The sequence below is a fragment of the Miscanthus floridulus genome, chromosome 8 (genome assembly GCF_019320115.1).
Source record: "Miscanthus floridulus cultivar M001 chromosome 8, ASM1932011v1, whole genome shotgun sequence".
In the NCBI taxonomy this organism is placed as follows: Eukaryota; Viridiplantae; Streptophyta; class Magnoliopsida; order Poales; family Poaceae; genus Miscanthus; species Miscanthus floridulus.
Genome location: NC_089587.1, coordinates 80,116,283 through 80,186,799, shown reverse-complemented (window position 1 = coordinate 80,186,799; position 70,517 = coordinate 80,116,283). Strand labels below are relative to the sequence as shown.

The window sequence follows — 70,517 nt, the reverse complement described above, 5'->3', positions numbered from 1 at the left end:
AACGCAGAAGGCCGAGCGCCGCCCGCACCTCGCCGCGCCGGCTGCTCCTCACGGCGGCCGCTCCTCGCCGCGCTGGTGGCTCCCCGCCGCAGTCCCGCCTGGCCGCTCCCCGCCGCGGGCCCGCCTCGCCGTCGTCCGAGGAGGAGCTTGAGAGAGAAGGGAGTGGCGGCCGGCGTTGAGGAAGAAGAGGAGCGGGGTCCGGGGCGGCCGTTGCCGTGCGAGCTAGCTTCACAGCGCGAGCTCTGGATCCGGCACCACCGTGCGGGCGAGCTCCGGCCCCAGCCTCACCGCGTCCAAGCCGGCGGCGCTCTTCTCTGCGGGCGGCGAGCGGCCCTTGCCGGTGGCGCTGCTCCACCGCTGGTGGACCTCGCCGGCGGGATCCTCCCTCCCCTGCCCGACGCCGCTTGTCCCTGCTCCCACCGACCTCCATCGGCGACCACAGCCCCTGCTCCCTCTGGCGTCCACGACGGCAGCTGTGGCCCCTCCCCTACCCTGCCCGGCGCCGCCTGCCCCTTCACCCTCCGATGGCGACCGCAACCCCTCCCCTGCTCCCTCCGATGGCCGCCGCAGCCCCTCCCCTGCCCGATGCCGCCTACCCCTGCTCCCTCCGATGGTGGCCGAGCGGATCCGGATTCCATGACGGCAGCCACGCCTCCATCGACCTCCATCGGCCCCGCCCCTGTGCCGAGCCCCGGCGTCGGTCGCTCCTCCCTCTCTCTCTGCAGTGTTTTGCGTCGTCGAGAACGACGGCGCTTTTTTGCCTTCCGAGTCAGTTGTTACGCAAAATGGCTACCGTGTTTGCGTTCTTCGTTGGGCGTTCTCCGTTGGACCGTGATTTTGGGACCCAAAACACTGTGCATGAGACATTTTGCGTTTGGGTCGCCGTTTACCTACGCTGTTGAAGACAGTCTAAGTGATAGAGAGAAACTTTCGTCACTCATAGCATAACATGCATATAGGGCATCCAGACTGACTTGGTGTGTTCCTCACTTAGGTTAGAGTCTATTCGTCCTGTCTTCTAACCCATGCTACTCATATTGTTGAGACATTCTCAAAAATCAATTTCCAAGTTAGGTTAGTCCACTAGATTTTGCAAACATAGAGTGATGAGAAGAGAGGCAAGAAAACCCTAGGAAAAAGGGTTAGAATAACTTTAACTTGTTCCTAAAGCACTAGAGTACTTTTAAGTGTTGAAATATCACGTCCAAGTTACATAAGTTTTTTTTTTAACTCGGAGTGCTTTTCATTACTCATCATCTGATCCAGCTAAATCGCTGATCACCAAAACCTCAATCGCTTGAGGTACATCATCCCAAGTGTTCATCTGTCCATTGGGAAAAGTACAACCGAAAGCAGCTAAATTTTGAGCTACCTTATTACAATCACGTTTGCACACACTAATTTTACATGAGACGGACTCACTGTTCATCAGGTGCTTCATCTCCATGATGATTCCACCGACTGCAGAAAGTCGGTAGCAGTTCTCCATCAGTGCCACCTTGACTAGTGTTGCATCAGTCTCCACACATACCCGCGTTATCCCCAACCGGGCTGCTACCTGCATCCCTGCTTGAAATCCCAAGAGTTCAGCGTGGAAAGCATCGAACAGGAACTTCTCACAACTCGGCCCAGATCATCTCAGATTACAAAACCTCATCCCCCTTCTTTCGTGACACTGTCAAAATCCCCGTCTGAGTTGATTTTCAGTTCACACGTGTTCGGTCTCTGCCATTTGTTTCTTGAGAGCGTACTCTGTCTATATTGCAGCTAGGTACGCAATTTCTGCTCCTCCTCCTGTCGCCAGCACTGTTCCGGTAAGTACAGAGATTAGTCTCAATCATAGCTACTATTCCGGTTGATCTAGAAAATTTTGGGGGAGTTTTAGTTTCAATTGGAAGTAGATACTCACATTATGGATCCGGCTTACCAACTAACTCTTAGTATTTTTCTTCACTATATATTCATCCTTGCTGAAATTTCTCCTTTCTCCTTGAAAATTGATGAAATTTCTGATTTTTAAAGGAAGCTGCTATAGTTTTCATGTTTTGCCTTATAAGAAGGTGACATTAGATAGACCAATATGCATGGACTTGAGCTCATTTGCGAAATGAATGAGAAGATGGGTACCGTTTCATAATTTTCCTTTGAAATGGATGCATTTTACTGGTGACACTGTAATTCTTTTCTTGCAACTGTGAAAAGAAGTGCCACTTATATCCTTTTTATTCTAGCAACTTGGGAATATGCAAACGGGCTTTACAAAGTCGATTCACAGCCTGTTCGGTTAGCTGGTTCATATCGTTGCTGGTTCGTAAAGAAGTACTGCTGGCTGGTTTGTGTGAGAGAAAAATACTGTTCCGGCTGGAAATTTACGATCGTTTACGACGAGCCACAGCCAAACGAACAGGCTGTCAGTTCATCATCTATGTTTTCTGTTTTACAGGGAAATTGCTGATTTCAATAAATTTGTAATAAAGGTCACCGTGCTGTCTTGTTTTGCTGGCTCTTGTGTGTTTTGGGCCTTGCTTGAAGAGGAGAAGCGTAGACGTCTCTGCATGGGCCAGAGCGGTTCACTTGTTTGTCAAGGTTGACGGCCAACGTGGGATTTCAAAATAATATACGGAGTAAGCTCCAAGGAAACTAGGAGGTCCATGTGCTATGAGAGTCTAGACTCTGTTCATCAAATCTGTGGTCACTAGACAACTAGTTCGATCAAATTTGATATAGTGTGTTATGGAAGGCTTGACCGCAGTGACGGACCTAGGTTTTTACCTCTGGGTATGCGCAGCAAAAAAAATTCTTATGTAATTCGGTGAAAATTTCCTTTTTTTATTTTTTACATTGAAAATTTCTACCTATCTCTATGACTGGTGGACCCCAGGGTATGCGGTGGCCCACCTGCATGGGTCCGTCCGTGCTTGACCGCTTGAGCAACAAACTCATTTTAGAAAGAAAAAAAAAGTGATCTGAATAGAAAAGAAGGCAATCGCACATAGCACCATAAGACTGAACTACAGGCGCCGTAGGTTGTTTTTGAGCTAATGGCCTCTTGAATAAAGAACACTCTATTTATGTCTCTTGTTGCGAGTCATACAACCTGGGATCAGTAGAAATATAGTTCATGCTTTTCCAAGGAAAGAGCAATGAAACTAATTGAGTAATTGGAATACGCAGAAAAGCTAGTCCCAACAACACAAATGATGAGGCAGTGGCACTATCCATATCTGAGAAGAAACAACGATTTGAGATGTACATCTAGCTGGGTCCATAAACCACTAGCTCATGTTACGTTCTCTGACTTGCTGACTTTGAACTACCCGACCACCTTGTTCTTTGGTTTGGCACTTTTTCCATATATAAAATCCATTTTTTTTGGAGAAAAAAACATGGGCTGATTTCTTGATTGAATTAAAAATAAATAGATTAAGCCCAATTATCAGCAAGACTCTGGATAGCGGCGGCGGCGGCTCATAACCGAACGGCCCATGAGGATAGAGGCAGAGCCCGCTTTCTTCTCTGTTTTTTTGGAGAAAAAAAAAAGAAAATCTTTCCGCAACAGCCAGCCAGGGATATGTGAAGTACTGTACTACTACTAGCTATTGGAAGAAACGGTTGGGGTGTCTTTCATAAGATGACCTATCAATCTTTGCCGAGCTGGCCAATATCTTCCTGCACTGCACTGCATCTTCACTGGACTTTGTGACTTATGAGTTATGAGGCGAGGAGATGGGCTATGGCAACACCAGAGAGATGCATTTTTTGTTAGGTCACAAGGGTCCAAAGGCGGCTATGATACTAGAATGGCTTTGTGTGAAAGGTGAAGCCGATTTGATCATTCCGAGGGGCACATGGGAGGCTCTCTCTTTCTCTCTCCTCCCTTTTGTTTTCATTTTGTTTCCTTCCCTTCACAATTAACTTTTGATACTCGAGTAGATACCTATGACGGTTTGAATTACATGTCTTGCTCTTCGTTACTCCCTCCGTCGAATCGATTCCTAGAATCGTGCCAGTCAAATTCTTTTAAGTTTGACTAATTTTATTAAAAAAATAACAATATTTATGTCATAAAATGAGCAACTTATGAAAATATATTCTATGATAAATCCAATGATATTAAGGGCCTGTTTGGATCATTCCTTCTAAACTTTAGAGCTAAAGCACCAAACAGGTGATTTAAAATTAGCTCTAAACTTTAGCCCACCTCATATTAAAGCTTTAGGCATCAAAAGTGAGTTAAAGTGCTCTAAAGTTTAGAGGTAGGGATCCAAACAAGCCCTAATTTGATACCATAAGTCTTAACGTTTTTTTCAAGAAATTCGGTTAAAATTTAAAAAGTTTAACTTAAGACAAAACTCCAGAAATCTATTTATTCAGAAACAGAGTGAGTATTTTCTTTATCTATATAATTGCCTGCCAGATTGCAGCTGTTGTCTCCCTTTGAAAAAGGAGACGAGAGAGATATCCACACAGTCAACAATCTCACGCATCACTTGTAACCTTTTTGCACTAATTTTTCTCTGATCCCATCATTTGACTCGGTTGGAAAATTGGCGCGGCCTGTTTAACGTACACTCTGCCGATTTATTTATTTATATGCGTCTCCCATCTCGAGCAATCATTCGGCAAGGACGTGTTTTTCTCCCTGCCTAGTGCCTACCATGGGAAAACACGGCCCCACGCCGACTTTTGCATTCATCCCGTATATCTATCCTCCCAGGAATTTATGTCCTTCATTCACGTTCATGCGCTGATCTTCTTGAGTTGAGCCCATGGGATTCGAATTTATTACAAGTATTTATAAATACGCGCGCGTACATGTGATCGATCATGTCTGAGCTCGTGAAGAAAATGTACGAGTATGCTCTGTACCTTCCTCCACTAGCAGTGCAGCCCAATTCTCTGAAGATTGAAAGAAGCAGCGGTCCAGAGTTCTGACGCCGTGCGTCAATGAGATGAGCGAGAGCGGCTGCCCGGCAACAGCGAAAGATTCCAAAACAGAGAGCGATGTGGCGCGAAAGAAGTCGCTGGCCGCCGTATCTACCCGCCAACAACTCTCCAGTTTTTTTCTTTCTTTCTTTTCTCATCATTTCCTTTAAGCTTTTTTCTTTTCTTCTCTTCACCCCCCCCCCCCCCCCCCCCCCCCCCCCCCCCCCGGTTTCTGTCATTTAGGATAAGCTCGCTGGATGGGCAGGCAGGCTGTCTGGCACCACTTGGATTAATAGCATAGAATAGTGTCATGCTGAAAATGTCAGGGCGACAGGATATGCATATAGAATAAAAAATGGCATACGTACGTACGTGTGCCCATCTGCAAAATTTGGAGGCATGCAGTGCAAGGAATAACAAATTGTTTTTGTGATACGCCTGTTACGGCTGTTCGTCAGCTGCATGTTCTACGTTCGCGTCGTCGTGATGAGCTAGCAAAACAGGGCGCATGTTCCGGCCGGACCACGACGTGTCAAGTTCGTGTGCGGATTTTGCTCATGTCTTTTTGTGGATCATGGTGAATGGGTTCAGGCAGCATCGAGGAAGGAATATGCATGTATACAGTATACTAGTAAAAAAATCTTTTTTTATTTGGTATTCGAAGTTTCAATAATTGTTTAAAGTTAACTAACTCCACCTTTTTATTTATGTCGTTTGTGTTCGACCGGTACTACTCTCGAGATCACCGAACTAAAGTTTGACAATGTGATTTGGGAAAGAAAAATCAGTATACTAGGAGGACCTAATCGCCTTTAGGGTAATCTAACGAAAGGAAAGGGCCTTCAAATTGGCCCCTAGTTCATCTAGAGGCATAAGTGAAGAGCCATGGAGGAAGCCCTCCATCTCAGATGTAGCGTCTCTGGCGGAATAAGCCCCAGAAGACAAGGAGGGATCTAGACAAGACTCTTAGGAAATATTTTGGTCTTGGCGGTTTAAAGAATCGAGTTGGAGGAGGCCTTCGGGAAGCCTCTGCCCACTTGCTTTAGGAGAGAGGACACCAAGAGGAGCGTCCTAGACATGAAAGACGACCAGGAAACCATGATAGTGGAGGGAGAAATGAAGATTGCCGATGACTCCTCTTGTAAAGTCATGGACCTTAGTCCTGAATGATAGCACAAAGTCAACAAATAGTAAAGTCTAAAGACTTTCCCACAAAAAGATCAACCACAAAGCTTTGGACCATGAGGTGATAATATTGCCAAAATACTTATTATCTGTTTTCCATAGCTTCATCTTACTGTAGACCCTTAGTACGATGCTGGTTGAGGAGAGTTAGAGCCGGTGAAGCAACAAACAGTGATTTTATAGGCTTCAAATTTATTTTGAGAACAGTGATAAAAATAGCTCCTTGCTATAGTGTATCTACATTATAGAGAGGAGTCAAAGTCAATGGGGCTTCACCAAACGAGGTCTTACTTCCATTATAACCTATTTTTTGGTGTAATATCATAGCAATTTCTTAAGAAGCATCTTTTTAGTTTACAGTACTCAAATCTTAGCACGAAGCATATGCAAACTTACCGGCTTTCAAGAGGACTCAGGACGGTTCTCACGAGGTAACTTCTAAAACGTAAGTTTATTGGTTTGTAGGGATGCATCAAACCATCTTTTCCAAAAATCTATGGCAGATGGGATGCCTTATCAGGAGAAAAGGTATGAACTATGAACTCCTATTGCTGGTTTTTGGTACTCAAAACTTAACACAGTAAATGCAAAACTTAATATGCCAAATTTTATGGTAAAAGCTGTTGAAACATAAACCACCAAGTTCTACACATCATAATCAATATCTATAATGGTTCTTTCGGATGTAGATATTGGACGCCTGACAATGAATTGGGTACCAATGCCAAATCAGACTGGTATTGGAAATGGGTTATAATACCAAATCAGATTGTTGGATGTAGATGAAATTGCTATTTGGAATCTAGGGACATGGCAAATACCAAATGAATGTTTGGATGTACATCTCGTTGAATTGAATTGACTCGTCTTGTTCCCCACCCCATCCTTCCTGCACACAACTCCCATGGCTCTGGCTCTAGCTCGGACACGGCCTCGCCGTCCCGGTGGTGTGGAGGAGACCTGGCACCTAGGCTGGCGGCGGAAAGGAAGAAGGGGATCCCGGATCCCTAGCTGTAGGCCGACAATGGTGGCTGGACTCGACGAAGAAGTTGTACCTGCCGGAGCTAGGGAAGAAGGCGAGATACCACATCTATCGGACCTTGGGAAGAAGGAGAGGGAGGCATTGGGGCGGCGACCTTGACTGTCGGAGCTGGGGCAAAAGGTCTGGGGAGGAGAGGGAGGCGTCATGGCAGTGAGACGGTGGCGTGGGGGCAGCATCGGGGCGAGGGGGCGACGAACAGTGGGGGAGGCGTCCAGCGACGGCGACGGTGGTGCGTTGGGTCGGGGTGTAGGGTCGAGATAGCGGACTAGAGGGGGTGAATAGTCCTTTCTAAATTTAATCGCGCCGGCTAACCGAAACAAATGCGGAATTAAAATAATCGGTCTAGCCAAGACTACACCCCTCTATCGAAGTTCACAAGCACCTTATAAAGATCCTCATTAGGCAACAAAGGTGTCGGGCTAGCTAGAGCTCACCTAACCAATTCTAGAAGCAAGGTCACATAAACCTATGCCACTAGTACTTTAAGCAACGAGGGGGCTCCTACATATGCTAGTAAGCAAAAGCACAAAACCACCTAAACTCACTAGCAATGCTCAATAACAAGGCTACACAAGCCAAATTATAGAGCGTAAATTTCTTAGCTACACAAACTAAGCAATGTGATTAACAAGGTTACTTAAACCGAATTAGTCACGCAAGGGAGCTACTTCTATGCTACACAAGCAAGAAGGTAACTAGCAAGCTACACAAGCTAACTAATTACAAGAGCAACTACACAAGCACAATGTAAATGAAGTAAATACAAGCTTGTGTAACAAGGATGCAAACCAACGGAAATACAAGGATGACACGATGATTTTTATCCTGATGTTCACGTGCTTGCCAACATGCTAGTCCCCGTTGAGAAAAGCTCCAAGGTTGCCGTCGGTCCTCTTGCTAGTGGTGACCCACAAATCACACTCTCCCACATGGAGTGCTGACCACAAGCTCTAGCACTTGACTCGGCTGGACCACTTGTCGCCCTTCGCGTCTCGCTCTACTAGAGTTGCTCTTCACGGCTCCCGCAGGATGAGCATAACCCCCCTCACAATCACTTCTCCAGAGCACCGTATAATCTTCTTTGCGTGCTTCAATGGAGACCACCACCAAGCCGTCTAGGAGGTAGCAACCTCTAAGAGTAACAAGCACCACCGGCTTGCAACTCGATTACCTAGTGCCACTCGATGTAACCTCACGATGCAATCGCACTAGAATCGCTCACTCACTCGATCGGATGAACACTATCAAGCTCAAGTGAGTTAGAGGGCTCCCAAGCACACCTACACAAGCCACGAAGGCTCAAGGGTGCTTAGCTCTCGGCCAAAAGCCGACCAATACTTCTATTTATAGCCCCATGGGCTAAAATAGCCGTTACCCCTTCACTAGGTAGATTTCGGGACGGCCGGACGTGTAGGTCATGTGCACTGGACGCGTTCGGTGTGGCGACCAGACACGTCTGGTCACTGCTTGACCGCCATGTGTCCTATTCAAATGAAGTAGCTGTTGCTGCCCAACAGCCCTCTCTGACACGCTCTAATGCGACGCATCGGATGCACTGCAGTGAAGTGATCAGACGCAGGAGGGACAACATCCGGTTGAGTCTAGAGAGCTCCTAGAGCCGCTCAGCTATGACCAGAAGCGTCCAGTGTGGCCGACCGGACGAGCCCCTATGTTCGGTCCTCTCTGGACCAACACCTGTGCCCGACATCACCACGACCTAACGCTAAACAGTTTTTGCTCAGCGTCCGGTCACTGCTACGAGCCAGAGTTCGATCACCTCAGCAACTCTGCCCACACCTGGCTAGAATACCGAATGCGTCCGGTATCGAAAGCGGACGTGTCTGGTCATGTTGGGAATACTACCGCCTAGGTCAGATACCGGACACGTCCGATCCTCATGTTGGACGCGTCCGGTCACCCCGTGACCAGCGCATTCAACTCCTTTTCTTCACCAACTTCTTCTCCTTTGCAAATGTGCCAACACCACCAAGTGTACAACACCTTGTGCACATGTGTTAGCTTTTCACAAACATTTTTCAAGGAGTTAACCACTCAGCTTGCCGCGCCACTCGATCCTAGCAACGATGCAAAGTTAGATCACTCGAGTAGCACTAGATAACTGATATGCAAACAAGTTTGTCCCTCTTGATAGTACGGCCATCTATCCTAAACCCGATCAAGCACTTCTATACACAACCTATGACCAGTGAAATGAAATGCCCTAGGTTATACCTTTGCCTTGCGCATTCCATTCCAACTCCTCCATTGTTGATGAAACACATGCACCAACCAATCACCAAATGATATGATCCACTTCATATCATCACATGACCATATTGGTTCATCGATCTTGGCCTCACTTGCTTTTCACCGTTGTCTTCGTCCATCGGCGCCAAGTCTTGCTCAAGCTTCATCACCAAACGGTCCATCGCTCCAAAGCCTCCAACTTGCCCTTCACGCTTGCAACTGGTCCATCAAGCCAAGTCTTGTGTTGATCTTCTCCACCTTAGTCACATGACTCAATGTCATGTCTCATATGCAATGATCTCCTTCATCACATGTGTGAGCCTTGCAACATATCCAAGCCATCTTCACTGTCATGGCATATGTTGCTCACACACATGTACTTATAGACTAATCACCTGTGTATCTCACATAAACACATATTAGTCCACCTAGGTTGTCACTCAATAAAAGGTCCTAATGGCTAGAGGGGGGGGTGAATAGCCTATAAAAATTTCTACAACAAAGCAAACCGGTTAGATAAATATGAGGCAAAGCGAGTGTTGTGCTAGCCTACTAAAAATGCAAGCCACCTACCACAATTCTAGTTTAGATAGTCTGTATCCACATAATGGCTATGTCACTACACTAAGTTAGTGTGCTCTCAAAGGCTAACTAAAGAGCCACACTAACCAAATTAACAAGCTCTCACGACTAGCTACACTAAAGAGCTTGACGACTAGTTTGCGGTAATGTAAAGGGAGAGAGCAAGATGGTTATACCGCCGAGTCAAGAAATGAACCAATCAATCATAAGAATGAATACCAATAAAGACCAATCACCTCGGAATCAAATGATGACATAATGATTTTTTTACCGAGGTTCACTTGCTTGCCGACAAATAGTCCTCGTTGTGGCGATACACTCACTTGGAGGTTCACGCGCTAATTGGCATCACACACCAAACCCTCAATAGGGTGTTGCACAACCAACACAAGATGAGGATCACACAAGCCATGAGTAATTTACTAGAGTACCTTTTGGCTCTCCACCAGAGAAATGTCTAGAACCCCTCACAATCACCACGATTGGAGCTAGAGATAATCACCAACCTCCGCTCGACGATCCTCGCTGCTCCAAGCCATCAAGGTGGCGGCAACACTCCACCAGTGAAGTTTTGAATCCTTTCTCTCAAATGCTAAACACAATGTGTATCACCTTTGTGCATGTGTGTTAGCATATTTTCACAAACATTTTCAAGGGTGTTAGCACTCCACTAGATCCTAAATGCATATGCAATGAGCTAGAGCATCTAGTGGCACTTTGATAACTGTATTTCGATACGAGTTTCACCCCACTTAATAGTATGACTATCGAACCTAAATGAGATCACACTCGTTAAGTGTCTTGATCATCGAAATGAAATGGCTCCTACCACTTATACCTTTGCCTTGAGACTTTTGTTTTTCTCTTTCTTCTTTTCAAGTCCAAGCACTTGATCATCACCATGGCATCACCATCATCATGTCATGATCTTTATTTGCTCCACCACTTGGAATGTGCCACCTATCTCATAATCACTTTGATAAACTAGGTTAGCACTTAGGGTTTCATCAATTCACCAAAACCAAACTAGAGCTTTCACTCAATTACCAAAACCAAACAAGGACCTTTCAATCTCCCCTTTTTTGGTAATTGATGACAACTCTATAAAGATATGGAAATTAAGCTCTTTTGGATTCATGTTGCTTGCCCAAGCAATTTTACCATATGTAAATGATTTTGGACAAGTACCACAAATCCGAATTGGTAGTATTAACTCCCCCTACATATGTGCTAGAGTATTTAGTTTGAAGCTCGCACATATGCATAGATTGAAATTATGGGAGAGTAATTATTACCAAATGATGCTAAGGTGTATACAATAAACCTTTGAAGCGTGATACCAATCGAAGTTGCACCTTTAAGTTCATCCTTAGCACCATGGTTAGCTCGATATCACTTAGAAATAAAAGCACTAGATACCTCATAAGATCAACATTAAAAGCAAGGTACTAGCATTACTTGAAAAGCATACCAAGTGTCTAGCTATCATCCTATGCATGCTAGTTTTCATTTCATCAATCAAATTCTACAACTAGCATACACCACACAAGCATGCATATTGAATTTAAAAGCTTATGCAATACAAGCAAGCACATGAATATGCACATATCAAATGCAATCAATCAAAGTTCATGAGCTTGCTCCCCCTACTTGTGTGCTTCTATTGTTCAAGAATTTTGATCCTTTCACATCCTTAAATGTTGCTCCCCTTGTTTGTTTATGTTCATGTCCAACCTCTACTTCTTTGTCTCAATCTTTCCCAAAACTTTCATATATTTGTACAATCTCTCCTCCTTTGACATCAATTTCCATAAAAGGTGTGCTTCTCATTGATGTAAAGGCTTTCTTTTGGATAGATGGTTGCGCTTGTATCTTGCATTTTTTTATGGACATCACTTGATTATTGGAATGACACCACTTGTATAGCTTCTTGAGATACCACGGATAGAATCTTTGACCTTGATACCAATGGGTGGGACACCTCCCCCTAAGTCATTTCATGGGTCATCCATTTGATAAACTTGAGCTCTTTGTAGTGAGGGATGCATTCTTCATTTGATGATCTCTTAAAGTTGAGGATCACTTGTGGAACCACCTTCTTGTATGGTTGATATCATGTGTAGAGATGATACCACTTGAAAGAATTTTCTAGTATGGAACCACTTGTTGGATTTATCAATAAAAAACATTTCTTGAACCTTTGTTATCTTCATGAGTACTACTTATAGGATATCGTTTGTGAGTTGATCTAGACATCACTTGTGAATTCTTGATGAAATACTTGAGTCTAGATACCACTTGAAACAAACAAATCAGATATCCATTTGTATTGTTGTCTTGTGTTTGTACTCTTATCACTATCGTGAGCTTCTATGGTTGACTTGAACTAAATTGATTTGCCTAAGCTTCTAAGTCTGGTTTGAACCCTCTTAAAGCTTCTTCACACTCATTTGGAGGTTACCTTATTGAGGTTACACTTGTCACTTGTTGGCAATCTAAATTAAATCAAGTACTTGAGTTCACTAGCTCATGAACAAATTCATATACTAACCACTAGATCAACTAATCATTCAAGCAATAGTGGTAGGCTATGAATTTAAACATTTCATTTGTTATGTATGATCCTTTGAACCATGTACTATATGCACTAATCGCATACTAGTAAGGGATGAAATGATGATGCACATTACAATGATACCTTTGGTATGTTGGAGTAGAGGATAGTCACATAGATTCTAATCTATTACTCTAATAGCAATGTGAAGTCTAATTATAAGCTTGGTGAAGACTAATCATCATAGATAGAGTCCATTCTTCACCCATATGATTTGAGAACCACTAATATGATCAAGTGCACTTTCTTATTATGGTTGGCTTGCTTCATCTTTTGATCAATGCCTGCATGAGAGAATTATTTGGAATACCACTTGAATTGCCATGACTAGTTCTCTTTTAGGTGTTGCTTGCTTTTATTGATCAACTCTTTTGATTGCTTCAACTAAGCATCTCAAATGTCCATCGGATCAACACTTTCATGTTAGCCTTCCAAGTACCACACTTGATTTACCTACACATAAGCGGCAAGCCCCTACACTAGGGAGAAGTGACCTCTCTCCAAAGAACCATTCTTGATACTTGTAACACCCTCGGTGTTATATTGTATAGTTTTGCTAAAACACTGTATGAGCATCATAATGGTGTGTGAATGTGTGTAATATAGGGTGTAACGTAATGTACATAACTTGAAATGTTCGTCGGCAACACGAAACAAATGCTACATTTCATGTTGCTTTATATCATTAGGGTTCTAAGTGAATTTTTATCAAACAAAAATGATATAGAACGCTTATGCGAAACTTTGATAAAGTTCATAGTACGAACTTCATAGGCGACGATAAGATATGTGTGGTCGAGGATGGGGTTCGCTAGCTAGTGTATCAAGTAGCTTGAAAAAGGAATGCGACACGAAACTGTTTGAAGTTTAGTTATTTCGCGTAAGTCTGAAAATGGGCCGACGAAGCCATGCTCAACAATTTTTGTAGGGTGATTGGGTTAAACAGTGGTGAGATGTTTTGGCTTAGTTTGATAGCCCTACATACCCTCTTGGGGATATAATGACTGGTTTGGCTTTTGGATCATCGAATTGATTGTTGTAGTAGCTTTAAAAAGCGTGCACGACACGTTTTCCACCTTTGGGCGCGGTCACCGCCTTTGTTTGGCCTAGCACTGCTGCGCTGGCCTACCTAGCATGCTGCCATGCTGGCTGTGTCGCCACTGCTGCGCTTGTGCAAGCACGCCCACGTGTGTGGCCCCTACACTGCTGGCCATGGCTTCCTGCCACCACGTTCTGGCGCAGCTTGCGCATGCCGCACGCGCCTAGTCGCACTGCCCGCCAGTCGTTGCTGCGCGCTGGCTGTTCGGCCATCATTGCTGCCCGGTCCACACCACTGTTGCGCACCTGGCTCGCGACTCATGTACACACGCGCGCGCTGGGGTCCAGCGGGCCTAGATGCTCTACCTCCTCCATCATGTCCGCCTACGTCACTACCCACCGTCGTGTCTGCCTGTGTGTTCGGCTCGTTCAAACTAGTGTCGCCGCTCACCCAAGAGCATTCAAGTGCACCGCCTGCACAACTACTGCTCCTGTTGACGTTGTGGCTGCACGCGCATGGGTTGGCCCTGCCAACCCTCGTCTTCACGGTTGTGCGCGTGCACATGCCATGTTTTCCCGTCGCATCATCTGGAGGGTCACCGGCTAGCCGCGCCATGCCAATGCCTAACTCACTGAGCCGGTTCCCTCTTGCATTTGCCCACGTTTGGAGGACGAGTGGGGGTACAGCGTCGTACCTAACTTGCCCTAGGTGATAGTATGATGTCGGGTGCCAATTTAAGCTTTTGTCATCGCTGTCGACACCATTAAGCCTAACACCATCGCCCCTCAAATTGGTCATGTGTAGTCCATCCCTTTCCAATTCACTGTGTGCCCAAATAGCTAGAGTAGTTAGCTTCTGATTGGAGTCATCTTGATAGGCTTCTTTCCTACGGCGAGGTAATGGGGAGAATTTTTCCCCTCGACGGTCTACCATGCCCAGCGAGGCGAGCACTTGGCCAGGGCAATGCTCCTTGCTCTTGTGTCTCATTCAAGTAGGGTTGTTGCCTCTCCTTGACCCGTTTGCCTAGCCCATGCAGTGGCTCCACCGATGGAGCAGCATGGCACTGGGAACACCTTCACCATGGTCGGCGTGAACCGGAGCAACCTCATGCACGTGGCTAGCCCGTTGCTATTCCTCATGACTTCATCTGGCCCATCTGTCATATCTCTGGTGAGGCCCCTTTGCTCCTAGGACAGGCGGTTGAGCCAATTAGTGGCTAGGTCACCTAGAGCGCATTAGCGGACGCCGGCAAGCTGGCTTAGATATCGTTCCTGTGGCTAGCTCGGTTGGGCGCGGTAGTGATTCAATTAGGGCTTCAAGGCGGTTACTCTTAGCCTATACATGGTTACTAGGTAGCAGTAGAGGCGTGGTGTTAGGTGAGTTCACCGGTGTCAGGTTGCCGCGGCCAGACCCTGCGACGGCGCATGGCCACGCCTATGTGATGTGCCATTCTTGGCGTTTGTTACCTCAATCTATTGCGCATGGCACGTAGAGGCTCATGGGGGTGTTGGTGGGTGCCGGAGAGGTCTGTGCTCGCCAGCATTTGGCCGACGAGGCCATGACACCTGTTCGTCTGGCCAAGGATTTTGTAAAGTGTGAATTCAAATAGAAGTAGGGTCCTAGATGCGAAGCTAGTGACTCATTCAAATGGTGCTTTGGTTAACTTGGCGAATAGGAGAAAGAACGGGGACTTGTTTGCATAAACGCCAGCCGTGCGTGGGTCTTCCCACGCTGGGCCGTTGTTGCGGGCATGGGCCACCGTGTGGGCCTCACTGGGCGCGCGCACGAGTCGCTGTGGTAGGCCAAGCCACGTCGCGAGCTGGGCCACGCGGTAGAATTCATTTTTCAATTCTCTAGTGAATTACAAACGTTTATTCAATATAGTTTCTAGCTGAACTTTGATAAATTGTGTAGTTGTTTAAAAATAGTGAAACCAATTTTATTAGGTTCACAAAAATACCATGCACCTGTTAGTGTAGTTAGATTATAGTTAGCTATGACAATGGTAGGTTCATAAATTCAAACTAGAGAGCTTAGTATTATGTAGATTAATAATTGTAGGAATTTTTGTGGTAAATTGGTGATAGCTATAGCTATGAAAATTTTATAGTAGGCTCATTAAATTATTATGTACTTGCTGTAAATTTTGTAACCCTAGAATAGGTTGATAAATAGAGTAGCTATTATCATTGCTTTATCATATATAGCGTAAATCAGCATTAGTAGTAAGAATACATGTAGTTGCTATAATAATGTATGTCATACTTCATGATTGATATTGGTAACAATAGATAACTTAGTACCTTAGTCGGTAGCACTAGCTTAGTAGTTGACAGATGTACTTTTATTTTAGGAGTTGCTGTTGCTATATTACTAAGTATTGCATCATCATTTTATGCATGTAGATCATGAGTTGGTAGAGTTCGTGCCCATCGACAAACAGGAGTACAAGGAAGTCATTGAGGAGTACGAGGAGGAGATCCTCGTGTAGGAGGGAGCCCCAGAGCCTTTTGGTGCTGACCTTACTGACCCATCGCCTACCCAAGGCAAGCTCCTATACATAACCCCTATTTTATGATTACTAAATATATATATATATATACATACATAATTGCATTTAAGTTACAGGCATTTTATGAAAACTACATGCATAAATATATCTACCCATGAGTCCTACTAGTATAGGTCGAGTAGTTGCTATGCTCAGGATATCGGTAGCGTGAGTAACTTGCCGTTACTCGCAAATAGGTGATAAATATGATCACTCATGATAAAATGGTGGGAAAAGGTGACCAGGCAGGGATATGGTTTGGGTACTGGTGGGTATAAAGGGTTGTGTCCTGTGGCCAACAGGGCATAGCTCGGTTATACTTTTTTCCTGTCTGTGTCTATTAAGGACCGGTCGTTGCAACAGACGCTAGGCAAGTCACAGATCTATTGTCCCGAGCACATACTTGGGTATGGGTGTAAGGAAGACTTGTTGCTCTCTTATCATGGATCCGGCTCTTTCCAGACCAACTGATTAGAGGCAAGGATGGTGGAGGTCCTTGCACTGCACTGAGTCCGAGACTCAGGAGTGGGGGCTTGGAGTCTAAGTTTGGACGGGGACCTGGACACCCAGGATAGGAGGGTGATGGGTTAGTCCTACTTGTGCCTAGGGTACAAGTGGGGTGTATGTTTTTGGGGCACCTAGCTGGGGACATTCATTCACGAATCGCCGCCGAGTCGGTATGGCTTGTCTTAACTCTAGCATCGTAGTAAGAACTAAAGATGGAAGGTGATGAAATGGAACTGATTGCTCAACTCTTGCTTGAAAGTAGAACATATGCTTATATAGACTGGATAGATAATAACTTAATACACTTGATAATAATAACATAAATAACGACTCACTATTAGTATTGCTTTCTGCCAAAATAAACCAGCAAACCATAAAGCTTATCATATTCCTTAGAGTCGGGAAATTATTCCCACTAGTCGGATAAGTCTTGCGAGTACATTGTGTACTCAGGGTTTATTTACCCCTGTTGCAGGTAATGCATGAGAAGTACCATTGTGTGGAGGATTCTTCTGGTGGGCACAGACGGATCCTTGTTCTTATCGCTAGATGTTTATTTTAAATTCTGCTGTTTATTATTCCGCACTCTGACATTGGTAATGTAATAATGTATTTTTTTAAGAAACTCTAATGTATGAAATGGACCAATATTGTAACTCGTTCTCATTATTGGATCCTTAGGAAAAATATGGGTCTTTCGGGTTCTCCCCTTGGGTGTGCCCGACAGATACCGTCCGCTGTAGCTTGCTTCCGAGGTGCTTAGTGTCTGGTGGAAGACGAGCACCTCCGTAAGCGTGTTATTTCGGGTGGTTCTGCCATAGTTGGTACCAGAGCCAATAATGGTTACGAGTCTCATCACTCTTTTTCAAACTTAAAAATTTGACCAACAAAGTTTTTTTGTGAAAAGTAGGATGCGATTAAATTACGTAAATAAGTATTGGCCCTAGCGATATGGTCTATCTAGGATAGCGCACTGGTTTTATCTAATCGATTTTCTACAGGTACACTGACTTACGTTGCATAAGAAATTGTCTAGCATATGAAAAGTGAGTGTGCAGTGTGCTGAAATTTTTTGTGAATGCCGCTATATTTTGGCTTGAGTGAACGTATAGGACAATACATGCATCATGATAATAGCATTTTGCTTAAACTAAACTCCCCCCTACATGTATAATTGTATTAGTAAAGTGATATGATTAATTAAAAGAATGCTTTAATTAAATGTGTTGTCATTTCTCTAATCCCTTGCTTTTGATCGGTTAGGTTGTTCTAAATGGATGGTTTCTATCTCTTATAGATGAATCTAAGGTTCGGGCGTGGGAGCACTAGTGCTGGGGTGGCACACGGTCTTGGCGAGGGCCAAGGCGAGAGTGGCCAGGCCAATGAGCACAATGGGGAGAGCCATGGGGCTCCACTTCTGGATCCTCCTCCTCTGCCACCGCCACCTCCGATGACTCATGTAGAGATGATGGTGGAATTGATGGCTGCTCATCGAGAGTCAACCCGTGCCATGGAGCTAATGGCACAAGCTGTCGCTGGCTTCGCTCGTGGAGGCCACAGGGGCAATGGTGGGAATGGAGGTGGTGCCCGCAGTCCTGAGGGACCCTCCTCTTACTAGGATTTCCTCAAGACCCACCTGTCCACTTTCACACCGGTAGATGAGCCCCTAGATGCGTAGCATTGGCTTCGCATTCTAGAGTAGAAGTTTATGTTGCTCAATGTGGCCGACGAGCAGAAAGTGTGCTTTGCAGCGCATTAGCTATTGGGGTCTATGAGTGCATGGTGGGATACCTTCTATGCCATGTAGCAGCCAGATCATTCGGCAACCTAGTAGGAGTTCACCATAGCATTTAGAGAGTTTTATATTCCTGTTGGTGTCATTAACCGAAAGCTAACTGAGTTCCTAGAGCTACGATAGGGGAGTAGGACAGTGATGGACTACGTTAATAAGTTCAATCACTTGTCCCAGTATGCTGGCATTCATGTGGACACTAACAAGAAGAAGAAGGATCGCTTCTTTCATGGCCTCTCTTATATCCTTTAGGAGAAGCTGTACACTGCGAGCTATTAGACTTTTAGGGAAATGATGAACGCTGCCATCACCATGGAGGGCTTGCAGTGGGATTCCTAGGAAGAGTGGAAGAGGAAGCAGGTGGCTGCGGGGTCTTCCAGCCACCCTCATACTCAGAAGGTATAAGTTGTCCAGCGGGGGCCCTATCAATCATCAGGCAGGCCTTTGTTTTGGCAGCCCCAGCAGACTTCTCAGACTTTTTCCACATAGTACCATGCACCCACTCAGTAGGTGCAGCCCTAGTAGCCTTAGGGACAGTAGGTCCCACCAGGGATTTGGAAACAAGCCTGGTGCTTGCTTCAAGTGTGGCAAAGATGGCCACTATGCCTGAGCGTGTCCCCAGAACCAGCCAGCTCAGTCTGCTCAACCATCGACGAACTCTAGGTTAGCCAAGTGGACCGTGATCAAGAGGATGGTGCCAGCCAGCCAATCTAGACAGGTGAATTTCACAGATGCTGAGTAGATATTGCAGTAGGAACGGGTTATGGCTGGTATGTTTACCATCGATTCCCATCTAGCTTATGTGTTGTTCGATTCTGGTGCATCACATTCCTTTATAGGCATGGGATTTGTAGACTGGCACAACTTACCACTTATGGCTATACCGTATGCCTATAAAATCCGTACCGCGGGTTCGCAAATGTTGATCAATACCCGAACAGACACAGTAAGCTTAGTATTAGCCACCCACACTTACCGCCTATAGTTCATGGTAATGCCTGGGCAAGGCATTGATCCTTTCTTAGAATGAACTGGTTGCGGGTGTATGGGGTAGTCTTAGATTTGAAGCGAAGAAGTGTCGAGTTATGGCTTCCTTCTTTTGAGGATAGGATGTCTCTGCTTGTACCCTCAGATCCAGTCTTACCTATTGCTACCCATGCTAAAGCCTCTCCTGATCTTACCCCTATCCCTGTGGTATATGAGTTCTTGGATGTTTTTCCTGAAGATCTTCCTGGGTTGCCACCGGATCGAGAGGTAGAATTCTCCATTGATCTAGAGTTTGGTACTGCTCCTATCTCCTGATACCCGTACTGCATGGCTCCAAGGGAATTGGCTAAAATGAAGAAGCAGCTAGAAGAGTTGATGGAAAAGGGTTTCATCCATCCTAGTTCTTCACCATGGGGTTGCCCAGCCATTTTTGTGAAAAAGAAGAATGGTACTCTGCGGATGTGTGTGGATTACCACCCCCTTAATGCGGTAACCATTAAGAACAAGGATCCTTTGCCCCGTATAGATACTTTGTTCGACCAATTAGCTGGTGCCAAGGTGTTCTTAAAGGTTGACCTTCGATCAGGCTATCATCAGATCAAGATCAGACCACATGATATACCAAAGACAACTTTTTCTACTAGGTATAGGTTGTATGAGTACCTAGTGATGTCTTTTGGTCTCACCAATGCTCCTACATTCTTCATGTACTTGATGAATTCCATCTTTATGCCGAAGCTGAATAAGTTTGTGGTAGTGTTCATTGATGATATCCTGATATATTCTAAGAATAATGAAGAGCATGCCCAACACCTTCGGATAGTACTGGCTCGACTGAGGGAGCATAAGTTGTATGCTAAATTCAGCAAGTGCGAATTTTGGTTAGATCGAGTGCAGTTTTTAGGGCATGTGTTGACACCTGATGGCATTTTAGTAGATCCCAGCAAGGTGCAAGATGTGTTGGATTGGAAGTCTCCCAAGTCTATGCATCAAATTCGTTAGTTTCTTGGTCTCGCTGGGTACTATCGGTGTTTTATCCTAGATTTTTCCAAGATAGCTCAGCCAATGACCAAGCTGCTCCAAAAAGAAGTTAAGTTTGACTGGAGTCTAGCTTGTGAAGAAGCCTTCTAAGCTCTGAAGATATTTCTGACCACTGCTCCTATGTTGGCCCAACCAGATATTGACTGACCCTTTGATGTACATTGTGATGCCTCGAAGATGGGGCTAGGGTGTGTGCTTATGCAAGATGGGCGTGTGATAGCTTATGCTTCGCGCCAACTAAAAAAGCACAAGGTGAATTACCCCACTTATGACTTAGAGCTAGCTGTTGTGGTCCATGCTCTGAAGATTTGGAGGCACTATCTGTTGGGCAACAAAGTGCATATTTTTATAGATCACAAGAGCCTCAAGTATATTTTCACTTAGTCTGAACTAAATATGAGGCAACGGAGATGGTTAGAATTGATAAATGATTATAAATTGGAAGTTCATTATCACCCAAGAAAGGCCAATGTAGTGGCTGATGCTGTGAGCCAAAAGTCACACCAGGTTGAGGAAACATCTTTGTCTCTCAACCACATAGAGGTGTTGGCTCACATTGCATTGACCTCAGAATTGCTGGAGCTGATTATTCAAGAGCAAAGGGAAGACACCGAAGAAATTCCCCACATCAGAAAATTGATTGCTGAAGGGTGTGGCCCTCACTTTAGTGTTGATGAGCATAGTGTAGTAAGATATAAGGATAGGCTGGTGGTTCCATTCAGTGAGGAGCTGAGAAGGAAGATTTTGAGCGAAGCCCATCATTCAAAGTTGTCTATTCATCCTGGCAGCAACAAGATGTATCATGATCTGCGCCACTTGTACTGGTGGTCCAACATGAAGCAGGACATCACCCAACACATCGTGGAGTGCAACACTTGTGGTAGGGTTAAAGCAGATCATATGCGCACCCTGGGATATTTGTAGCCCTTGCCCATTCCTGTTTGGAAGTGGTAAGATGTCTCCATGGACTTTGTGGTGGGTTTGCCCTGCACAACCAAGGGCTATAACTCTTTCTGGGTCATTGTGGATCGCCTCACCAAGTCAGCTCATTTCCTCCTAGTGAATTCTAAATATTCTGCTAGACAGTATACCGAGTTGTACTTGGATTGGATTGTGACTCTACACGGAGTTCCCCTCACTATCATCTCTGATAGGGGATCTATTTTTGTCTCTCGCTTCTAGGAGCAACTCTAGGAGTGTCTTGAAACTAGTCTCCTCTGTAGTTCAGCCTATCACCCCTAAACTGATGGCCAACCTAAAAGGGTGAACCAAGTGCTCGAAGACATGTTGAGAGCTTGTGCCATTTCTTTTCCTGAGAAGTGGGAAGGATGCCTGAAGTTAGCTGAATTTTCTTACAATAATAGCTACCAAGAGAGCATTCACATGGCACCATTTGAAGCTCTGTATGGAAAGAAATGCCGGACGCCACTTAATTGGGTTGAAGTGGGAGACCATGGATACTTTGGGCTAGAATTCATCAAGGAGGCTCATGAGCAAGTCGTTCTTATTCAGAGTCATTTGAAGGCAGCTCAGAGCCGATAGGAAGCCTATGTAGACAAGCAAAGAAGGCCTTTAGAGTTTGAAGTTAGGGATTATGTGTACCTCAAGGTGTCTCCCATGAGAGGTGTGCATCGGTTTGGTATCCATGGTAAGCTAGCTCCCCGATACATGGGTCCTTACAAAGTTTTGAAGTAGTGTAGCCTAGTTGCTTACCGTCTATAGCTTCCTGATATTTTATCTGCGGAACACAATGTATTCCATGTATCACAATTAAAGAAATGTTTATGGGTTCTAGATGAAGCTATGGAGATTGAAGGGCTTACCCTGTAGCTAGATTTGACTTACGTTGAGCACCCTATCAAAATCCTAGATGAAAAAGAAAGAGTGACCAGGAACAGTGTGGTAAAGTTCTACAAAGTACAATGACAAAACCATTCAGAGGATGAGGCCATGTGGGAACAAGAGAGTTGCCTATTGAAGCATTACCCCTACCTCCTCTCTGGCTTTGATAGTTAGTTGCTGCGTCAAAATGCATTTCATATCTCCTTTTCACACTAGGCACATGAAATCTCAGGTTGAGATTTTGTTTTAGGGGGGTAGATTTGTAACACCCTCGGTGTTACATTGTATAGTTTTGCTAAAACACTGCATGAGCATCATAATGGTGTGTGAATGTGTGTAATATAGGGTGTAACATAATGTACATAACTTGAAACGTTCGTCGGCAACATGAAACAAATGCTACATTTCATGTCGCTTTATAACATTAGGGTTCTAAGCGAATTTTAATCGAATAAAAATGCTATAGAACACTTATGCAAAACTTTGATAAAGTTCATAGTATGAACTTCATAGGTGACGATAAAATATGTGCGGTCGGGGATGGGGTTCGCTAGCTAGTGTATCAAGTAGCTTGGAAAAGGAATGCGACGCGAAACCATTTGAAGTTTAGTTATTTCACGTAAGTCTGAAAATGGGCTGACGAAGCCATGTTCGACAATTTTTGTAGGGTGATTGGGTTAAGCAGTGGCAAGATGTTTTGGCTTAGTTTGATAGCCCTATGTATCCTCTTGGGGATAGAATGACTGGTTTGGCTTTCGGATCATCGAATTGGTTGTTGTAGCAACTTTAAAAAGCGTGCATGGCATGTTTTCCACCTCTGGGTGCGGTCATCGCCTCTGTTCAGCCTAGCACTACCGTGCTTGTGCAAGCACACCCGCGTGCATGGCCCCTGCTCTACTGGCCTTGGCTTCCTGCCGCCATGCTCTGGCGCAGCTCGCGCACGCCGCACGCGCCCAGTCGCGCTGCCCGCCCGTCGTCACCGCGCGCTGGCTGCTCGGCCATCACTGTCGCTCGGTCCACACTGTTGTTGCACGCCTGGCTCATGACTTGCATACACATGCACGCACTAGGGTCTAGCGGGCCTGGATGCTCTGCCTCCTCCATCACGTTCGCCTGTGTCACTGCCCGTCGTCGCGTCTGCCTACGTGTTCTGCTCGTCCGAACCGATGTCGCCGCCTGCCCAAGTGCGTTCATGCACACCGCCTGCATAGCTACTGCTCCTATTGGCGTTGTGGCTGCACGCGCAAGGGTTTTCCCTACCGGCCCTTGTCTTCATGGTTGTGCATGTGGACATGCCATGTTTTCCCATCGCACCGTCTGGAGGGTCACCGGCCAGCCGCGCCACGCCAAGGCCTAACTCATTGAGCCAGTTCCCTCTTGCATTTGCCCACGTTTGGAGGACGAGTGGGGGTACAGTGTCGTGCCTAACTTGCCCTGGGTGGTAGTATGATGTTGGGCGCTAATTTAAGCTTTCGCCGTCGCCGTCGACACCGTTAAGCCGAACGTCGTCGCCCCCCAAATTGGCCGTGTGTAGTCCATCCCTTTCCAATTCACCGTGCTCCCAAATAGCTAGAGTAGTTAGCTTCCGATTGGAGTCATCTCGATGGGCTTCTTTCCTATGGTGAGGTAATGGGGAGAATTTTTTCCCTCGGCGGTCCGCCATGCCCCATGAGGTGAGCACTCGGCCAGGGCGATGCTCCTTGCTCTTGTGTCTCATTCGAGTAGGGTTGTTGCCTCTCCTTGACCCATTTGCCTCGCCTATGCAGTGGCTCCGCCAATGGAGCAGTAGGGTGTCGGGAATGCCTTCACCATGGCTGGTATGAACCGGAGCAACCTCGCGCACATGGCCAGCCCGTTGCCGTTCCTCACGACTTCGCTCAGCCCATCCGTCACATCTCTGGTGAGGCCCTCTTGCTCCTAGGATATGTGGTTGAGCCAATTAGTGGCTAGGTCACCCAGAGTGCGTTGGTGGATGCCGGTTAGCTGGCTTAGATGTCATTCCTATGGCCAGCTCGGTTGGGCGCGGAAGTGATTCAATTAGGGCTTCAAGGTGGTTACTCTTAGCCTATAGATGGTTACCGGGTAGCAGTAGAGGCATGTTGTTAGGTGAGTTCGTCGGCATCAGGTTGCCACGGCCAGACCCTGCTACGGCGCGTGGCCACACCTGTGTGATGCGCCATTCTTGGCGTTTGTTACCTCAATCTGTTGCGCATGGCATGTAGAGGCTCATGGGGGTGCTGGTGGGTGCCAGAGAGGTCTATGCTCGCCAGCATTTGGCCGGTGAGGCCGCGGCCCCTGTTCGTCTAGCCAGGGACTTTGTAAAGGATGAATTTGAATAGAAGTAGGGTCCTAGATGCAAAGCCAGTGACTCATTCAAATAGTGCTCGGGTTAACTTAGCGAATAGGAGAAAGAACGGGGACTTGTTTGCATAAACGGCAGCCACGCGTGGGTCTTCCCGCGCTGGGCCACTGTCGCGGGCACTAGCCGCCGTGTGGGCCGCACCATGCATGCTCGTGAGTCGCTATGGTGGGTCGAGCCGTGTCGCGAGCTGAGCCACGCGGTAGAATTCATTTTCAATTCTCCAGTGAATTACAAACGTTTATTCAATATAATTTCTAGCTAAACTTTGATAAATTATAGTAAATTGTATAGTTGTCCAAAAATAGTGAAACCAATTTTGTTAGGTTCATAAAAATACCATCCACATGTTAGTGTAGTTAGATTATAGTTACCTATGACAATGGTGGGTTCATAAATTCAAACTAGAGAGCTTAGTATTATGTAGATTAATAATTGTAGAAATTTTTGTGGTAAATTGGTGATAGCTATAGCTATGAAAATTTTATAGTAGGCTCACTAGATTATTATATACTTGCTGTAAATTTTGTAACCCTAGAGTAGGTTGATAAATAGAGTAGCTATTATCCTTGCTTTATCATATATAGCGTAAATCAGCATTAGGAGTAAGAATACATGTAGTTGCTATAATAATGTATGCCATACTTCATAATTGTTATTGGTAACAATAGATAACTTAGTACCTTAGTCGATAGCACTAGCTTAGTAGTTAGACAGATGTACTTTTATTTTAGGAGTTGCTGTTGCTATATTACTAAGTATTGCATCATCATTTCATGCATGTAGATCACGAGTTGGTAGAGTTTATGCTCATCGATGAACAGGAGTATGAGGAAGTCATTGAGGAGTATGAGGAGGAGATCCTCGTGTAGGGGGGAGCCCCAGAGCCTTTTGGTGCTGACCTTACTGACCTATCGCCTGCCCAAGGCAAGCCCCGGTGCATAACCCCTATTTTATAATCACTGAATATATATATAGATATAGATATATATTCCCACTAGTCAAAATATATATTCCCACTAGTCGGATATTCCCACTAGTCAGAATATATTCCCACTAGTCAATATATATATATGATTTCCATTTATGTTATAGGCATTTTATGGAAACTACATGTATAAATATATCTACCCATGAGTCCTACTAGTATAGGTCGAGTAGTTGCTATGCTCAGGATATCGGTAGCGTGAGTAACCTACCGTTAATCACAAATAGGTGATAAATATGATCACTCATGATAAATTGGTGGAAAGAAAAATGGTGACCGGGCAGGGATATGGTTTGGGTACTCGTGGGTGTAAAGGGTTGTGTCCTGCGGCCAACAGGTCATAGCTCGATTACACTTTTTCCCTGTCTATGTCGATTAAGGACCGGTCGTTGCAACGGATGCTAGGCAAGTCATAGATCTATTGTCCCGAGCACATACTTGGATATGGGTATAGGGAAGACTTGTTGCTCTCTTGTCGTGGATCTAGCTCTTTCCGGACCGACTGATTGTAGGTGGGGATGGTGAAGGTCCTTGCACCGCACTGAGTCTAGGACTCAGGAGTGGGGGCTTGGAGTCTAAGTTTGGACGGGGACCTAGACACCCCGGATAGGAGGGTGATGGGTTAGTTCTACTTCTGCCTAGGGTACAAGTGGGGCATGTGTTTTTAGGGCACCTAGCTGGGGACATTGATTCATGAATCGCCGCCGAGTTAGTATGGCTTGTCTTAACTCTAGCATCGTAGTAAGAACTAAAGATGGAAGGTGATGAAATGGAACTGATTACTCAACTCTTGCTTGAAAGTAGAACATGTGCTTATATAGACTGGATAGATAATAACTTAATATGCCTGATAATAATAACATAAATAAGGACTCACTATTAGTATTGCTTTCTGCCAAAAGAAACCAGTAAACCATAAAGCTTATCATATTCCTTGGAGTCGGGAAATTATTCCCACTAGTCGGATAAGTCTTACGAGTACACTGTGTACTTAGGGTTCATTTACCCCTGTTGTAGGTAATGCATGAGAAGTACCATTGTGTAGAGGATTCTTCTGGTAGGCACAGACGGATCCTTGTTCTTATCGCTAGATGTTTATTTTAAATTCCGTTGTTTATTATTCTGCACTCTGACATTTGGTAATGTAATAATGTAATTTTTATGAAACTCTAATGTATGAAATAGACCAGTATTGTAACTCGTTCTCATTTTTGGATCCTTGGGAAAAATGTGGATCTTTCGGGTTCTCCCTGGGGTGTGCCTGATGGATACCCTCCGTTGTAGCTTGCTTTCAGGGTGCTTAGTGTCTGGTGGAAGATGAGCACCTCCGTAAACGTGTTATTTCGGGCAGTTCTGCCACAATACTCACTTGAAATAACTTGATTGATTGATCCAAGTGATGGAATTAACTTGATGAGTAACATTGACTCCTTCTTTAAGTCCTTTTCTTTCTACTTGTTTAAGTTATTTTTTTTCTACCAAATGATTTCCAATAGTCACTATAACTTAAACTTCATCTTCATCTTCATCTTAAGTTTTGATCTTGATCTTCCAATTTGAGTACCGAATGTGTGCAAAATACACTTCACAATCAAATATCCTTGTACTCTTTGCTTGTCATGCTTCTAGATCATCTCAAAACCAAACTTAGGTGCATCAATTACTTATAAACATGTTTCAACTTGAGGATCTTTCAATCAAAGTGACTCCAAATAAATCCAATAATTGTCATTTTTCTGGAAGATTCTGTACTCTTCAAAGAAAAATGCATATCTCCCAAAGTACAAATCTAAATATCATGAAATTTGGAGATGTGCTTCGCTAAGTTATCTAGCAGCTGTACAAATTTAAGCTTCATTTGACTTCTATATTGCTACCAGATTTCAATTCTTTTATCACTATTATATGCTGAAAACTGCTGCACTATAGCTGACAAGATCCACTCTAAAATCAAAGCATCTCTTATCCAATTCTCATAAAATTTGTACAAAATCTTATACTATAAGTCTAGAGAATGTACACCAAGTTTTATGTCAATCAAATAAGTTTTGATCACTCAAAAATGGCTAAGATCATAGCTAACTCAGATTTTGCAACATAGGACAGATTTCAACTATTGAGCTATACTTCATCAAATATGAATCAAACTTGAAACTAACTTGTTTGAATACTTCCACAAGACATATATCCATTCAATCCACACTAAGTGTCATCTCATGAATTTATCAAACATAAATCAATCCAAACTTGATTACTAAGCTATTTATCTATTCAAACATCTCATCGCAAGCAACATTGCATATTTATCCAATTCAATCAACTCATATGCACCCAAATGAAATGATCAACAAGAAATATACCTTGGTTAGATCATGATCATCCACTAGCAAGCTTCAACTCAAATATTTTTTGCAAGCCATCAAATAATCCAATTAATCACCACAACTTGAATATGACACTTGTATGTTAATAGCACTTAGACTTCACTCAATTTTCACTTGGCATTGAGTTTGGATGTGCACTAAGCTTCATAACTTGACTCAATATGTGATGAACAATGTGAGATCAATTGAATCAAGCCTCCAATGCCATGGTACATACAATCATTTATCCACTTTTTGATGGTACCCAAACTAGTTTGGGTTCTCTCAAGTTAGGTGCAACATACTTAGGCATAGCCTTAGTATGAATAGTAGGATATTTTGCAATTGCAACCAATGAGGTACCATTTCCATCCTTTCTAAGTGCATCATGATCATCAATTGAAATAGGCTTAGAATTTTTACCTAGGGGACATGAATGAGCCATGTGTCCCCTTTCCCGGCATGAGTAGCACTTTTTTTTTATTGAGCCTTCTCTTCCTTGCTCATGTGTTGCTTCTCATTGCCTTGCCTCTTCAATTTTGCTTGAATCTTCTTCTCAAGCTTGGTCGGACACCTCGAGGCAAAGTGTCCCATATCTTCACATGTATAGCACTTGATGTGAGCCAAATCTCTCTTCTCTTGATCTTTGCTCATCATCTTGGCATCTTGAATAAGCATTGGATGCCTTGCTTTTCCTCCTCTTCTTATCTTCTTCATCTTCTTCCCTATGTCACCACCATTTTCATGATTGACTTGAATTTGAACTTGGGGCTTGATTTCTTGCTTAACTTGTGGCTTTGGTTGAGGCTCTTCTTATTGCTTCACCAATTGCTTGGTTGGACATATTGAGGTGAAATGACCCCAAGTGCGGCACTTGAAGCACTTAACATGCTTGAGCCTCTCTTCCTCTTTCTTCAATTTGAGCTTTTCTATGTTGGGGCAAGCATTTGTAAGATGTCCCACTTCATGGCACCGGTAGCACATGAAATGAGATAGCTTCTCTTTTTCTTGCTTCTTCATCTCTCTTTCGTATCTTTTCTTTCCCCATCTCTTTCCTTCGATGTTGCTCTTGTTGAAACCAATGCCACTCTTATCACCATAGCTTCTTTGATTCTTCATCATATGCTCAAAGGTGACTTTGATGTTGTAGCACCTCTCTAACTTGTTGCTCAAATTCTTTACTTTATTTTTGAGCTCATTGTTCTCCTTCAAAAGGTTAGTCTCATAAGACATAGAAGTAGAACAAGCATCTATATGTGAAGAGCATGGCATATCTAATAAATCGTCACAAGAGGTGGATACATGCTTCTTGCCTACATCACAAGGGTTAGCAACATTTTGCAATTTATCATTTGATCCATGTGATAAGCTCTCATTATTTTTAAGTTTCTTTGTAAACACTTTAATGAGAGAAGCATGTTGTTCTAATAATTCTTCATGAGATGCAAGTAGTGTCTCATGATTCAATTTTAGCTTACAATGTGAAGATTTAAGAATACCAAGTAATTTCTTATGTTCTTCACAAGAGTTCTTTAGAAATGAGTTTTCATTTTCCAATTTCATTGTTTTAGCTTTCTCATTTTCTAAAGACATGGTTATGCTAGCAAATCTACTCACAAGCTCATCTTATGAATCAACAAGATCAACCACATTATCATTTGATACCTTGGTGTCACCTTGTGACATGATTACATGAAGCAATGTGATGTAGTTGAAAAGCTTGTAGTAGCATCACAATCATGGCTTGAGCATGAACCAACATCATCAAGATCACTACCAAGTGTGCTTAAGGTAGAATCTTCATGTGCAACACTTGTGGCATCATCATTAACCTTGTCAAGTGATCTTGTGGTAGTATGATCATCATCATCACTTGACCATGAGGTGGAGCAATCTTCCACAATCACCAAGTTGTGGTAATGCTCAACATCCTCATGTGCCTCCTTCTTGGGCTCATCATCATCATTGGAGACCATTCCATATTTCTCATTGAGATAACTCTAAATCTCATGGGCGGTCTTCATGTCAATGATCTCTCCAAATATGCTATCATCTAAAGATCTATACATGATGTCAATAGCTTGGGTGTTGAGATCTAGGCATTTCTCTTGTGTTTAAGTTAGATTATTTTCATCCAACACATGAGAAAAGCCTACATCTACCATCCATCACATTTGAGGGCAAATAAACTTAAAATTGTATATCATCCCATTTTTCCACCGTGCAAAGTGTGTGCCATAAAAAATGTGTGGACAGTCAACATCTAGCCCATAAGTCGTCATCCTCTCAGGTCGATGAAGACCATAAATGAAAGACCTATCTTTGATACCACGTGTAGGCTCGAGATGGCAGACTAGAGGGGGTGAATAGTCCTTTCTAAATTTAATCACGCTGGCTAACCAAAACAAATATGGAATTAAAACAATCAGTCTGGCCAAGACTACACCCCTCTATCAAAGTTCACAAGCACCTTATAAAGATCTTAATTAGGCAACAAAGGTGCCAGGCTAGCTAGAGCTCACCTAACCAATTCTAGAAGCAAGGTCACACAAACCTATGCCACTAGTACTTCAAGCAACGAGGGAGCTCCTATACATGCTAGTAAGCAAAAGCACAAAGCCACCTAAGCTCACTAGCAATGCTCAATAACAAGGCTACATAAGCCAAATTATAGAGCGCAAATTTCTTAGCTACACAAACTAAGCAATGTGACTAATAAGGTTACTATCGGTGCAGAAAGTGACCAATAAGTAAATATTTATAGTTTTGCCGTACGTTGTGATCGGAGGTGGCCTAGCACTCAATGACACATGGTTTATACTAGTTCAGACAACGTGCCCTCCGTCCAATTTGAGTTGGTCGGTGACTTTATTCCTGAGCCTAGGTGCTCAAAGTTTGCAGTGGGGTTACAAACGAGAAGGAGAAAGATGGGGTGTAGAGAGGTTCGATCGGCTCCGGTCAAAAGGGCCGAGAGCAACAGGAGCTCCTCTATGAGCTAAGTGTTCAAGCGTGTGCTTGAGGTCCAAACCTAGCGGTTCTGTGGTTGTGAGCTAGTGAACTTGATCGATCTGGATTAACCTGTATGAATTTGAATCCACTGAGTGTTGGAAGAGAGCACATCCCCTTTTATAGATGAAGGGGATGGCCTTACAAGTGAGAGGGAGAGAGTTCCTATGCTTCTAAGTCTTGTTGCCCACGTCGGCGGGTACAGGAGGATGGTAGGCGGCTACAACACTATTGGATGTCGGTTGTAAGTGGGAGGTTACAGCGTCTTGTTTTGGGTATGGCAGATGTCGACACCTGCATATACTATTGATGCCAAGAGGCATGCGGGAGTTTCACCATGTTCACTCGATACAGTAAATCCTGGCGCCCACAACACTGTCGATGCCCAGAGGCATGTGGGAGGCCTTACCATATGGGAGTTAACGACGCCCACAATACTATAGAGGAAAATGTTGACGCTTATAATACTGTTTGTGTTAGGGCGGTTGCAGAGTACTATTCCTATATGTGACAAGATATGATTCTTGGTATCATGGTTTGACTTGAGCGCCTTGCCTTGCTTTCTCCATTCGTTCCCTGGTCCTTTTTGGGCGGGCGTCCTCGGTCGGTTGGTCCCAGTCGGCTCTAGTTGCGCCAGTTGGAGAAGAGCAGTGAGTAGGGTCTTTGAATACCCCGGTCAGAGACGTGGGGTCAGAGTTGAAGGTAGTGCTTTGCCAGGCCTTCTGGTCAGAGAGACCGTCCGAAAGCGGCTGGAGACCGAAGTGAGCGCTCCGGTCGGAGAGGTGGGCTGGAGTCAACAAGTGGGTGCTGTTCTTCCCTAGCCAGACCTTCTGGTAGGTGACTAGACCACCCTTCTAGCCTATTGTTTTAGACTCTTGGGCCGGCCCATGAGTTGCGTGCTGTCTGCTTGGGCCGAGCCTTTGCGAGAAAGCCGGTCTACGAGGGACCCCCGTTTTATAAACCCAATAGGAGCCCCTGAGCCACAGGGCGATTTGGGCAGAATCATCTGGGGGATTTTTTTCTCGACGATGGGTACGCACGAGAGCTCCTGCGGGTGTAGCCCCTGAGCCACCGAGCGGTTCAGGTAGAACTGTCTAGGGGATTTTCCGTGTTGTCAGCGGGGGAGGTTTTTGTTTTCGTCGGTGGATGCGCGCGAGCGCACCCGTGGGTGTAGCCCTCGAGCCCACGGGCGGTTTGGGCAGAACCATCTGGGGGTGTTTGTTAGCAGGCGTGTGCGCATGTTTTTCAGTCGAGATGGAGTTGTTTAACCAAGACATCGTTGTGTAGCCGAGGTGGTTAGTTGTTTTTTAGGGATAGGATGAGATGGAGCTCACGAATCCTGGCATCTATGCGCACCATGGGATTGGATGAGGCAGTTAGTTTTTTATGGATCAGATGAGATAGAGCTTGTGGATCCTGGCGTTGGTGAGCGCCATGGGATCGGGTGAGTCAGAGTCATGGATCCTGGCCTCGGTGCGGCCCGCGCAACTAAGGTAGTTAGTTTAGTTAGTTTGGGATCGGGCGAGCCGGAGCTCATAGATCCTGATGGGGTGAGTTTAGGGTCGTAGACCTAGGTGTTTTAGAGCATAGTCGGAGCGTAGCTAGATGGGTGAGTTTGGGGTCGTAGACCTAGGTGTGTGGAGTGTAGTCGGAGCGTAGCCAGATGGGGTGAGTTTGGGGTCGCAAACCCGGGTATTTTGGAGCACAATCGAAGCGTAGTCAGTGTGGGTGAGTTTGGGTCATAGACCTAGGTGTGTGGAGCATAGTCAGAGCATAGCCGGATGGGGCAAGTTTGGGGTCATAGACCCGGGCATTTTGGAGCATAGTTAGAGCATAGCCGGATGGGGCGAGTTCAGGGTCACAGACCTAGGCATTTTGTGTCTTGGGCCCCCGAGCCCTGTTAGGCCTTAGTAGGGGTCAGTGTGAGTTGTGTGTGTTACCCTGTCCTTGGTTCTCACAACCAGAGGGGTTGAGTTTTATCGCTTGTCCCGATCGCTCGGGCTCGGGCTCGAGTTCACTAACGAGTATGATCGAGTGGAATCCGGGTCTATCGTTCATGATGGGTTTGGCATAGCCCTCTTGTGACATTCCACTGCTCCTTTACCTACAACCCAGCAGATGCCTGGGTCATTTTGGAGACCGACCCGGGTGGCCTAACGGCCTCCCCTTGATGGAGATTCTGTGGGCTTGGCAAGAGGTTCAGGATTGAACGAGAAGGTTGAGATAACTCTGTCTACCAGATTAGGCGAGGGCCGCACGGGGATCATCTACGTTTTTCTCCCCTAGCTCTATTGTTGCTCATGTCGAATGAGGCAACTACCGCTTCGTGATGCAACATGGAGTGTTATGATGAATTTCGCTACACGTGTGATGCTTAGTTCTCAAGCCCCGGGTGGTTCAGGGCCCAAATCATCCAAGAGGTACGAGCGTATGGAATGAATGCGCATATGGATGTATGAAATGATTATAAAGAAATGGAGGTGGTTGGTAGTGTTTACCTTGATGACTTGAGTGATGGGGTTTGGAGAGCTTTAGTCAGAAACATCCGATCAGGACCCATGCTCGTCGTTTATGATGGAGTTGGCATGGCCTACATGGGGCATCCCTTCGCTTCCTACCTGTCTCTTGATGTATTTTTCTGAGTTGTTCAATCGACTTAGGAAGCCCGATGGTCTCTCCCGGCGGAGATCCTATTTTTAGTTTTTCCAAGTCCCGCCTAGGGATGCAGAGAGCTGCCTACGTGTGGTGACGTTTTGGTTTTCATGCCCGGTCGTGCAATAGTGGTGAGCCATACCCAGGCCACGTTTCATCTCACCAGGCGACGTTCCATCTGACCCGACGTCGTTCCGTCGACCAGCGTGTGTCCTATCAGTTAGGATGTGTCCCATTGTTTCCCATCCGCATTGAATGGGGGAAAGGGGAGAGTTTTTTGCTCTGTTCTTTTGCCCCTCTTCAGCTGCCACATTTCTTCCTTAAATAGGGGGAGGGAGAGGGCTCTCCATCATAGTCCTTTGCCTGTTCTCCAACTATTGTCTCTCCTCCTTCTTCTTTCTCACCAAGAGTCCCTATATGCTATGGTAGTTCCTAAGTGAGAGAGGGGGTGAGCGAGGGGGAGGACTTACAGATCCTTTCGTGAACCTAGAGCACGATGTCGAGCTAGAGGCTACTCGGGGTGGTGCTAGATTCATCCATGAGGCCTTCTTCGGGATGGAGCCGTGTGTGGACTTTCTCCGGTGGATCCTCACTGGGCAAGCCTTGTCAGAGGGGAAGTTGCTTAGGATCGTGCCGGTGGAGGGTTCTGTGCCTACAGCTACTCGGGTTGGCTAGTTCATAAAGTTTGATGAGATCTCTTCTAGCCATGGTGGCCATACCTCGGTAGCAGTGCCCCTAACTAGGAGCTACCTCGACTGCATGAGAAGGTCAGGAGCTCCATGCTCTTCTGCTGAGCATCTATGGGTGCGATGCCCTTAAGGTACCCGTTGTGCTCGCCAGAGTCGAGGGAGCGGAACTAATTGGGTCCCTTGAGGTACCCGTTGCACTCGCCGAAGTCAAGGGAGCAGAACCGGGCGGGTCCCTTGAGGTAGCCATTGCGCTCGCCAAAGTCAAGGGAGTGAAATCGAGCGGGGCCCCAGCGGAGGTGGTTATGTCTGGCGGCGTGTGCCGTATTTTCTCCTTTGGTGTTTAGGCGATGTCGTTGAGCTGCCGTAGTAGTATTTGGAGTAGCAATAGAAAATGTAATAGTTGAATTCATGGGTGAGTCTCGGTGTGAATAGTTTTTTGTATCAATGAATACATCAGTACTATTTTTTGATAGAATCACTATCCGTTCCTTGTTTTTATCCTAGCATTTCTTTTGTTTTTTCCTTTCTTTTTCGTACCTGCCCATTAGTTCTGTAGGCTATAGCTTTTTAAGAGCCTAGGCATGGCTCGTGGGGCTCAGCTGCTCATAACCGTAGGTCATGGCGGGGTGCGTTCAGTTAGGAGTAAGAACAAAAGTTACATAGGGCAATCAAAGGAAAAGGAATGCGCTTCCATTCGAGGATGAAGTTGTTTACCATGTGACAGTAAAAAAGAGAGTAAAAATGAGAAGTAGTATTCAGTATTGTACCCTTATAGAGCCCCCGAGCGACCTAGGCTAAAAGTGTTCGGGCTAGGGTGCTTTTATAGGGGCAAGTGTTCACTAAAAAGCGGTTAGACCAAATTTAGGGGAAAACGACGTAGCTGTTCAATGCTCCAAGTATTGGTGAGAACGTTGCCATTATTGTCCTCCAGTCGGTAGGTGCCTAGTCGGATTACTTTGATCACTGTATAGGGCATTTCCCATGGTGGAGAGAGCTTGTGTTTTTCCTTCATTGATTGGGTCCTCCGGAGTACGAGATCGCCGTATTCAAGTATCCTCCCTCTGATCTTACTTTCATGATACCTATGGAGGGTTTATTGGTAGCGAGTGGGGCGGATGACGGTCGTCTCGTGGGCCTCTTCGAGCAGGTTAACTGCGTCTTGTTAAGCCTCCGTAGCTTGGTCATGGTCGAAAGCCTTCACTCTTGGGGCGCCGTGGTCGAGGTCGGAGGGCAGCACTGCCTCAACTCCGTAGGCTAGGAAGAAAGGTGTGAACCCTGTCGATTAGTTTGGCGTCGTTCTTAGGCTCTAGAGGATTGCTGGGACCTCTACAACCCATCGCTCGGCGTACTTGTTGAGTCAGTCGAAGATGCGTGACTTAAGTCCTTGGAGGACCATGCCATTGGCACATTTGACCTGACCATTAGTTCGTGGATGTCTGATTGAGGCCTAGTCAATCCTGATGTCGTATCCATCACTGAAGTCTAGGAACTTCTTTCTGGTAAAGTTAGTCCCATGGTCAATGATGATATAGTTAGGAATGCCAAACCGGTAGATGATGTCGAGGAAGAATTTGACTGCCTCTTCTGAGCGGATGTTGGTAATGGGCTTGGCCTCTATCCACTTGGTGAACTTGTCAACTACTACGAGTAGGTAAGTGAAGCAGCCTAGGCACTTTTTGAGGGGCCCCACCATGTCAAGGCCCTAGACTACGAATGACCAGGTGATGGGGATGGTTTGGAGCTCTTGTGCTGGCAAATGGGTTTGTCGAACATAGAACTGGCATCCTTCACACCTGCGGACGTCCTTTTCTACATCTTGTAGCGTGGTGGGCTAGTAAAAACCTTGGCGAAAGGCTTTTCTGACCAGCGACCTTGGGGCCATGTGATGTCCACAAATCTCGACATGGACCTCAAGGAGGAGCTACTTCCCCTGGTTGGTGGGGACACACTTCATGAGCACTCCTAATGGACTCTGTTTGTAGAGCTCGTCATCGAGCGCGATGAAGGTCTTGGCGCGTCGAGTGATCCATCGGGCTTCAGTCCTTTTGGACAAGAGAACCTCCTCGAGGAGGTAGGTGAGTAACGGCGCTCGCCAGTCGATTTGATCGAGTGCCAATACGGCGACATTTGCGGGTGATGTCTTCATGGAGGTACTAGGATCAGAGCCCCTGAGTGCCGGCTTGGCATTGGGATCGAAGGCCCCGGGTGCTAGCTTGGCATCGGGGTCGGAGCCCCCGAGCGTCGGCTGGGCATCGGGGTGTGTCTGGATTGGACCTTCCAGGATACGGGTGGATGGCTTGTGGACATCATTGATGAAGACCCCGCTTGGGGATGGATCCCTCCTAGCAGTCAATTTCACAAGAAAATCGACGGCATCATTGTCCCTTCGAGGGATGTGATGTAGCTTGATCACCTGGAATTTGTCCTTGAGCTTACGCACCTCTTGGCAGTATGCTACCATAGGGGGCTTTTGTAGGAGGACTCCTTCATGACCTGATCAATGACTAGCTCTGAGTCGCTGCGAACATAGAGTCGCGTAGCACCGAGCTCAATGGTGATGCATAGTCCATTGATGAGGGCCTCATACTCTGCGGTGTTGTTTGAGGCTGAAAAGTGGAGGCAGATGGCGTAGCAGAGCCTACTCCCATCCAGGGAGATCAAAACCACTCCAGCCCCTGAGCCAGGCGCCATTACAGACCCGTTAAAGTACATTGTCCAGTACTCGTAGGTGACATCCAGGATCGGTAGTTGTACCTCTGTCCATTCGGCGACAAAATCCATGAGAACCTGAGATTTAATGGTGGTACGGGGGATGTACCCCATGTCATGGCCCATGAGTTCGAGTGCCCACTTAGAGATCTGTCACATGGCATCGTGGTTGCGGATGATGTCCTCAAGTGGGTATGAAGTGACAACCGTGACTTCGTGGTCGGTGAAGTAGTGCAGGAGCTTTTGGGTCACCATCAGCATGGTGTATATGAGTTTCTACACCAAGGGGTACCGGACCTTGGGGTCAGCGAGTACTTCACCGATGAAGTATACAGGCCGCTGGACCTTAAGTTGGTGTCTCGGCTCCTACCTTTCGACGACCAACGTGGCGCTTACCACATGGTTGTTGGCCGTGATGTAGAGGAAAAGGGGTTCTCCTTGTTTAGGAGCAATGAGGATCAGGGCTGACGTCAGGGATGCTCTGAGGCTCTCCAGGGCCTGCTGGGCTTCCTTAGTCTAGATGAAAGTGTTTATCTTTTTTAGGAGCTTGTAGAGTGGCATCCCCCGTTCGCCGAGCCGGGAGATGAATCGACTTAGGGTAGCCAGACAACCAGTGAGCCTTTACACGCCCTTGATGTTGCGTATGGGACCCATGTTGGAGATAGCCATGATTTTTTCGGGGTTAGCCTCGATGCCGTGCTCGGACACAACGTATCCTAGCAGCTTCTCCTTTGGAACCCCAAAAACACATTTTTTGGGATTCAGCCTGATGTTAAACCTTCGGAGGTTCGTGAACGTTGCAACAAAGTTTGCGATTAGGTCATATGCTTGAACTGTTTTGACCACTATGTCATCAACATAGACGGTGATTGTTGGTCTTGGCCGCTCGGTTTGGTCGGGCTGATCGAGCGGGTCGATTTGGTCGGCGATGCATTGCTACATGCACCTTTGGTAGGTGGCGCCAGCGTTCTTCAAGCTGAATGGCATGGTTATGTAGCAGTACGAACCATATGGGGTGATGAACGAGGTTGCGAGCTGATCAGACTCTTTCATCGCGATCTGGTGATAGCCTAAGTAGGCATCAAGAAAGGAGAGCATCTCGCAACCTAAGGTGGAGTCGACTATCTGGTCTATGCATGGGAAAGGAAAGTGATCCTTTGGACATGCTTTATTGAGGCTAGTATAGTTAATGCACATTCTCCACTTCTCGGTCTTCTTTTTAACAAGAACGGGATTGGCAAGGCAGTCGAAGTGGAATACCTCTCAGATTGGCAAGCCTATGGCCCTGCGCCTCTCGTCATCGAAGCGATGTAGGCGCTGCTTGGCGGGCTTCGAGCTCGGGATGAGGCGCAGTGCGTGCTCGGTGACCTCCCGTGGTATGCCCGGCATGTTAGAAGGCTGCCATGCGAAGATGTCATGGTTGTCGCGTAGGAAGTCAATGAGCTCATGTTCCTATTTGGCCGGGAGCTGGGTCTCGATTCGAACCGTCTTGGTTGGGTCGGTGGGGTCGATTCCCACCGCCTTGGTTTCCTTGAGCGGTCGGAAGGCCATCGAGAAGATTGGTTTGTTGTAGTCTAGGACTGCCGAGATCGATGATTCCTCAAGACGCGGGAGCTAAGACGAGTTGACGACCGTAGTGGCGAGCTCGTAGTGCTCGCGGTCGCATGTGAAGGCATGTGAGAAGGCGCTGCTCATGGTGATGGCACCGTTCGGTCCCGGCATCTTCAGCTTGAGGTAGGTGTATTTAGGGATTGCCATGAATTTGGTGCAGCATGGCCACCCCAAGACGCCATGGTAGGATCCTAGAAAGTCCACCACTTCAAAGGTGAGAACCTTCGAGCGGAAGTTGGCTCGGCTGCCGAACATGATGGGTAGGTTGATTTGCTCGAGCGAGTATGCCTGCGCTCCCAGGATCACTCTATGGAAAGGAGAGCCCACTAGGTGGAGCTCCGATCAGGGGATGCACATAGCGTTGAGGGTGTCGACATAGAGGATGTTGAGGTTGCTGCCTCCGTCCATCAGCTCCTTAGTGAGGCGCTTCTTGCGGATGATGGGATCGATGACAAGCGGGTAGCGTCCCGGTCTCACGATGTGGGAGGGATGGTCCCTCTAATCAAAGGTGGTTGGAGATTCTGGCCAGTTAAGGAAGGAGGGGATGGCTGTCTCGACAGCGCACGCCTCCCTATAGCATACCTTGTGCTGGCGCTTGGACCAGATGATGTCAGATCCACCGAAGATCATGATGCATTCATCGGCATCGAGGAAACCATCTCCGTCCTTTCTTAGCTGTCGCCTCTTTGCCATCCCCTTCTTTCAGCCCGCTGGCCTGTCGTAGGAAATGTTTGAGGAGCTCGTAGTCCTTGTAGAGGTGTTTGATGGGGTAAGCATGGTTGGTGCATGGGCTATCCATGAGTTTGTTTAAGTGGTCAGGCAGGCCCTGTTGGGGCTGCTTGCCCGTGCGGTTAGTTGTGGCAACCAATGCGGTGTTGTCCAGTCAGCGCCGGTCCTTTTTGTTCTTCTTGCCCCTCTATGTGGAGGGGCCCTCATCTTGGTCCATGCGCTTGGCCTTGCCTTTGTCTCAGCCTCCGTTGAAGACCGCTCCGATAGCTTCCTCGCTGGAGGCATGGTTAGTGGCGACGTCGAGTAGGTCGCGGGTGGTATGGGGCTTTAGGCATCCAAGCTTGTAGATTAGGGACTCATAGGTCATCCTAGAGAGGAATGCGTTGATGACGTCCATGTCGATGACATCAGGGAGGGAGTTGCATTATGAGGAGAACCTGCAGATGTAGTCCCACAGGGATTCGCTGGGCTCCTGCTGGCAACTCTTGAGGTCCCAGGAGTTCCTAGGGAAGACATACGTCCCCTAGAAATTCCTAACGAAGACCCTCTTGAGGTCCGCCCAGTCATGGATGCTATCGTGTGGGAGGAATTAAAGCTATGCCCGAACATGTTCCCCCACACAGATGGGGAGATATTGAATGATGAAATAGGCATCATCCACCCCTCTGGCTCGGCAGGTGAGCCAGAAATCTTCGAGCCAAATACCGGGGTTTGTCTCTCCGGTGTACTTGGTGATGTTGGTGGGTGGTCGAAAGCGTTGTGGGAACAGCGCTCTCTGGATACACTAGTCAATGGCCTGTGGCCCTGGACCCTCAGGGCTGGGACTCTGGACGTCTAGTCAGTGACTATGCCTGGGGCGCATTTCACTGCTCCCCTTGATGGTTCGGCTGGGATCCGTGTCGCCTGCTCTTGCTACTGCCCGGTGGACATCATCATCATGCTGGGCCCAATCCTGGTTGCTGACGATGCTACGAGCATCCTGGTGTGGACCGGGCCACTCGTGTACCAGCGGTCGATGTGGGTAGGGGCCAGGTCAGACCATGGCGTGGCTATCGCCCCCGAGCCGCACCTGGCGGCTATAGCGGCAAGCGGATGGAGCAATCCGTCTGGCGCATCCCCGTTCCCCCAGTGGGGAGAGAGGGCATGTGTCAGAGTCGTGATGCAGAGCTTTCCGCCTGTTGAACAGCGGCGGCTTCTACTAGAACCCAAAGGTTCCTATAGACTACCTGCTCCTAGGGGTCGATGGCCTCGGGAATGCCGCGTAGAAGTATTGCCGTAGCAGCGATGTTCTAGCCAGCCCAAGTGAACTATGGGAGATCATTCCCCTCGTTCATGATGTCGTGTTGGACCTGACGGGCGTGACCCTAGGCGCCACCCACCGGGCCATGCGCATGGGGCGCAACGTGCTGTACCGAATGCGCCGGCACAGGCGGTGGCTGGTTCTGCCTCCGTTGTTGTAATTCCTTGGTGTGCGCTTACACAGACACGAGGGCCCCCACACGCGGGTCTGGAGGGGTGTTAGTCTACGTAGATTCCACAACCACCGATGGTTGTCCTAGAGCATCTACCATAGCGCACTCCTGGGACGGACGGTGGTGAGGTTCCACGTCGCAGATGCTAGAGCCATCGCTCTCACCCTCATCATCTAGGAGTTCGTGGAGAGTGGCAGGAGCGTAGCTCGCCATTCCCACAAATTTGGATATGAGGGGGGATGGCGCTAGCATCCTTCGGAGCCCTCAAGCATATGCATCCGCGTGGGACACGAGGCTATAGGGGAACCGAACGTATGGTGTTCATGGCACGGGTAGTTTGGTCCCTCCGGATGATCGGTGGGAGATAGTAGATAAAGAGTAAATAACAGTACGCATATTACTTACAGCGAGGTTTATGCAGAGAGTTTGCTCAGAATAAAGCGTAGATGCCGCGTCGTTAAAGTCATGCGTCCCGGAGTCGATGGAGGGCGCCCCTCCGATGGGTGCCGGAATGAGTGCCTCCTCGCGGAGGTGTAGTACGCCGAGCCGATCGGCAATGAAGTCTAGGCTTTCTAAGAGGAAGGCCTAGGATGGCTCGAAGATGGGTGGAACCCACATCCCAACAGGTGGGAGCGCGGGAAACTCTAGTGAGCCGAAGCAAATCGAATCGCCAAAGCCCACCATGGTGAGGGTGGCGGAAAAGTGAGCCATCCGATGACCAAAAAGTGTTGAACATACAACGTCTTCTCCACGAACGGTGCCAACTGTCGGTGTAGAAAGTGACCAATAAGTAAATATTTATAGTTTTGCCGTACGTCGTGATCGGAGGTGGCCTAGCACTCAATGACACAGGGTTTATACTAGTTCAGGCAACATGCCCTACATCCAGTTTGAGTCGATCGGTGACTTTATTCCTGAGCCTAGGTGCTCGAAGTTTGTAGTGGGGTTACAAACAAGAAGGAGAAAGATGGGGTGCACGAGAGGTCTGATCGGCTCTGGTCAGAAGGGCCGAGAGTGACAGGAGCTCCTCTATGAGCTAAGTGTTCAAGCATGTGCTTGAGGTCCAAACCTAGCAGTTCTGTGGTTGTGAGCTAGTGAACTTGATCGATCTGGATTAACCTGTATGAATTTGAATCCACTGAGTGTTGGAAGAGAGCACATCCCCTTTTATAGATGAAGGGGATGGCCTTGCAAGTGAGAGGAAGAGAGTTCCTATGCTTCTAAGTCTTGTTGTCTACGCCGGTGGGTACAGGAGAATGGTAGGCGGCTACAACACTATTGGATGTCGGTTGTAAGTGGGAGGTTACATCATCTTGTTTTGGGTATGGTAGATGTCGACACCTGCATATACTATTGATGCCAAGAGGCATGCGGGAGTTTTACCATGTTCACTCGGTACAGTAAATTCTGGCGCCCACAACACTGTCGATGCCCAGAGGCATGTGGGAGGCCTTACCATATGGGAGTTAACGACGCCCACAATACTGTAGAGGAAAATGTCGGCGCTTATAATACTATTTGTGTTAGGGCGGTTGTAGAGTACTATTCCTACAGGTGACAAGATATGATTCTTGGTATCATGGTTTGACTTGAGCGCCTTGCCTTACTTTCTCCGTTCGTTCCCTGGTCCTTTCTGGATGGGCGTCCCCGGTCGGTTGATCCCAGTCGGCTCTGGTTGCGCTAGTTGGAGAAGAGCAGTGAGCAGGGTCTTTGCATACCTCGGTCGGAGACATGGGGTCGGAGTCAGAGGTAGTGCTTTGCTAGGTCTTCTAGTCAGAGAGACCATCCGAAGGTGGCTAGAGACCGAAGTGAGTGCTCCAGTCGGAGAGGTGGGCCGGAGTCGATAAGCGGGCGCTGTTCTTCCCCAGCCAGACCTTCCGGTCGGTGACTGGACCGCCCTTCTAGCCTGTTGTTTTAGACTCTTAGGCCAGCCTATGAGTTGCGAATTGTCTGCTTGAGCCGAGCCTTTGCGGGGAAGTCGGTCTACGAGGGACCCCGGGTTTATGAACCCAACAATTACTTAAACCGAATTAGTCATGCAAAGGAGCTACTTCTTTGCTACACAAGCAAGAAGGTAACTAGTAAGCTACACAAGCTAACTAATTACAAGAGCAACTACACACGCACAATGTAAATGAAGTAAATACAAGCTTGTGTAACGAGGATGCAAACCAACGGGAATACAAGGATGACACACAAGGTTCATGTACTTGCCAACACGCTAGTCCCTGTTGAGACAAGCTCCAAGGTTGCTGTCGGTCCTCTTGCTAGTGGCGACCCACAAGTCACACTCTCCCACATGGAGTGCTTACCACAAGCTCTAGCACTTGACCTGATCGGACCACTTGTTGCCCTTCGTGTCTCGCTCTACTAGAGTTGCTCTTCGTGGCTCCTACAGGATGAGCACAATCCCCCTCACAATCACTTCTCTGGAGCACCACATAATCTTCTTTGCGTGCTTCAACGGAGACCACCACCAAGCCATCTAGGAGGTGGCAACCTCCAAGAGTAACAAGCACCATCGGCTTGTAACTCGATCACCTAGTACCACTCGATGCAACCTCATAATGCAATCGTACTAGAATCGCTCACTCACTCGATTGGATGAACACTATCAAGCTCAAGTGAGTTAGAGGGCTCCCAAGCACACCTACACAAGCCACCAAGGCTCAAGGGTGCTCAGCTCTCGGCCAAAGGCCGACCAACACTTCGCCCCACGGGCTAAAATAGCCGTTACCCCTTCACTGGGTAGATTTTGGGACGACCGGATGCACAGGTCGTGTGCACTAGACGCGTCTAGTGTGGTGACCAGACGTGTCCAGTCGCTGCATCCGGTCAATGCTTGACCGCCACGTGTCCCATTCATACGAAGTAGCCGTTGCCGCCCAACGGCCCTCTCAAACATGCTCTGACGCGACGCATCGGACGCACTATAGTGAAGTGATTGAACATAGGAGGGACAGCATCCGGTCGAGTCTAGAGAGCTCCTAGAGCCGCTCAACTATGATCGGACATGTTCGGTGTGGCCGACCAGACGCGCCCCTGCATCCGGTCCTCTCTGGACCAACACCCGCGCCCGATGTCACCATGACCTAACACTAAATAGTGATTGCTCAGCGTCCGGTCACTGCTACGAGCTAGAGTCCGATCACCTTAGCAACTCTACCCGCGCTTGGCCAGAATACCGGATGTGTCTGGTATCAAAAGATGATGCGTCCGGTCATGTCAGGAATACTATCGCCTAGGTTAGTTACCGGACGTGTCCGGTCCTCATGTCGGACGCGTCCGGTCACCCCGTGACCAGCACATTCAACTCCTTTTCTTCACCAACTTCTTCTTCTTTGCAAATGTGCCAACACCACCAAGTGTACAACACCTTCTGCACGTGTGTTAGCTTTTCACAAACATTTTTCAAGGAGTTAACCACTCAACTTGCCACGCCACTCGATCCTAGCAACAATGCAAAGTTAGATCACTCGAGTGGCACTGGATGACCGATATACAAATAAGTTTGTCCCTCTTGATAGTACGGCCATCTATCCTAACCCCGGTCAAGCACTTCTCTACGCAACCTATGACCGGTAGGTTATACCTTTGCCTTACGCATTCCATTCCAACTCCTCCATTGTTGATGCAATACATGCACCAACCAATCACCAAATGGTATGATCCACTTCATATCATCACGTGATCGTATTGGTTCATCGATCTTGACCTCACTTGCTTTTTACCGTTGCCTTCGTCTATCGGCCCCAAGTCTTGCTCAAGCTTCACCACCAAATGGTCTATCTCTCCAAAGCCTCTAACTTGCCCTTCACGTTTGCAACCGGTCCATTAAGCCAAGTCTTGTCTTGATCTTCTCCAGCTTAGTCACATGACTAATATCATGTCTCATATGCAATGAGCTCCTTCATCACATGTGTGAGCCTTGCAACATATTCAAGCCATCTTCATCGTCATGGCATATGTTGCTCACACACATATACTTATGGACTAATCACCTGTGTATCTCACATAAACATATATTAGTCCACCTAGGTTGCCACTCAATTACCAAAACCAAACAAGGACTTTTCATGGGGACGCGAGGGCGATCGTGTCTGGTCGAGGGCGTGAGGGCAGTGTCGCGTCGAGTTGGGGGTGAGAGAGCAGACAATTCTAGCCAATACAGAGCCTTACCCCTCTGTATTAGGAGAGGTCAATCCTAGTTCTAGTCCAATACCAAGGTATTGGGGTTGCAATTCTAAATCTCAATACCATGAACATCCAAGCAGCAAAATTCAAGAAACATGATTCCAATTCCCAATTCTAGGCTCCAATATCTATATCCAAACAAGGTATAAAGTGTTCTTAAGGCAAAGAAGCTCATGTTTCTTTCAATGATCTAGTGTTGCATTTCAACTGTTTTAGGGCGTGTTTGGTTTAAGCAGAACCATAACACGCCACAACGTCGGCTACTCCAAAAGCGCGGAAGCATAACAAGCGCCACATTTTTCGCAAGGAACGACATCACCTCAAGACATGAAACATCCCTGCACATTTGGCTACCTGAAGCTATGGCTAAACCAGACTCTGACCTACTGCGCTAGTGTGGCATGGCTAACTCTGAGCCTTAGCTTATTACTTGGTAATGATCGGTCAAATAGATGATGCTTAGGTCAATCAGCCACAACCTCATGTGTAAACCAAACAAAGAAAAACAACACATAAATCATCTAGATAGTTTTTGTTTGCTTTCTACTAAGACATTTGCCAAACATGTGAAGCTACCTAGGCGTTTGATTTTAGACACTTATGAGCTAGCACTAGCTCTAAGCTAATAAATATACATGAAAAAGATACCCTATTCGTTTCGCTGAAATTTGGCTTATGCCGATTGTTGTGAGAGAAAAACACAGTACTGATGAAGTAGTGTTGAAGAATAGGGCGACTGTAACATGTAGTCTTAAACATCGTGCTATGAGAGAGATGCGTCGTGAAATGTGCAAGACTATCTCTCAGATCGAAATTAATCTCTTGCTTTTCATATTATCTGATGATTAAAAAATTAATTCAACTAGCTTTATGTTTGATTATTAGAGGCGGCCTTTGGACCATGTTGTTGCCTTGGGATGGGGAGACTTAGGACCTATTTGGCAGGGCTCCTCTCCGGCTCTAGCTTTGGCTCCTCCAGAGGAGCCCTGCCAAACGTTTTCTTGAAAGAGCCGTTTTTTAGTAAAAAACAGAGGAGCCGGAGCTGTTTTGGAGGAGCCACAATTTATGGCTCCTCCAAAACGGCTCTGGCTCCTCCGAAGGAGCCCCTCAACCGTGCCAAACAGGTCCTTATTGGAGCCAAACAAGCCCATATTGGTCAATATGCAAAGGAGGATCTCAAAGTAAATAGCACAAGTGCTGGGGTCAAATGAGGTAGACCGCCGCATCCGTGATCCATCTACTCCTCTTCCCTTCTTATCTGCACAGCGATAAATCTCCCGAGGCAATTTTGGCGTGCTTTACTTACCTGCTTCCTATTTTTCGTTTTCTGCGACAAAATTCTTTTTGTTAATTGCGAAAACGAAAGAGCCCGTGTGAACTGGAGAGGTGAGGAAAAGAGGAAAAAGGAGAGATAAATTGGAGGCCATTTAGCAAGAAACCATGAGTTCTAGGTTAGCTGAAATCTCCCTTATCTTAATCTGTTCATCTCCTTGCGTGCGTCTGTGGTGCTAGTGTGATGCCTTCTAGCTCATGAGCTTCCGGTCTGGAACTTGCTCATCCTTTTGAGCTTCCGGTCTGGAACTTGCTCATCCTTTTGAACTCATTTTTTTTTCTTCATTCTCCAACTGTTGGGTCAGAAATTCTGGTGATTTGTTGGGTATCCCCCCTGCAAAATCCGGGCAAAAGTGGGGATCTGCAGCTTATGTGCTTTGTTGGTCTTTAAACCTACCTTTTCTTGGACCTTTTACCATTTCCTTTGCCCATTTTTTATTTATCTCCCATTTCCGCCAGTAATTTACTTTTCTTTTCATTTCTACTTATTCCCATCTTCCATTTCTTCGAGAAATTTGCCTGTGCCGTAAAACTGTGTGTTTGTCGCGTGAAAGGAGTGAAGGGTTTTACGGGTTTTTTTGCAGGTTCGCAATCCCTAGTCCTGACCTCACTTGAGCTCTTGTGAGCTCTTTCCAGTGGCTAAAGATTGCAGATTTGAGTTCTAGTCAAGAACGGGTGGTGGTCCGCCATGGAGGTGAGGTCCGAGCAAGGGCTGATGGCGGGGAGGGATCTATTCGGTATGCCAAAGAGCCTGCCGGCGCCGGTGCCTGGGCCGCCGGCGTCCGCCGCCATGCAGAGCGTGCGCATGGCGTACACCGCGGACGGCACCGCTGTGTACGCTCCGGTTAGCTCCTCGCCTACGACGCCGTCTTACCAGCCGCAGGGCGCAGCCCACGGGGCTAGCATGTCCGCGGCGACGGTCGTTGGTGGCAATGGTGCGTCAGCTGCGCCGGGCATGGGGGAGCCGGTGGCCAAGAAGAAGCGCGGGCGACCAAGAAAGTACGGGCCCGATGGGCCCATGGCGCTGGCATTGGTGCCTGCGTCGGCGGCTACGGGGTCGCCGGCTACAGGGTCGCCGGCTACAGGGCAGGGTTCTTCCGGGCCGTTCTCACCGGCTGGGTTAAATCCGGCGAGCTCTCTGCTGGTGGTGTCGCTAGATGGATTTAAGAAGCGGGGCCGGCCTAAGGGTTCTACCAACAAGCCACGTGTGAATGCCGCTGGTAAAATTTCTACTCCTATCATTTACACTGATTTTAAGGTTTTGGTATGGTTCCTAGACTCAGAATTAGTAGGAACTGGAGAAGCACTTGTGGATAGTTTCAGCATGATATATCAGGATAAAGTTGTTATTGAGATTGAACTGGCTCAAGTGCCGTTGTCCTTTTAGAATTTGAATCTGCTTCATGGTGAGCTGAAGTATGTACTGGTTATACTACCCTTCTAGCTTTAATTAGTTAACTGCGCAAAACTATAAATTGTGGATGTACTTATTTGTCCTCAGTTATTTCAGTGTTCAAATTACCACTTGTTCGTTTTGAGAGTGGTGGCATGTGGGTTATTTCTCTGCTGACTTATGAAGCATGCTGCTAGTTATTCAAAGTCCTGCAAAGCTGATGTACATTGACTCATTTTTCTGTTGATGATTTCAGCATAACTAGCCCTAACATGAAATCATCTTGCAGGGTCATCAGGAGTTGGATTTACACCTCATGTTATTACAGTTCAAGCTGGGGAGGTATAACACGCTATCTTGCATTTGAACATGTTGATTGTTGTTTTATTGTCAGAATATGTTCTTGCTTTTATTCTTCCTGGATTCTTTGCACATGTTTACATTCTTTTGGACTTTCTCTTTTCGCTCTACTTTTCTATATATAATGTTCCCACTATGGAACCTCTTTTACAAAAACAAAAAAGGTATGGTTTGTTATTCCGTCAATAAGTTGAATTGCCAAATTGTTCATTCAGACATTTAATTTGAAGCACTAAGCAATTCCAACTGAGCTAACACATTATCCTTAGATGTCTTCCATCATGTGGTGCTGATGGGAGTGTAAACTAAATTCTTGACATTTTGTACTGTGGTAACTGATTATTCTTCTCTTGATTGTTTGGAACATTTCAAGTTTTGCCCTCCCAGTTTTGGCTTGTGCATATGATTGCCACTTTATAGCATTATTGTTTAACCTTCATGTTTGTATCTTTCATTAATATGATGTTTGATGTCAAATAATTTCTGTTGCTGTAGCTTTGCTAATTAGTGGTATTTGCATAGCATTTCTTTTTATTTCAGTGTTAAGGTGTTAGAGTTCTGGATCTGTGACTGTTAATGAAAGCAAATTTCAAGGTTCAGGGCGGGCCTGGTGCAAGCGGTAGAGTCTTACCGCCTGTGACCGGAAGGTCCCGGGTTCGAGTCACGGTCTCCTCGCATTGCACAGGCGAGGGTAAGGCTTGCCACTGACACCCTTCCCCAGACCCCGCATAGAGCTGGAGCTCTCTGCACTGGGTACACCCTTTTTAGTGTTTTCTGAAATATAACAAAACACACTCTTCTTTTCAGGACGTGTCATCAAAGATTATGTCGTTTTCTCAGCATGGAACACGTGCAGTTTGTGTTCTTTCAGCAAATGGTGCCATATCAAATGTAACGCTTCGTCAGACTGCTACATCAGGTGGAACTGTAACATACGAGGTTTGTGCTTATGGCCAGTGGAAGCTAACATACTTCTCTTCTCGGTGAAATAGAAATATTGTCTCAAGCTCTTAATTGGGTTCTAGATATTATGATTTTATCATGAGAGGTGGAAACTTCTGGTCTAGTTGCAGACGTAATCACTGTACAATGTATATATTTGAATAACAAATGATATTTTTTTTCCTTAGGGTCGATTCGAGATACTATCACTGTCAGGGTCATTCCTCCTAGTGGAGAATGGTGGTCAGCGTAGTCGAACTGGAGGGCTCAGTGTGTCACTGGCTGGTCCTGATGGTCGTCTGTTGGGTGGTGGAGTTGCAGGACTTCTCATAGCAGCTTCACCAGTTCAGGTATATTATTTTTCTCCCTTGCAGTAGTTTATTAGAAACAGTATATCTCCAGTGCAATTTTCGTGCATTCCCTCGTTTTCTAAATGTAGTGCTCCAAAGTGGGTTTCATATCGTAAAAGTTTGAAATCACTGTGTAATTTCTACTGCCTTACTTTATTGGTCTGTTGTACATGTGTACTCAAGACAATGATGCTGATTATTTCTGCATATATTCTCTGCAGATAGTACTGGGAAGCTTCAATTCTGGAGGCAAAAAAGAGCCAAAAAAGCGTGCTCCTTCAGACCCCACATCAGTGCCACTGAAGGTCACTCCGACAACCGGGATGAGACCCAACAGCCCTCCTTCAAGAGGTACATTGAGCGAGTCATCTGGTGGCGCTGGAAGCCCACCACCACTGCATCAAGGCATGGCTGCTAGCAATAATAACCAACCGCCGTTCGTGTCGAGCATGCCTTGGAAATGAGTTTGCAGTCTGCATCCTCTTGACCAATTCCAGGCATATACCATTATCGGCAAACTGCCTCCCGGGAAGGATGTAGCAATTTGCACTTTCAGTAGCGCTCGTTCTCTGAGTAGCTCTTATGTGGTATAAATCAGAAGCTTGAGTAGGAAGAGAATTGCATCTGGTAAATTTGTAGCTCTATTGTAGGTTTCACCCTGAATTCCTGTGCTAGGTGTATTGAGCTGTAACCATCCTTTGAGCGTTATCAAATGTTATTTAGTTAAATGTTCTACCAAGGCATGTCGATCTGAATCAGAAGATTCTTTATATGAGTTTGTTGTTTGTGCCTGGCCATTTTTGTTTTGGAGCCAGAGGCTTTGTGCAAATGTTTTTGGTCCTCACTTTTTTTTTTTTGAGAACAGTCCTCTCAGAAATTTGAGCCTTTTCCCTTGTGGCGAGCCTTGTTTGCGCCTGACCGTTTTTGCTTTGGAGCCAAAGGCTTTGTGCAAATATTTTTGGTCCTCACTGAAATTTGAGTCTTGTGCCTTGAAAACGTTTGCTTCCTTGATGATATGGCGAGCCATTGAAGGTTGTGTGTCAGACTATGCCCACTGAGATGGCGTGGCTAACCTTGTTTTTCATTTAGAAACAAAAGAAGTGACCTACTGTTCATACATATATAGCTCATGAGTAGGGATGAAAACGGTACGGATATTTTCCGACCGTATTCGAAACCGAATCCGTTTAGAGGGGTTGAGATCTGTCCGTATCCAAGTCCGGATATCCAACATCCGATATCGTATCCAAATACTCAAATCACATATTTATGATGTCGATATCCAATCATATCCTATCCGACATAGTTGACACTATCCGTATTCGAATCCGAATCCGGACAGAAATATGAAAACAAATGTAATATCGGTGATATCTGTCCGTATCCGATCCGTTTTCATCCCTGCTCATGAGTAGTGTGTCATCAAACACAAAATGTTGCGACTTAAACAAGAGAATCAGATCAACTGGCAAAACACAACATACATGAAACATTCAACAGGGCAAGTGGCAAATGCTAGAAAAACATTAGCTAAGCACAAATTTAGGAAGCGGTCACAGCCAATGTTTGTGGTAGTTAAACGGTACGACTTCAGACCCGATGTATGGTCGACGCTCAAAAAAAAAAGTCCAAGATGTGCTATTATGATATTCAAACATGTTCCTGTTTCCATGTAAAATTGATTCTACACCTCAGCTATTTGTCCGTCAAAGCTAACTACTGTGATTCTGTGAAGTAGCGCCCACATTTGACAGTGTTATCTGAGCATATCTCAGCATATAGATGGAATGTTCTATTTTTTCAAGAAAATCCGATTGACAACATCCAATGGCAGTGCGTAGGCAGGATCCAAAGGCTTCACACCAGGGTACTCCATTAGTGAAAGTCCTGCTTGCAAGAGAGGTTAACAGATTCAGCAAAGAGTTCATAATTCTAATCCATTTACGTGCCACACAAAGATTCTTATGATAAAAGTACCACAGTATGGGAAGAAAAGCAGCACCTGCAATTCCGAAGTATGTGTGATAGATATCGACTGCATTATCTGGTCTATCTGAAATGCCACCATTCTCTTTGTCCTTCCGATCAACATGAATGAGAAGAGTTGGAACCAATATTTATAAGTCAAGGGACATACGGTTATCCACATGGCAGTAGTGGGAATAATAAACAGTTACCTGACAGTTTAGTATGAATTTTGTTAACTTCTCCTTGTCAATCCAATGCACTCTATCAATCATTACTAGGCTTGATAACACCCACCATGAGTAGCAAACCTTGAGAATTTGGAATGGTTCAATTAAATCCATAGTGGCAACATGTATTGAAGAATGCAAAGCATACATGACTTATAACAAAGTAAACCTCACATCAGCTAGTTTCTCAGGGCGCCCATTAAGTCCTCCGTCTTTACACTGGCGCTCACAGAGCCACCATCCGAGGAGATCTCTATCAATGTGATGCAGGGACCCAGTGATTGCAAGTGCGCCGACACAACAAAATACTGCATGCAAATGTATATGGTGTTCCGGTTAACTGAACCACTGTTAAAGCAATAGCTTGCAGAAAATACTTGAGCATGGAAGTAATCACATCCAGCAAAGCTAATTTCAAGCTACTAGGCAGCTAGTCTTATGGTGATACTAGAATACGTCAATTAAAATTTCATCAATAATCAAAGGAAGTTGTGGTGCTACAAGCCTACAATAGTATAAGTCAGATTACATGTAAAAAAATGCAGTAATATTCCTTTGAAAAAAAAGTCTACTGCATTCCATAACCAGTTTGCCTATTCTTATTCCTTGATAAAGCATCCTCTAGAAACAATAGATTAAATTCCAGTTGCACTCAGAAATACCACAAAGCAGATTTTCAGGTGAAGTCAAGGTAAGACATACTTTGTCCAGCATGAGACTCCCCTCCTGGCATAGCTCCAAATCCACCATCCAAGTTCTTACAGCTAACAACGAAATCTACAGCTTTTTGCACATCGATTTTATGCAGACGGTGCAGTAATGACAAGGTACATAGGGCAATATATGAGAACCTACATATACAGAAATTAAAAAAAGCAATAAGTTCAAAACTTTAATTACTATCTCACATGGATTGTTATGCTAGGAACTCGAAAGTGGCAACACATAAAAGGTTTTTACCTAGTGTCAACTTCACCCCAAATATCGCCAGAAAACGATCCATCCTTGTTTTGCAGTCCGGCGACATCTGGCATGATTTAGATAAGGAAAACGAACTGGATTTCAAGTTCAGTGAGCTTTAATAATAAAACCAAGGTTGCAGAACTGGCTTTGCTCACTAGGACATGAGAACCCAATTCAAAATCTGGGAAAAAGGATACAATCAGCAACCTTGTCGACGTCAAGTACATCGAGCCGATCAAAGAGGCAGAGGACCTGCACGGCGCTAAGCGTGTAGAGGACATGCGGATCATGCCCAACGTTCCCTCCAAATCCGCCTGTGCAACCACATACAACCCAAGCAGACCACACATACGAATCAAACCTAATTCTCCAGTCCAATTCACCGGGGGGAGAAAAAACAGAGCGAGGATTTGGGCGAGGGGTGAGGTACCAGATTCGGGGTGGTAGCACGACATGATCCAGTCGACGACCTCGGCGGCGTCGACGGCGTGGAGCTTGTGGAGGAGGTCGAGCGTGGTGAGGCCCCAGTAGGCGCCGTTGAGGCGGATGTGCTCCATCACCAGCGACTCGAACGAGTCCTTCTTCTGCGCCGACGACAACAGCGGGCGTTGGAAAGCGGAGGGAGGAGTCGAGGGGACGCGGGGCGGGAAGGGCGGGGTGGCCGCGCTCGTTACCTTCTCCACGGTGACGATGTAGCGGACGTGCTGGTCCGCGGCGAGCTCCGCCTCGTCCGCCATGGCCGCCTTGTGCTCCGCTCGTGCTCCTCCTTCCTGAAGTGACCAGTTACTTCGCTGATGATTGAATCCTGCTGGGATGAAGGGAGCTGCCTCCCGCTGGCCGATTTGATGGTGAGGCGCCTGGCGATGCGCGGAGCAGGGGCACCAGGCTGCAACTTCAAGGAGCCGGGATCTGGGAGGGGTGCCGCCAGACTACGTCGCCGCCGGCCGCCGCTCGTTGTTCGCCGGGCGGAGTGCGTCAGGCGTGCTGGGCGGTGTGGCTGTGCGGGGGAGGCCTGGGAGCCGGGAGGTAAGTTGGGCCGTATCCAAATCGGCCCAAACGCGTCGGATACTGGTATCCGATCCGATATAATCAAGGGGGTATGTGCAAATTGTAGTATACCGAGAAAAAGTGTCAAACCAAATTGGTAGGGATAAACAAGCTTAATCATTTTCGTTTCCACAATTGACTACGAAAACAAAAATGGAAATGAAAACAAGATAAGTATTTCAGAATATGAAAACAAACAAATACAGACAAGAATTGGAAACTTATTTTAACGCAAATGACAGGAGTTGTACATTTCAATTAGATAGAGAGATACAAACAACCCAAAACCAATAGAGAGGCAATGACCAGCTTCTAGACTACAACACTAAAACATGAAAAAACCCCAAAGGCTGAGAAACCTCCCCTGAACACAAGGATACACTAAGCTAAGAAAACAATAATTAGGGTGTATTATTAAAACCGCTTTTGCACTAAGAAATGTCTTCCTTCACTTTTAGGGCTACCTTTTGTTTGGGACATACTGTCAAAGATGCTTCGATTATGTTATTTACAAATATCACACATTATATAGATGGTCATACCATTAAAATTGCGCCTCTTGTCTTTTGGGATCTCACTGGTGTTTTCTCCCACCAACCACTAATTGTGATGCTCATATCCGAAAGCACAATCAACCTCACCCTGAGATGATCCCAGGTTAGAATCTGGTTCCAGATCATATGGGTAAAGGGGCACTGCAAGCAAAGGTGTCTTCCGGTCTCGGGGGGCCATTAGATAGCACACATACACCATGGTGAGGCTAACCCGTAACACCAAATAATCCAAGTGAAGAGCATGCATTTGTTTTCACATGTGGTTTCCAAATAAAGTTTGGTTTGTGCCTAGAGTAGGAGCCTTGAATTGCGCCTTGTATGCCAACCGAGTGGAATACTACTGCCCATCAGTCGTCCATCTCTAGGTGATGGAATCTCACACTCTAGGATGTAGATGCACGTCTTGCAACCGAATTCCCAAAGCAACAAATTCTTCAATTTGAATTGTAGTTGTTATTTTGTTCCCTAATTCTTGTTCCACTAAAACTTAAGCTAAGATTATAATATGACTCAATATGCCTTATAACATCCTAATATGGCAGACATATTAGGAGTCTTATTAGGCCAGTCTCAGTGGGGGTTTCTGACCCAGCTTCCAACACACTCATATTTGGGAAACAGTACAGAAGAGTTTAGACTTTCTCTACTTCCATGAAACTTTCATCATATCTCTCTTCATTAATACAATGATATGTCAGTATATTTAATGCCCAATTGAGATTGGCCTTAGAGTGTCTCATGGGCTTCTTGAGGCCCTCCCAGAAGGAGTTTTCAAATACTTCGATTAATATTTATCATAAAAGTCTAATACTCAAATGTTACTTGTTCTACTCCTTGTCCCGAATTTCATAAAAAACGAGATGAATATGGGAAATAGGATATCGAAAAAAATGAAAGCACATCATTTCGTTTCCATATTTTCTTATAATTACGAAAATGGATGGGACAAGTATATAGAGAACAGGCGGAACTGAATTTGTCATGTCCATCATCCCAACAAATTAGGGACAATTGAACAATATTAATGGTCATTTTGTAAACTACAGGACCTTTTTCAGAATATTCGGTGATCGCGATCTGAAACAAGGGGTTCCCTGGAACTCATGGGCCCCCGGTCCCGGCGAAGGCACTCGCCGCGCCGGCGACCACCGCGGGGCGCCGCCACCGTGCACCCCGCACTCTCCGACTGCCATGCCGCTCCGTCAACAGCTCAGGCACGTTGCTTTTGACCGCGGATCCCGTGAGGGCAGCAGGGAAAACAGGCCTGATGGGCTGTTTTTTTGGGGCTTTAACCGGCGTGCGCCGACCCCAGCCCACCTGGCTGTAGCTGATCGTGGCCCGGCCCGTCGCCTGTGGCAACCGAGCTGTGTGGCACTGGCACACACACGGCAGCAACAGCGCTGCAATTGTGCACTGCAGAGTTTCTTGCCAAGATTCAAGCATGGTGGTCGTGGTTCTCATCGGACCTGGCCGACGAACCATGCATGCATGCATCATGGCACCGGCCGGCTCAGTTTCCTGGCAAGATTCAGAACATTTTACACCTGCTTGGTTGCAGCCTCGCCATTTGTGGATACTACTGCACTGCACGCAGCCATACATTACATCTAGAGCTCTTGCAGCCCCAAAAGAAAGAGAAAGCAGAGTGAGAAGTTAAAATGCCATCTTTGTGCACATACACGCGGAACGTACGTCTTGATGCACGTTCCCAACAAACCCAAGCAAGCCAAGCACGCAAAGAGAAAAGAAGCTGCTACTACTCCCTCGCTAGATGGATCCAACTACAGGTGTACAGCTAGTCCCCAGCTTTGTGCACGTACGTCCTCCATCTGTACTGCAGACCACCGGCCGGGCGATCGAGATATATGGACGAGGTCGTCGATCGAGATGCTAGTAGTAGCTGCTGCATGATGGATGAGCAGATACTGGAATTGATCAGAAGAAGGCGTAGGAGTTGTTGAACATGAGGGTGGTGGTGGCGTAAGCGCTGAGCAGCTCGTTGCGCGGCGACCATGGCTCGGCGCGGAGCCCCACCCGGCGGAGCGCCTTGAGGATCTTGCTCCGGTTCACGCACCCCGTCACCACCACCTTCTGCAGGCTCGCCTCCACCTCCACCCGCTCGATCCCTGCATGTCCATGATCTACATCAGGGGGGAAAAACAACGAAGGCCAGGCTTTGGGTAAAGAAGATGGAGCTAAATTAAAGGACGTTCAATTCAGATCTAGCAGCTACATGGACATGGGTGACGACGGCAGCAGCAGCTACTGCCGATCGTACTCGAAATGATCTGCCAGCTGCCTGTATATGCCGGTCCCTGGCCCCTGGCTGGCTGGCCGGAATGGACGGCGGGATGGGCTTTATTAGCTGAAGGCGCTCATCACGTACGTACCTTTCACTTTGGACAGGCATTTGCGTACCCGCTTCTCATGCAATGCCACCATCTCCACTTTCAGCTCCGTGCTCTGCGAACGGCAGCAATCAGGAAACGCGCACACAGGATTGTTATCGCTATGCCTGTCATGTCCAGTCCTAGCTAGAGCTTGCATTGCTTGCTTGCGAGTTCATCATGCAAAGGAAAAGCAACACTGCAGATTAAAGTGTGCTAGTATATATCTCATGATTATTATCATACTGATTCACTGTTTCAGCAGAAGCTTGCACTTTTTGCTACCTGCTAGTAGGCGTGTACGTCTAACTAACGTCTTGTTGTTGCAATGCAGGCGGCTAAACTTGATCACGCGCGTACTATATGTTGCTGCATTATATATGTACAGTTCTGAACTTCTGATAGGATTAACTATAATAACCGATGAACGACAAAAAGCTTAATGTTGAGAGAGACCAGAGACAAAAACCAAGAAAGAAAGAAAGAAACAAAGAAAAGCCCATCAGAAACTAGCTGGAGTTCTTTATATGTTCAACATTAAGATCTGAACAAATTCCTTTTCCCCCGCCCCCGTTGAGATCGTCAATAATTGAACCCATAATAAAACATCATTGAATCATCACAACTTTACATGAACAACCAACCTATATAACATGTTAACACACATATATATATGCACATTTATCAGACCATGAATTCCAATGAGATAGAATGGAAACAACCCCCCATACCTCCATGGAAGATCGGAAGAAACCGGCGGTTGTTCTGTCTGGTTGATGATGCTATACTATAGCTATGCTGCCGTCGGCCGGCTTTCGATCGATCGGAGACGGGAAGGAGAAGAAGAAGGGAATAAGACGAGAGCAGGAGCAGCCTTCTTATAGCGGCAAGCAACAGCAGCAACAACCCTAACAAAAGGCGAAAAGATCGAGCAGGGGGCAGGATGTGATGAAGGGAAAAGGTTAAAGACGGTGCTCAAGAGATTCGTTCCTGCTGTTGTTATTGCCTTAAATTCAAAAAGTGAATCAAAGAATTTCAGTATCTAGTTATTAGTTAAAAAAATATTTATTAAAATACAAAAAAAGATTGAATAATTTGACTTTCTAATCATATTTGCATTTCTTTCTGTTAAAATAAAAGAGCCCTGTTGTTTCGTAATTGATTGATTGAATTCCAAAGAAAACCTATATATCTAGTCTTAATAAGCTCAGCTATAAGACCTCTACGACCCTACCTAGTTATGTGCATGACACAGTGACCTCCTCTGCTTTCTCAAAGGCAACCCTAGGTCTTCATGGAGAAGAGCGACCGGTGGTCTCACCGAGGCCCTGGCTCGCCACTAGTTTACTTGCCGAGCTCCCTTCTCAATGGTCCATGGCTCATGCATGGCACGAAAGGAGAGGTTGATCTCCAGCCCTCTGATCGGTTGCGTCCGGCTTCTGCGAGGTGCCGCACATGTGTGTCAGCATTGATTCCATGGTTAAGAGTGATTGGCCGTAGAGGATCCTGATGGCCTGCGATGACATGGATGGACGGACGGACGCCATTGACGAGTCCAAGCAGCTCGCTTTTCGCGGTGTCTGGCAGAGGGGGCAGACGTACAGTTTGGAATGTCTGGAGATCTGCAGGAGTGACCTAGCTAAATGTTGTTACAGCTTACAAAAAGAGCAAAAGCGCAAAAGGTTAAAGCGAGCCACGACGATGAGGAGGTGATGACTGAATGGAGAAGAAAAAGAGCTAGGGCGACGAGACAGCAATATGGACCGTGACGCAAGTTTGGTATTCTTGCGTGCCCCCTACTGCTGTGCCTGTCTGTCTCCACAAGGCACACGCATGAACAGGGACAGGGGGCAGATGAATCTTCCCTTCCCTTCAAGAACACCATGACGCAATTCATTATGTATGTACGCAGTTGCAGTCTAACTGCTAGTGCCTGTTAACCTCTTTTTTTAGTTTGCTTTCAGTTGACTCAATCACTCAAGAGAAAAAAATAAGAAACAGGATATACACTAGTATATATGAAAATGGTGAGCTACCTCTCGCAAAAATAGAAAAGAAAAGAAAAAGAAATGTGAGCTACTGGAGCAGGTGTATTGCATCACAGTGATCACATTCACATGCAAACGTAATGACACCAAGGTATAGTATATAACCAACAGATTAAGCAACCTGTCACTAGCAGCTACACACGGTTCCCTATATTCATATCATTAATTGATTATGTAATAATCATCCTCCAGATTAAACCCAGCTATAGAGAGATACCTTTCCAAAACTTTATGCTCTGCCGACAAAACTCACTCAACATTGCATACACGCAACTCGCGGACAGATTATACACTTGTTGGAGAGACAAGAAACGAAGGGACAGCATGCTGACAGGCCAACTAAAGCCTATGGCGATGCATTCCTCGCCGCTAATTCAGCTGCACTAATTCAGCTACTCGATCAGGTTTCAGCTAATCTCAGTAGCTGGGGAAGAGATCCTTGAGGTGGACGGCGAAGAAGTCATGGCTGCCAGCGCCAGCGCCGCGGCGGCAGCCCTCCTCGTGGCAGTTGCCGTCCACCTTGCGGAGGCAGCCGAGGTCGCTGCAGCTGATCCCCGGGATGACATGGCCGCCGAAGTCGTCCCCGGTGGCGGCGTGGTGGCTGCACGTCTCCACGGTGAGGTCGTCCAGGGTGCCCTCCCGGTACACGATGAGCCCGTCCTCCTCCGGGCTGCAGTTCCGCATCGGCCGGAACACCTTGTCGAACGCCCGGTCGTGCGGGCTCGTCACGGGCATCAGCCTGACCAGGGAAAGAAGACGACGAGGATTAGTACGTGACACGTACGCAAGAATGGTGAAACGAAAATAAAATCATGTCCTCGCAGGAAAAACAAAACAAAATAAACGAAGACCATCCATGCCGAGCTGGGCTCTGATCTCAGGCCCAACTGCAAAGTGTCAGCCTGCGTAACTTTCATTGGCATGTTTCGATTGGGCTTCCTTCCTAAAGGGCTGGGCTGATCGGGCCTGAAAGAAAGCCCACGCGAGGATGCCAAGTGCCCTTGTAAACGAGAAAGATTGCCTTATAAACCCTTGTAATTCGTTTCCACACACAAAAAATCGCCTATTTAACCTCTTTTTGAACGATTTCACCAACTGTGTTTTTGGACGATTTCACCAACTGTAAAATACTCGAAAACTCAGAACCGGGTAAGCCTGTTTCTTCTTGTACATTACGTAGTAGCATGGCTGCATCGCTGAGAACTGGTAAAACAGGGCAGTAAGTACGTACAATCAACGACAGACCAATTCCATAGCAGATGAAAGGTGTAAAAAAAAAACGACAGCGACATTTCACATTTCAGAGCTCATGCAATATATATATCCATCTCCTCGATGATACCAAAGGGCTGGGTGAGCTGAGAGCTAGCAGTGAGACACCGGACTCAATCTCCGTTGGCCGCTAGAATAAGAACGAACAAGCAGCAAGTTTGATGTGACAAACCAAACTTTACTATTTACCACGACCATGCATCTTAATCACATCACGCTAATGGACTGAACGGCCTTCACCTTTCATGTCAAAGAAAAACAACAATTACTTGCTTAAAACCCCTCCTCCTGCCATGTTGAGTTAGATCTGGGCCCTGTTCGAGCAGTACCATTTCAGCGGAATAACAGTGTTTTTCTTTCATAACAAATCAGTATCAGCCATAGATGGCCAACGGCCCGGCCCGGCATGGCACGGCACGGGCCCGTGCCAGCACGAACCAATAGCCAACGGGCCGGCACGGCACGCCGTGCCTCACAGGGCCACGGGCCTAGCCTTCGGCCTAGGCACGACCCTATGGGCCGATTTCCGTGCTGGGCCAGCCCGAAAAGCACGGCCATTTTCACAGGCCGTGCCAGCCCAAGGCCCACTGAGGGCAGCCACCGCGCGGGGGCCTTGGGGGAGGAGGGCGGCTGCCGGCGTGCTCGAGGCCGACGCGTGCGCCGCGGCCGCGCGGGGAGGCGAGGAGGAGGTGGCTGCCGGGGCTGGGAGCGGCGGAGCTTCGGATCTCGGGGGCAGGAGCTGCGCAGGCGGCGCCCTCCCTCAAGCGATGGAGAGGAGATGAAGAGGGGGCGAGCGAGATGGAGAGGAGAGAATAAGAGAAAACAAGGAAGGGAGGGAGTCGCTGGATCTGCCCGTCCGCGCGCTCCTAGCCGCGCGCCGCCGAGGGAGAGTCAATGAGTGAGGGAGGTCGTCGTACCTGCGTCGGATCTGAGCGGAGGAGGCACGACAAGGGAGAGGGTGGGAGGGAGCCCGTCGTGCACCGAGGATGAGGGAGAGAGGGAGGCCACCGGATCTAAGATGAGGGAGGGAGGGAGAGGGAGAGGGAGAGGGGGATCCGCATGGAGAGGGAGAGATGGAGGATGGGGGAGGGAGGGAGGGAGGGCGCCGCCGTGCACCGAGGATGAGGGAGAGAGGGAGGCCACCGGATCTGAGCTGAGGGAGAGAGGGAGAGGGAGAGGGAGAGAGATCCGCACGGGGAGGGAGAGATGGACGACGCAGGGGCAACCGTGGGAGGTGGCGGCGGCCGTCGGTGTGCTCGTCCCCAAGGCGGATCCGGCTGGAGGCGGCGGCCGCGCACCCGCGCGTGACAGGAGGAGGCAGGGGCTGCCCGCAGGAGGTGGCGGTGGACGCCACCGAGGAGGATGCGGCCGCGTGCAGCAAGAGGAGATAGGGTTAGGGGGAGGGGGGAGCCGGGGAGGTGAGCTAGGGGCCTGGGGGCGCGGCCGCGTGGGGTTGGCAGGCCGGGCCGCCAGCGGGCCTCCGGCTCCGGAGCGGGTCGTGCCGTGCCAACCCACGTGCCTCGGGTAAGGCCCAGGCACGGTCTGCTCCTCCGGGCTGTGCCAGCCCGAGCCCGCTCGCCACCGGGCCGAGTCGTGCTTGGGCCGGGCAAAAAAAACAGGCCTCGGGCCGGGCCGACGGGCTCGGGCTCCATGGCCCTATATAGTATCAGCTTCAGTTATTTTTTCAGCCAGCCGAACAGGCCCTGTCATCATTTTGCAAACGTAAAAACATGAACGCTAAACCTAACCTGATTAGCGTGCCACCTAATATCCTTCCAAATCCCAATCAACTAAAAAAAACAAGCAATTTTGTCCTCCTTTTAGGTTGCTCGAGGATTTCGCGGGATTTCCTAGCGGCCGCTATCAGCGAAATTCGTATGCGATTTAGAAGAAATCGTATCTCTACTAGAGACCGGCACGCCGGCGATGTGTGTGCAGTGCAAGAGAGCGTACGTGCAACAAAAGCTAGGTGCCGAGCGGTCGTAACAAAGCTGACGCTAGGCGTGTTCCTATCCGGACAGCAAGTAGGAGTAGGCAACAAACAAAGCACGGGAGCAGAGGCGGCGAGAAAAGTCAAACGCGACCAGGGTGGGGGGAGGTGGGTGGGGCCGGGGAGGCAGCGAGACGGGCGACGCACGCACCTGACGTGGAAGAGGTTGGAGACGCGGTGGGCGCCGAGGTAGGCCTCGACGGCGCCGAGGAAGGCCTCGTACGTCTTGAGGTGGAGGCCGTCGACGCGCGGGTACGGGAGGCGCGGGCGCGGGCCCAGCCACCGCCGCTTGGCCGCCGCCGCCGGGCTCGCATTGCCGCCGCCCAGGAACGCGTACTCGCGCCACGCCACCCCGGGCCGCTCGCGCTCGCGGTCGTCCTGCTGCTGCTTGGGCGCCGGGGCCGGCGGCAGCGCCACGAAGCCGGCCGCGCACAGGATGGGCTCCAGCTCGGCGTGGGTCAGGATGGGCCGGAACGTGGGCGTGTGCCACAGCGACAGCTTCTTCGCCACCTCCTCGATGGACACCCGCCGCTCCCGGCCCTTGCCGGCCGGCTGCGCCTGCGCCATGGCCGCCGCGCGCCGCGCGTGCGGGGGGTTTTCTCGGGGTTTATGGTGGCCCTGGTGGGTGGGTGGGTGGAGGAAGGAGACGGGAACAGGGCGACGACTCCTCTCGCGTTGTTTATGCGCGGCGCAGAGATTGTCTTCTCGACGAATCAAATCAAAGGCGAGAGAGAATCGCAAGGTTTAAAAGGGGACGAGGCCGGAGGAGGGTTCCGCACAGCACAAGGGGGCGGTGAGGTGGAGGAGATGGAGATGGAAACGGAGACGGAGACGGAGCCGGGCATTGGGATTCTGTCTGCGGCGCATTTTTTTCCCCTTCGTCGTCAAGCAGCCCGGGCCGGCAGAAACGCTTGCCGTACCAGGACGCCGTGGAGAAACGCCCCCCGTGGCCGGCTGGCGTGTCTCTGACAGGCGGGGCCTCCCTCACGCGCTCTGTGATGAATCATGGTTCATGAATGCCCTGTGATCTCTGGAGATTTTTGCCCCCCCCCCCCCTACGTGATCTGTAACAGGGGATGAACTGTGCCCTCGCTTGAGTTGTCTTGAATCAGACGGTTTTAGTTTGAGGGATCCGAGCATGGTGGACTCTCCGCGTTATCGTTTGTTGATGGACGACAAGTGTTACCATATCGGTGATGTTTATCGTTATAGTGCCAGTGGTATAGAATACGTTATATCCTTTAAAATGTATTGTCGCTTACCAAACAAGCATACGTAGAGCCTATTGGACCCTCCCTCGTAGTTGGAACGGCACAGCTCTTACTCCCTGCAGAAAGGGTTTTTATTCGAAACGGCACTGGCGTCCAACTTAATTATATTCTCAAGCTGCTACTTTGTCATTTATTGAACACGTCGTGCCATGTTCTCTGTCGTTTGCCATGAAACACGGAAGCTCAAGCTCATTGAATGCTGAGAAGAGTTCATTATGTTTTTAGCAGCAAATCACATTGTTATCATGTTTATCAATGGACGACAAGTGTTACCATGTCGACGATGCTTACCGTTACAGTGCCAGCGTTATAGAATACGTTACATCCTTTAAAATATATTGTCTCTTACCAAACAAGCATATATAGAGCCTATTGGACCCTCCCTCCACGATGGGTGGTCCTAGTTGGAACGGCATAGCTCTTACTCCCTACAGTTGTAGGAGGGGTTTCTATTCGAAACGGCACTGGCGTCCAACTTAATTAGATTCTCGAACAACTGCTTTGTCGTTTATTGAACACGTCATACCATGTTCTCTGTCATCAGCCATGAAACGCGGAAGCTCAAGCTTAGTAAATGCTGAGAAGAGTTCATTATGTTTTTAGCCGCAAACCATATTGTTATGCATGAGACCTTTAACCTGAATGTTGGGCATCCGAGATCTATAGGTGGCTTTATTTACCTGCCGTTGCGTATTTCGTAGTTTCAAACCATTAGCAAATGATTATTAAAAAAAAAGGAAAACACTCTCAGATCCCAACATGCCTCACCCGTAGGGAATGACTCTATGTACATAGGGGTTGTTTGGATACATGTCAAATATCAATCTTAACCGTCTAGTTTTGACCGCCTCGAGTTAGATACACCTTGCCTTGGCTAGTAGAACCCCATACCAGGGCTCCATGTAAACAAAGCTTATACTGCCTCCGTGTGCCAATATAGGAAAGAGAAGGGTTAAATTTCTCCAAAACAGGCGGAGCCCACAGGTCAGCGGGCGGTGCACACCGACTTGGCGCAAAACCGCGTGTGCTCCTAGCCACAGCCGTGTTCCAGGGCGGCCCTTCGGTGGGGATGGCCGGATGGATGGAAATGGAACGCAGGCAGGGCAGGGCAGGGGGCGCAGGGCACGCGAAGGCAACCAAACACATGCCACTGAACCGGATCAGTTTCGCTTCAGTTTTGTTTACTCGCCTCGCCACAAGTGCCCGGCAGCGCCAACGATCCCCGCCTGGCCTGCACGCTGTGCACGCCGCGCCGCCCTAGCGTGGTCTGCTGCTTCTGGCTGACGCTGACGCTCATGCTCCCCGCCCCGGCCACGGGCCCAAGCGCGTCTCCGCGGCAGTTCTCATTCGGCGCCGCGCTCGCTCAGCTCTTTCCTCCACGGTCCACCTGACCCAACGCGCCGCCTGCCTGCTGCGGCGGCCCGGTGCGCGCAGGCCGTCTCGCGTGTGCGTGTGGGGTGGTCTTGTCACTTGTGGCCCCGTGTCGCGTTTGCCTTGCCGGTGGTGGTGCGTGCGGTGCAGCGCAGGGAGAGAGAGCAGAGAATGAAAGTGAGAAACTGCCCCAGGAAACCGCGGCCCGCGCACGACGGCACGAGGCGCCCGGGGGGCGGTGGCTACCGGAGGCGAAACGGCCAGTGCTTCTGTGCACCTGCTGTTGGATTGGGATTGGCGTTCTAATCAAGCATGCGGAAGTCGTGATCGGCAATCGGCTGATAGCAAACCACAGAATTGAGCTACAACTACGAACCAAGGTGTCAACAGAAGCAGCATCAAAGATCGAGAGGTTAGTGCTTGCTGGCAACTAAGGAATTAAATTGTAGATTTGGATGGGACATTACGCAATTACGTCCATACATACATAGCTAGAGTATGCACCAATTACACTCTGTGGAGCTGTGCCAAAGTAAGGCAGGAATCAAATGTGGATCTGTCCGGAAGTTGATATCCAAGGTAGTGATTTAGAGCTGTGGGGTCGTCTCGTCTGGTATATATATACTCTTCTAAAACGGGTTCATATCTTCGAGATATTTAAGGTTTGACGTCCATGTGCCATGCAATGATAGTTGACTGACTCTATCCACTTCTATTCTACTATATAGTCATACTATACCACCAACCTCTATTTCACGATGCTCGGTGATTTTGTCTTTTATTTAAATACCTGTATAATAAGCCAAATATATATATGACGAGTTCAAAGTACTTTTTGATAAGCATTTAAACAAACATTTTAGTCAAAACGTGAAAGAAAAGTAAAATAAAGAACATCTCCGTGGTCCTTCACTTAAACATCTAGTATTTGTTTTTTAGACGTTTCTTTAATTTAGAGAATCCTTTCTTGTATTTTTATTTGTTTATACTTATAGCTAGATAACTCGACCTAGCACGCACTTAGTAGCCTTGTCCGATGTCTATACATTTTTTTTTTCATTTTTCTTAAATCTCCATCCTCGTACAAAACACTGTATCAAACATCATGTTCGCTTGTTAGTTTCAGCCAGGGTTTATCCGTCGTGGTATAGTATTTTCGTCTCACAACAAACCAGCACTAGCCGGGCCTATCAATCCAGAAATCAACCAATGAACCGGCTGAATAACTGGTCGACCGGTATTCTGAGCATTGCTGCACGGCTACTGTTGTCCTTCCACTTCTAAAACACGGTAGCGATAACTCGTGGACAGCCAACTGCCACTGTTTATCTACTCCCAACTTCTAGAGCAAATGCCATCTCTCTCGTAACAATGCAACAAACCATCCAAACACACTTCAGTGTCGAATCAAAAATCAAATTTCATGTGGGTATGAATCTGGATGAAGTTGCACGTGGTGAAGTAAAAAACCTAGACCTAGCCATGTGAAAAAGAATAATGTGATTTAGAGTCTCATTTCAGGCCACTAGTGGACTCTTGTACTTGAATGGATCCCTGACGAAGCTAAAGGCGCCTATGAGATTATGTGTCGGGTTCATAAACCCGGGATCCCTAATGGGCCAGCTTGCCAGCAAAAGCTCGGTCCAGCAGACGGCATTACAAACGGCGTGCAACTCCTATACCGGCCCAGATATCTAACGACAGGCCGGAAGAGCGACCCGCTTCTCCGACCGGAAGGCCTGGACAACCGGAAGGCCTGGACAAGGAGAGGACGACGCTCGCTTCCGACTCCGACCCGCTTCTCCGACCAGAAGGCCTGGACAAGGAGGGGACGACACTCGCTTCCGACTTCGACCCGTTTCTCCGGCCGGGAATACACCGAACCTCTGCTTACGACTCTTCTCCGACCGACGCGGTCGGAGCCGACTGGGAACGACCGACCGGGGACGCTCGCTCGGTGAGGACACAAGAAATTAGGCGAAGCAGATAAAGTAAGACGCTCAAGTCAACCGTAATACCGAGAACCGTACCCTGCACACCTGCAGGACAGTACTGTCAGGCCATGCCAGAAGGGTACTTTGCAGCCTTCTAGACATGTCAGAACATAAACAATGTTGTAGGCGCCGACATTTACCGTACTAGAAGAACACGATGGAGCCTACCACATGTATCTGACCATTAACAGTATTGTGGGCGCTAACAAACTGTCTTGTACCCGATGGCGTGGGCAACAAGACTAGGGCACACACACTCTCTCTCTTGAACTTGTAAGGTCGTCCCCTTTATCCATAAAAGGGGATGCGCTCTCTCCCAACAAAAGGGGACATTCCGACTCTCTCTCTCTCTCTGCTAGCTTTAGACATTCTGAGTATTCGAACAACTCTATGGCTCTAGAACTCTAAAGCTACACAGAGCATACGTTCTAAAACTTAGCGCACGTAGGAGTTCCCATCACTCTTGACCCTTCAGTCCAGAGTCCGACCGAACCTCTAACACCCCCATCTTATTCCCACTCGTTTGTAACTCCACTACAAACTTTGAGCACCTGCGCTCAGGAATAAAGTCACTGACCGACTGAAATCGGACGTAGGGCATGTTGTCTGAACCAGTATAAACCCTATGTCATTGAGTGCTAGGCCACATCCGATCAAACGTACGACAAAACTACAAATATTTATATATTGGTCACTTTTCGCACCGACAGTTGGCGCCATCCGTGGGGAGGACGTCATACGTTCACGCTTTTGATCATCGGATGGCTCACCTTTCCGCCATCTTCGTCATGACGGCCTCAAGCGATATGACTCGCTTTGGCTCGCTGGAGTTTCCCACACTCCCACCTGTTGGGATGTGGGTTCCACCCGTCATCGAGATGTCCCAGACCTTCCTCTTCGGAAGTCTGGACTTTGTCACCGACCAGCTCAGCGTGCTTTGCCTTCGCGAGGATGCACTTGTCCCGGTGCCCGCTGGAGGAGGAGCGCCCTCCGTCGGCTCTAGCCCACCTAGCGACCTCAACGACGAGACGCCTATGCTTCGCTCCGAGCCCACGCCGGGCTCAAACCCCACTATGAGTAACATACATATTGTTCTTTACTCGCTATTTAATATCTTCTACCAACTCTCTGGAGGGACCCCCGTTGTCCCCACCACGATCGCCATGCGATAGGTTCCCCTATGGCCTCGCATCCCCCACGGACACGTACGCGTGGGGGCTCTGAAAGATGCTGACGCTGCCCCTCTCACATCCAAATTCGTGGGGATGGCGGGCTACACTCTCGCCTCTTGCCACGACCTCGTGGATGATGATGTTGAAAGCGACGGCTCCAGCATCGGCGATGTTGTGGCACCTAGCCACCCTCTGTCCTGAGAGTGCGCTATGATGAATGCTCTGGGATAGCCGTCGGTGGTAGCAGAGTCCCTATAGACTCATACCCCTCTAGACCCTCATGCAGAGGCCCTCGCGTGTGTGTGGGAGCACAGCGAGGAGCTACGACAAAGGCGGCAGAGCCAGTCACCACCTGCACCGGCGCACTCGGCAGAGCATGCTGCGCCACACATGTGTAACACGGCGAGCGATGCCCGGGGTCGCGCCCGCTAGGTCCAGCGCAACATCATGGATGGGAGGAATGATCCCCCATAGTTCGCTCGGGCTAGCCAGAACATCGTCGTTGCACGCGATGCTTCTGCGCGGCCTTCTAGAGCCTATCGACCCCCAGGAGCAGGCGGTCTACTAGAACCTCTGGGCACCAGTGGAAACCATTGCCACTCAATAGCAAAGAGCTCCGCGTTGCAACACTGACTCACGGCCTCTCTCCCCACCGGGGGAATGGGGGTGCACCAATCGAACCGCTCCATCCGCTCACCACTATAGTTACCGGGCATGGAACAGGAGGCCATAGCTGCACCATGGCTTGACCCGGCACCCGCTCCACATCGCCCACCTATGCGTGAATGCCTCGGGCCGAACCAAGACGCTCACAGTGTCATCAACAATCGGCGTCAAGCTCAGCGTGATGATGACGTCCATCAAGGGGTGATGAGAGAAGGTGACATGGGCCACGACCAGACCATCGAGGGGAGCGGGGAAACGCACCCCAGGCATGGTCACCGACCAGATGACCAGAATCCTAGCCTAAACGGCCCGGGACCATGAACCTTTGGTCGTCACATCCAGAGAGCCATGTTCCTACAGCGTTTCCGACCACCTACCAACATCACCAAATACACCAGGGAAACGAATCTCGGTATATGGCTCGAAGACTTTTGACTCGCCTACCGAGCCGGAGAAGTGGATGATGACCACTTCATCATTCAATACCCCCCATCTGTGTGTGGGAGCATGTTTGAGCATGGCTCGAATTCCTCCCACCTGATAGCATCCGCGACTGGGCGGATCTCAAGAGGATCTTCATCGGAAATTTCCAGGGGACGTATGTCCGCCCTGGGAATTCCTAGGACCTCAAGAGCTGCCAGCAGGAGCCCAATGAGTCCCTATGGGATTACATCCGTAGGTTCTCAAAATGATGTAACTCCCTTTCTAATGTCGTTGACATGGACGTCATCAGCGCGTTCCTCTCTAGGACAACCTGTGAGTCCCTGATCCACAAGCTTGGCTGCCTGAAGCCCCGTACCACCCGTGACCTGCTCGATGTCGCCATGAACCACGCCTCCGGCACGGAGGCAGTTGGAGCGGTCTTTAGTGGAGGCTGGGACAAGGGCAAGGCCAAGCGCGAGTACCAAGACGAGGGCCCCTCCATGCAAAGGGGCAAAAGGAATAAGAGGGATCGGCGCCGACTGGCCAACTCCGCTTTGGTCACCACGACTGATCGTGTGGGCAAGCAGCCCTAGCAAGGACAGCCTAACCACTTCGACAAGCTCATGGAGAGTTCATGCACCAACCACACCTACCCCGTCAAGCACCTCTACAAGGATTGCGAACTCCTCAAGCGCTTTTTGTGATAGGCCGGCGGACCAAAAGAAGGAAAAGGCAAGGAGGCAATGGCCAAGAAAGGAGACGTGGCGGGCAAGGATGGGGACGGCTTTCCCGATCTCGAGGAATGCCTCATGATCTTCAGGGGATCTAATGTCATCTACTCCAAGCGCCAGCACAAAGTACGCTATAGAGAGGCATGCGTTGCCGAAACGGCCGTCCCCTCCTTCCTTAGCTGGTTAGAACCCCCGATCACCTTTGATCAGAGGGACCATCTGATGTAGACTAGGCCCGATCTTCCGAAAGGTATGATAGCGTCGATTTGTGGAGACTCGACATTCATGATCTAGGCTTTGAATCAAGATTGATTTGGACCCCCACAACCATTACACCACTGATATGTTGGTTATCAACCACGCGAACGTGATTGACCTCGCCGAGAAGGCTTTCCTACAAGCGAATCGAGAACACAAGCAAGAACGAGATGAACACAATCTGAAATTGCAAATAAATATGAGGCTTATGATAACAAGAAGGAGTTCAAGTCTTTATTCGAAAGGACTAATCGCCACAGGCGAACAAGATCAAGAACTAGGGCCCTGGTTCACAGCAAGCGGCCTCGGCGGTGATAGTTGCAGCAAAACGACGTCTGTTTCACGAGGAAATCAAGAACTGAACAAAACCCAAACCCTAAGGAGAGCGACGGCTGCTATTTATAGAGTCTTGGGCGTCACCCCCTGGACGCGCCCCCTAATGGGCCCAAACACGATACACGGTCCAACGGACCAAAAGACAGTGACGCAGCACCGTGACAGATTCTGGACACTGACTTGTTTCGATGATTCCTGTTGATTCCGAAGGGCTTTTGATGTGAAACCAATTGGGTTGGCTTCCTTATCCAATTAGCTTTCCATCCATATGTGGCTCATCAAAAACGGAGTTCGGATACGTCCTAGGTGACCAGTTTAAGGTAGACTGGTCCTAG

At 47.7% G+C, this 70,517-nt stretch overlaps 4 protein-coding genes across 6 annotated transcripts; 1 reads left to right on the top strand and 3 right to left on the bottom strand.

Annotated features, from left to right (window-relative positions):
- The first annotated feature begins 46,415 nt into the window (after positions 1–46,415).
- Positions 46,416–50,279, top strand: LOC136476800 (AT-hook motif nuclear-localized protein 10-like). 2 transcript variants are annotated; one of them, XM_066474756.1, is made up of 6 exons: positions 46,416–46,578; positions 47,044–47,679; positions 48,142–48,194; positions 49,020–49,151; positions 49,343–49,504; positions 49,726–50,279. In XM_066474756.1, the coding sequence occupies exons 2-6, from the start codon at positions 47,148–47,150 to the stop codon at positions 49,966–49,968; spliced, it is 1,122 nt and encodes a 373-aa protein (XP_066330853.1). In that variant the 5' UTR covers positions 46,416–46,578; positions 47,044–47,147; the 3' UTR covers positions 49,969–50,279. The 2 variants fall into 2 exon arrangements, with proteins under 2 accessions (XP_066330853.1, XP_066330852.1); XM_066474755.1 differs by having other exon boundaries at positions 46,417–46,578; positions 47,096–47,679.
- Positions 50,280–51,017: 738 nt separating this feature from the next.
- Positions 51,018–53,690, bottom strand: LOC136472721 (geranylgeranyl transferase type-2 subunit beta 1-like). 2 transcript variants are annotated; one of them, XM_066470426.1, is made up of 9 exons: positions 53,337–53,687; positions 53,093–53,246; positions 52,860–52,976; positions 52,660–52,726; positions 52,402–52,550; positions 51,874–52,007; positions 51,682–51,780; positions 51,507–51,582; positions 51,018–51,391 (listed from the first exon to the last, which is right to left on the bottom strand). In XM_066470426.1, the coding sequence occupies exons 1-9, from the start codon at positions 53,397–53,399 to the stop codon at positions 51,297–51,299; spliced, it is 954 nt and encodes a 317-aa protein (XP_066326523.1). In that variant the 5' UTR covers positions 53,400–53,687; the 3' UTR covers positions 51,018–51,296. The 2 variants fall into 2 exon arrangements, with proteins under 2 accessions (XP_066326523.1, XP_066326522.1); XM_066470425.1 differs by having other exon boundaries at positions 53,093–53,690.
- A 2,150-nt stretch (positions 53,691–55,840) lies between these two features.
- LOC136472720 (heavy metal-associated isoprenylated plant protein 44-like) lies at positions 55,841–57,467 on the bottom strand. The gene is made up of 3 exons (XM_066470424.1): positions 57,382–57,467; positions 56,654–56,726; positions 55,841–56,389 (listed from the first exon to the last, which is right to left on the bottom strand). Exons 1-3 carry the CDS (start codon positions 57,385–57,387, stop codon positions 56,199–56,201), a joined length of 270 nt encoding a protein of 89 aa, XP_066326521.1. The 5' UTR covers positions 57,388–57,467; the 3' UTR covers positions 55,841–56,198.
- A 1,372-nt stretch (positions 57,468–58,839) lies between these two features.
- LOC136472719 (uncharacterized) lies at positions 58,840–62,822 on the bottom strand. The gene is made up of 2 exons (XM_066470423.1): positions 62,112–62,822; positions 58,840–59,437 (listed from the first exon to the last, which is right to left on the bottom strand). Exons 1-2 carry the CDS (start codon positions 62,525–62,527, stop codon positions 59,116–59,118), a joined length of 738 nt encoding a protein of 245 aa, XP_066326520.1. The 5' UTR covers positions 62,528–62,822; the 3' UTR covers positions 58,840–59,115.
- Positions 62,823–70,517: the final 7,695 nt, after the last annotated feature.

Excerpts from the sequence above, each read along its gene's own strand:
- LOC136472719 (XM_066470423.1), bottom strand. The coding sequence starts at position 62,527 with ATGGCGCAGGCGCAGCCGGCCGGCAAGGGCCGGGAGCGGCGGGTGTCC. Across the intron at positions 59,438-62,111 it reads TCCAACCTCTTCCACGTCAG|GCTGATGCCCGTGACGAGCC; the intron begins GTGCGTGCGTCG and ends TTCCCTGGTCAG.
- LOC136472721 (XM_066470425.1), bottom strand. The coding sequence starts at position 53,399 with ATGGCGGACGAGGCGGAGCTCGCCGCGGACCAGCACGTCCGCTACATC. Across the intron at positions 52,008-52,401 it reads GGAGTCTCATGCTGGACAAA|TATTTTGTTGTGTCGGCGCA; the intron begins GTATGTCTTACC and ends ATTTGCATGCAG. Across the intron at positions 51,583-51,681 it reads AATTCATACTAAACTGTCAG|GACAAAGAGAATGGTGGCAT; the intron begins GTAACTGTTTAT and ends GTTGATCGGAAG.
- LOC136476800 (XM_066474756.1), top strand. The coding sequence starts at position 47,148 with ATGGAGGTGAGGTCCGAGCAAGGGCTGATGGCGGGGAGGGATCTATTC. Across the intron at positions 48,195-49,019 it reads TTACAGTTCAAGCTGGGGAG|GACGTGTCATCAAAGATTAT; the intron begins GTATAACACGCT and ends TCTTCTTTTCAG. Across the intron at positions 49,505-49,725 it reads TAGCAGCTTCACCAGTTCAG|ATAGTACTGGGAAGCTTCAA; the intron begins GTATATTATTTT and ends TATTCTCTGCAG.
- LOC136472720 (XM_066470424.1), bottom strand. Across the intron at positions 56,390-56,653 it reads ATGCCTGTCCAAAGTGAAAG|GGATCGAGCGGGTGGAGGTG; the intron begins GTACGTACGTGA and ends ATGGACATGCAG.